At 33.3% G+C, this 70,941-nt stretch overlaps 7 protein-coding genes and 1 long non-coding RNA gene across 8 annotated transcripts in view; 6 read left to right on the top strand and 2 right to left on the bottom strand.

Annotated features, from left to right (window-relative positions):
* Nucleotides 1-14,641: 14,641 nt before the first annotated feature.
* Nucleotides 14,642-24,518, top strand: LOC132059210 (ACT domain-containing protein ACR12). Its single transcript, XM_059451760.1, has 10 exons — nt 14,642-14,856; nt 18,023-18,074; nt 19,525-19,647; nt 20,489-20,583; nt 21,483-21,567; nt 21,723-21,782; nt 23,258-23,313; nt 23,430-23,535; nt 23,673-23,741; nt 24,146-24,518. The coding sequence occupies exons 1-10, from the start codon at nt 14,708-14,710 to the stop codon at nt 24,206-24,208; spliced, it is 858 nt and encodes a 285-aa protein (XP_059307743.1). The 5' UTR covers nt 14,642-14,707; the 3' UTR covers nt 24,209-24,518.
* On the top strand, nt 21,789-23,124 carry LOC132059212 (uncharacterized). Its single transcript, XR_009415518.1, has 2 exons — nt 21,789-22,459; nt 22,491-23,124. It is a non-coding gene; the product is annotated as an uncharacterized LOC132059212 (long non-coding RNA).
* Nucleotides 24,519-25,610: 1,092 nt separating the features above from the next.
* Nucleotides 25,611-27,099, top strand: LOC132059211 (germin-like protein subfamily 3 member 2). Its single transcript, XM_059451761.1, has one exon. The coding sequence runs from the start codon at nt 25,924-25,926 to the stop codon at nt 26,557-26,559; it is 636 nt and encodes a 211-aa protein (XP_059307744.1). The 5' UTR covers nt 25,611-25,923; the 3' UTR covers nt 26,560-27,099.
* Nucleotides 27,100-27,920: 821 nt separating this feature from the next.
* Nucleotides 27,921-31,153, bottom strand: LOC132059208 (protein trichome birefringence-like 36). The gene is made up of 5 exons (XM_059451759.1): nt 30,682-31,153; nt 29,617-29,788; nt 29,292-29,473; nt 28,989-29,147; nt 27,921-28,425 (listed from the first exon to the last, which is right to left on the bottom strand). Exons 1-5 carry the CDS (start codon nt 31,005-31,007, stop codon nt 28,128-28,130), a joined length of 1,137 nt encoding a protein of 378 aa, XP_059307742.1. The 5' UTR covers nt 31,008-31,153; the 3' UTR covers nt 27,921-28,127.
* Nucleotides 31,154-37,544: 6,391 nt separating this feature from the next.
* On the top strand, nt 37,545-43,595 carry LOC132059207 (cytochrome c oxidase assembly protein COX15). Its single transcript, XM_059451758.1, has 7 exons — nt 37,545-37,958; nt 38,927-39,228; nt 39,860-40,085; nt 40,176-40,421; nt 41,136-41,246; nt 42,407-42,538; nt 43,124-43,595. The coding sequence occupies exons 1-7, from the start codon at nt 37,737-37,739 to the stop codon at nt 43,292-43,294; spliced, it is 1,410 nt and encodes a 469-aa protein (XP_059307741.1). The 5' UTR covers nt 37,545-37,736; the 3' UTR covers nt 43,295-43,595.
* Nucleotides 43,596-48,386: 4,791 nt separating this feature from the next.
* On the top strand, nt 48,387-57,255 carry LOC132059206 (uncharacterized). Its single transcript, XM_059451757.1, has 13 exons — nt 48,387-48,724; nt 49,625-49,741; nt 50,268-50,332; nt 51,276-51,381; nt 51,500-51,571; nt 52,044-52,103; nt 52,191-52,320; nt 52,405-52,595; nt 52,722-52,903; nt 54,076-54,203; nt 54,494-54,759; nt 55,182-55,392; nt 55,979-57,255. The coding sequence occupies exons 1-13, from the start codon at nt 48,452-48,454 to the stop codon at nt 56,743-56,745; spliced, it is 2,568 nt and encodes an 855-aa protein (XP_059307740.1). The 5' UTR covers nt 48,387-48,451; the 3' UTR covers nt 56,746-57,255.
* Nucleotides 57,256-61,505: 4,250 nt separating this feature from the next.
* LOC132059205 (diphosphomevalonate decarboxylase 1-like) lies at nt 61,506-69,568 on the top strand. The gene is made up of 10 exons (XM_059451756.1): nt 61,506-61,891; nt 64,169-64,367; nt 65,618-65,681; nt 65,872-65,935; nt 66,028-66,108; nt 67,411-67,497; nt 67,630-67,787; nt 67,916-67,964; nt 68,485-68,609; nt 69,100-69,568. Exons 1-10 carry the CDS (start codon nt 61,676-61,678, stop codon nt 69,320-69,322), a joined length of 1,266 nt encoding a protein of 421 aa, XP_059307739.1. The 5' UTR covers nt 61,506-61,675; the 3' UTR covers nt 69,323-69,568.
* A 783-nt stretch (nt 69,569-70,351) lies between these two features.
* Nucleotides 70,352-70,941, bottom strand: part of LOC132059204 (uncharacterized) — a 5,266-nt gene continuing 4,676 nt past the window's right edge. The window contains exon 5 of the mRNA XM_059451755.1: nt 70,352-70,936. Coding sequence (XP_059307738.1) covers nt 70,631-70,936 — 306 coding nt within the window. The 3' untranslated portion in view covers nt 70,352-70,630. The remainder of the gene's footprint in view (nt 70,937-70,941) is intronic.

Below are 70,941 nucleotides of genomic sequence, written 5' to 3'. Positions count from 1 at the left end.
GTCTTGTCATGAACTTTTTTGGGGGGAAGAATTTTGTAGCAAGTTTTTTTTGGAATTTTCATTTGCGTGAAAAGGATTGAGAAGCTAGGGAAGTTATGGGTGTGGATGTAGAAAAGTGTAGGGTTTGATTTTGACCTATGAGTTCTCGACGAGTGGTCGGGAAAAACGAGAAGGAGATTGGAGAATTGAAAAGATGAAATGTCGCTCAACGTGAGTAGGAATGAATGGAATTAGATGGCGAGAAAAGTTTAGGGTTTGATTTTGGCCTATGAAGCTCTTTGCTGAGTGGTTAGGAAAACGGGAAGAGGATTGGAGAATTGAAAAGATGAAACAAGGTTCAACGTGGATAGAAATGAATGGAATTAGATGGCGAGGAAAGTGTATGGTTTGATTTTGGCCTATGAAGTTCTTTGTTGAGTGGTTAGGGAAACGGGAAGGTGATTGGAGAATTTAAAAGATGAAACGTCGTTGAACGTGGATACAAATGAATGGAATGAGATGGCGAGAAAAGTTGTAGTCTTATATATAGGTTAAAGTGTGGCTTTGATTGGAAGAAAATTTAATTGACACGCGTTCTATTGATTGGAAGCAAATCCGTGAGGTTTTATGTTCTAACCTCTTTTATATAAAATCAAAGTATTAAAAATTTAACATTCTAGTTCCAATCAACTTGGAAGGATTTTGATTGGGAAGGGGAAAAAGAAAGACCGAGAAGTCATTGAAAATAATGATTACAGTCAAGTATTAAAAATTTAACATTCTAATCACGTCGTTGTTTGACTTATCTGACAACCCTGTCATGTGTTGATTTCTTTATAATTTCCTATTTAAAATTTACAAATTAGTTAAGTTAGGTGAAAAGTTATTAAATAACTCGAAATTTACTTATATATTTTATCATTTTAGTATAAAATAAATAGTGTATTTCTAAGTCAAGTGCAATTTTATCATGTTTCTCACTCAATGATAGAATCCTTATTATAGTTTTGACTTTTTCCTTCCGGAATTCTTTTTTCATATAAAAATTAATGCTAGATAATTTAAAGGCACTTATTAAGAATTTCCTAAACATTATGTGAATTGTACATTTCATGAACAATTTACTAAAAATGTTATACCCTACTAATTTTTCGATTACTCGACTATGTATAATGGATATTAGATTTTTGAATCTTTTCAATCATATTTTTTCTCTTCGATTTCTATAAAGCATCGTAGTTATCAAAAATTATTTCGAACTAATAACGTGATCTTGATGTGTGTGGAACTCATGTGAGAGTATTATACCTCTTGAAGTATGTTAGCGAGGTTAGGGTGTGCATCTGGGAAGATTTGGAGTTGTAGAAAATGGCAATGCAAACAAACACACAAGAATACACCCTATGTTGTACAAGGCTCAACTTTTAAGGAGTACTACACTCATTGTGCAACAAAATTGGCTATGGTTTATACATCAAAGTTGTAGCCCTTAAAGTCTAGTTTCTAATATAAATCGAGTTGTTCGTGATTTTGTGTTCTTTACGAATAGCTATGACCTTTTACTAAAGGACAAAGAAAGCAGTCACGGGAACCCCGAGGCGACTGTGGCAAACAGTTCAACTATGGCCACACGGATGGCCAACTATGGCAAACAATTGAAGCGCGGCCAATTTCAATTTTGGGCCGAAGGGAAAATCTCAACCATATTTCACAATTTCCTAACTGTTTCACACGGTTATCCCAGGTCCATTGCCTATATATACCCCGTAAAAGTGATATTTGTGTCACTTTCAATATTTGGCCAAGTTTTTAGAAATATATGGAGCGGAGAACGACCTAGAGCTTTACCAATCTACCCAAAGTAAAATTTTTGTTATTTTTTTGAGTTAAAAATATTGGATTGACACCATTAAATCCATCAATTTCACACTAGGTTATTCACGAAAGATTTCAGAAGTTCTTCAAGACCTAAACCTAGGGTTTTGTGGAGACGCTTTAAAAGGTGAGTTTGCTACTTTTTAGTACTAAATTTAGTGACTTTATAACATAACACTGTTTGAAGGGTAAAATGATGAAGTTTGGACAGAAGCAATGTGAAGCTATAAAGAACCAAAATGAGATTTCAATTGAAGGAGAAACTTTGTTGAGAAGGTAGTTAGCTTAACAACTTCAACCATTCATTGTAGATTTTCATGAGATTAAGCTAAAACATGGACTAGCAGTACAAATTTAACATAACCACGAGTAATTAATAGTTTGATGGGTAAAAATTTATTAAATTTTTTTCAAAGATTCACAAATGGAGAAATCAAAAGCATGTGGGAGTAGAAAAGTAACTAAGCTTATCAGATTAACTAAACATTTAGATTGTATTTACGATACATAGCTATAGTTTCAAAAGCTTACGAAACATAGCTACATTTTAGGTTTTGTAGCAAATAAACAATACACATGCGTAATTATATGCACTGATACAACTCTTTCACGCGATTTCAGCTGATACAAAGATGCGTTGATATACAACTGATACTCTCCTGATACAGCTAATACCCGCCGCCTGATACAGCTCTTTTGCTGATACAGTTGATACCCGTTGCATGATACAACTCTTTTGTTGATACAGTTAATACCACCTGATACAACTCTTCCATCTGATAAAGCAAATGTAGCTATGTTTCGCAAATACACAAACTATAGCTATGTTTCGTAATTATCCTCTAAACTATAGCTATCTATGAAATTCTATCCATGAATTCGTTTATAGAAAACCTTGACAATTGATTAAAGGTAAGTTGATGTTTCTTCCTTAAGTCAAGGGTTAGATTAGAGTGCACATATTATTATCTGTATTGCTTTTCAGAATAAACTACATATATTTATGAACCACTATAATAGAAAAGTACGAGGAGTTACAGTTACCTACTTTTATAAAATTGTATCCTTATGTGCATTTGTTTATATTACTCAGATCTTCAGCTTAAGTTCATATTAACGTGATTAGATTAAGAAAAGAAAAAATAGACAATCTTCCCAAGTATGAGTATCACGATAGCGAGAAGTAGCCAACCTTCTCAGTCTGGTTGAGCTTGATTGAGCTACCAGATGGCCTTATAAATGGGTTGAGCTTGAGTAAGCATAATCAAAAGCCCCACTAACGCATATTTAGATGTGTTGACCTTGATTGAGCTACACGATAACCCTACACATGGGTCGAGCTTAAGTAAGCATAATTCAAGGGCCCTTAACAGCTTTAGTTGTCCCGTGTATGCTCCCAGATGCTTACGTATGTAAGGACACTATATGTAAATCTATTCAAAAAGTTAATTCTTTTAAAAATAACTTGGTTTTCACTTCGCTTGAGCGGTTATCGGTTTTAGTTTAACAAACCAACCAAATTTAGAGGCCTTAGAAAGCCATATTTATAGTTATTTGTTATGTGGATTACTTGCTTTACTTTTTGCCTCTTATTGTAGTTATAAATGCGTCGCCCAATCTAGTCTTGTCCTCCGCTTATTAGTTTGTCAATGAGACTTGTTGGGTATTCTTCACAAATACTTAGCCTAATTGGACCTGCCACGTCATGTGCCAGGCATTAAATACTCATTTGACGTAGCACGTGGTTAGATGCAGGTATTTCTAGATTCAATGGCATGCTTCATTGATTCATTCCAACATTAGCAAGCTATTTTTTGACTTTCTTTATTTTAAATGTTATGTTATTCCCGAAAAATGCCAAGGTTTTTATATTTATACTTTATTCCTTTGAGGCTCTTGGCTTGTCCATGAGCCAGTTTTTAGGCTTTCTGCTTTTTTAGGCTTTCTGCATTATGTCCGTAATTTAGTTTTTAAGACTATATTAATTGCAGACTTGAAAAAGATTTATTATTGGACTAAGTTTATTAATAGCCATGGGACAATTAGAACATGGTTCACTCGACGAATAGTACAAGTTGAGTGTCAATCATGTCCGACCCAGTTTAGGAGCGTGGCAAGTTAGTAACAAACCAACCAAATTTAGAGGCCTTAGAAAGCCATGAGTGTGATAATCTCAATTTTAATGAGGGGTTATTTGGTAATTTAATTTTTTAAAAAAAGAGATAATGATTAAAAGAAAAATAAATAACCAGATCGTTGGTTTCATAACAAATGCATAAATGCAACAGAGAAGAAAAGAATTACACCGGGAGAAAAGAAAAGAAAGAGAAAAAAAAGATTATTAAAATAGAAACTTCAACCCAAAGCATCAAGGTAACAATCTTCAACCTTTATTTAACTTTATTACAGGATTATTTTTAGACATTTTTTATGGTAGAAACATGAGAAAATTTTGAGAAAGTCTAGCCCATGAGTTTTCAACCAAATCGTCAATTTGGAAGGGCAAACATTATCAAAATTAAATTTTGATCAGTGTTCTGGAACCATATTGCCGAGGAGAATGTTGGTGGTCATGGTGCGAGAATACTTACTTGTTGCCCAGATTTAACTTTTTTGGGTCAATCTTTAGCCGTAAATTTAGTCGGTGTTAAATATTAAGAAAACAAGCACATAATGATTTTTGACCATTCTAAACTTATTTTGTATAGTTTAAGGTGATCTGAAGACCCGAGAACGTAGTTCTGATTTATTGAAAAGGGTGCTTGAGTTGTGAATTCGAGATAAGTGAGACTTTAAGCTTTGATATTTACTTTGTTAAATCTATTTTAAAAATATGTTTTATCTTTCTGGTACATATGTTGGGATAAGCATGTGCTTGGCAGAATCGGTGGTCTTTGACCAGCCACAAATTGTATATTATTTTATGAAAACTACTAAAAAAATTAATAAGTGATTAATGGTGTGGCGTGACTTGGTGCCATGAAATTGGGGCATTGGATATCATTCCTTCGCGTATATATATATATATATATATATATATATATATATATATATATAGGCAAAAGACATAGATTGCACCCCGAACTATATCCGAAAAGTCGAGTTTACACTCCAACTAATCCAGCGATCTATTACCCCCTTATTTTTATTTTTTGTGGAACTAATACTTTGTTACTATTTTAAAAATATGTTTTATCAAATTGTTGGGATAAGTGGCAACAAAATAAATAAAAATGAAAAAAAGGGCGAGTGGGAGACAAAGTACAAGGCCAAAAAAAAAATATAGAAAGAAAGAAGAAAAAGAAATGACTTTCCCCACCCCCAAATTTATTTATTTTTTCCTTTTTTGGGGATATTTATTTATTTTTCCTTTTAATTTTTTGTATAATAGATTTTTGAGAGTTATTTCCTTCGCCATAGCCACCACCATAGCACCACCGTACCCTTCCATCTCTCCGCCTAAAACCCATTATTGAACTACCACTAAAAATCAACAGCAGACTCATTCAAAACACCACTGTTTCGAACTCTTTCCAGCGAGCTCCCATGTTTTCCGGTGAGCTTTCATTTTTTTCGATCAAGCTTGAATCAAATTCATATCTCTCGTCCTAACCTTATTTATATTGATATTGCTATGAAAATAACAAAATCAACCGATCAAAAGTTTCAAGTTTAAACCCACGTTCATAAATCTTTCATTTTTCTCTGAAATTATGGTATCATCAGCCACCCATAATGTCTAACGACCAACAATACCACCCTGCCCTTCTTCATCTTCCGATGGTGGATTTAGTTTTGGGTGGTCAAACATATGGTTATTTTTTAAATTTTTGTGATGAATTAAGCTTTTGAACCTTCTGGGATGCATTTATATATTTCTGTTGGCATTGATTTGCTAAGATTACTTCAAATTGAAAATCCCAAGCTTATTTTAGTTTTCTCCTTCTAGAGTATGGTTATGGGAGATGTGTATTTGGTGATAATGGCGGTAATGGTGGTGGTTTATTGGTGAGTTTGGTAGTGTATAGTGAGGAAGAAGTAATTAGGATGACATGACATTTTTTTTTTGAAATCTGATATAGTATCGATGTGGCAGTGACATGACGATGATATGGCGCGAGTGTAGAACGCCTCCCATCATGTTACTGGTTATATGTGCGTTAAGGTGGTATTAGTTTTACAAAAAATAAAGATAAGGGCGTAATAGGTCGCCCGATTAGTTGGAGTGTGAATTTGACTTTTCGGATATACATACATCCATCTGGTGTTGTAATATGTTAGGGACATACATATGTTGCCATAGTGTTAGGGACATACTTATGTTGCCATAGTGTAGCATACATATTCTGTTGTAATATATTAGGAGCCTATATTTTTTCCCCCTTTGTTAGATGCAACGTCATAAAAACTATCATGTACTTCACAATTAGTAACTATTTATCGCTTACAAATCTATGTTTACATATGTATCAACTTTAGATTTATAGCAGTAATATACTCATAAATCTAGCCATTTACTTTTCCACTTTTTCTCAAATTTCAATCATTTGACCAATTAAACCAAAACCTTGTACTCCATCCATAATATTCTTTAACCTCATTACAATTTCAGAATTTAATAGTTTTTAACAAAAAATTTCAACTCAAGATAACCTTGTCATATTATATTGGGAAAAAAACGTAAATGTACAATAATATAAAAATATTTACATACTCTCAGCAGTAAATACAATTAAACATTCAATGGCAGGTAAAGAGTTATAGCAGATTTGCTACATATAAGGATTCATTCCAATCACGTCAATAATAACCCATTACATTATCTTCCTACTTTTTTGCTCATTGTCTTCCTTTTTTTGCTCATAAGATATTTCTATAACTGCTTTTTTAATGTTTTCCCCCTTTCTACTTCCTCCCCAGTCTATTAGATATATTGGCAGCATTTTATTTTCCTTTTCTACTTTTTCCCTAGTCTAATTTCATTGTTCATTCATGGAGACTAAAATCATAGTTTTGATTCTACATTGTGGGGAATGAGTAGTATAATAATATCGTTATACATAGAATATCATTCGTATAATTTTGTTACACCTTATATAATATATTTTACATACCTCGTATAATTTTACTATATCTAGTATAATAAATTTATAGTCCTCATATTTTATTATATCTTTTGTAATAAATTTTATATATATGTATAATTTTTTGTGTGACCTAAGTAATATTTGTTATGCAGTTATACCTCATATAATAATTATCTTTCGGATGTATTGTTTTGAAATGTATTTGTTGGTTTTTTTAAAACAAATTTTGCATCGTTTAAATTTTTAATGAGTCTTTTTTTAACGTAAATCGCAAGTGCATATGCAAATGCTCGAAAACCCACAGCAACAAGGAAAAATGGAAATGAATGAGGAGATGAGTTAGTAGCAGATAGGGGGATGTATTGGTTGAAGAAGAGAGAGAAGTAAGAAAAATGTAGATGTTTGAAGAGAGATAATGATAATAAAGAGGGTTTATCCTTTAAGAAAGTGAGATAAATGATAATAATGAATAAACAATTGAATCCCTGATTTGGGGGAGTTTTGTTCCGTATACCATTTTCTAAAGGAAATAAAATTTGCTATTTTTGAAGAGGTTTAAAAGTAGTGCTAATTATGTGTCTAAATTTAAAAGCATGACCTATGATGTAATTAAGCCTATTGTATTAGTCATATCTATCATTTTCAGATTTATAGCAATAACATACTCATAAATGTAGCCATTTTCTTTTTCACTCTTTCTCAAATTTCAATCATTTGACCAATTAAATCAAAACCTTATACTCCATTCATAGTATTCTTTAACTTCATTACAATGTCAGAATTTAATAGTTTTTAACAGAAAATTTCAACTCAAGATAACCTTGTCATATCATATTAGTCATATCTATCATTTTCAGATTCATAGCAATAACATGCTCATAAATCTAGCCATTTACTTTTCCATTTTTTTCTCAAATTTCAATCATTTGATCGATTAAACCAAAACCTTATACTCCATCCATAATATTCTTTAACCTCATTACAATTTCAGAATTTAATAGTTTTTAACAGAAAATTTCAACTCAAGATAGCCTTGTCATATTATATTAGTCATACCTCCCAACTCAAGGATTATCCAAGTTAGCAAGTGGTTTCAAATTTCTTAATTAAAACTAGATGGTGTATGCTCGCGCTGCGCACGGGCTCAACATTTTAGATTATAGTGTATCTATGTGTATGTAGTTGTTTTTTTATATTGCTTGATTTTTTTAATATGGGGTCTACTTTTTTTTTATATTGCTTTTTTTTTAATATGGGGTCCACTTTTTTTTTTTTTTTTTTTTTTTTTTTAACATGAGTTGGAGGTGGACGACGATACCACCTCCAATGCCCGTGCTTCGCATTGGATTATAGTGTATCTATGTGTATGTAGCTTTGTTTGGGTAGTGATAAGATATATATTTTATATTGCTAATAAACACACACACACACATATATATACTATGTTCAAAACACGATTAATATAACATTGTAGTTTGTGCTCCGTATCCAAAACTTTATTATATTAGTGTTTGGTATGAATATAAAGTTTGCAAAAATTTATTAATACTTTTTAAAAGAGAAGATTTGTTTAAAACAAAACTATTTTCCTCTCTTTCAGACAAAATAATAGCAATATTTAAGCATTAGTTGATACTTTAAATTTTAATTCGATTAATTTAAAGGTGTAAAATATTCTATTGTTAATGTATATAGATTGGACCTAAACAATACTTATTATTTTTTATCAAATTTTGATTTGGATAATTCTAATTCAAATTATTAAATTAATTTTACATGTTTAAAATGAAACAAAGTAGAAATTTGATTTTCTATCTAAACGACGAACTACTGTTTTTTATTTTTTGGTGATATTCTTGGTTTAGCTCATTTTACTTGTCATGTTGTCTTTTGCACGTTTTTTTTAAGGAAACGTCAATTAAATTTATAATTTGATTAATTTATCTTATTTATTATTCGATCTCCATTTAATATTATTTTTTCTTTTACGACATTAATCTCTTTTCATATTTATTAGAGTAAGAATAAAAATTAAAATATAAATATTTTAAGTATATTTATTTTAGTAAACATAACAAATAAATGACATGGCGGAATAGAAAATACAATAGTTAAATATCTAGATTAGATCTTAAGCTAATATAAGAAAAGAAAGGAAATTATATGGTTTGACTACTTAACCTTTTGAAGAAAAGCAATAATATGGGGTCCACGGTTTTTGCTGTACAATAATATCATTTGTTCCCACTAATGGGTTGATACGCATGTGGCAATAAATCCACCATTATTGACTTAATGGGAATACTTTGAGAATTACATAAATATTGTTTGATTTTTTAATATGCGGTGCATTTTTTTTTATTGCTTGTTTTTTTAACTGTTATAGAAGAGTGGGTTTGGTCGTCAACCCACTCTTCTATAATAGTATAATAATAAAAAAAAAAAGGTGGGGTCCACGTATGGGGTTCACTCTTTTTTTTTTTTTTGATATTGCTTAATTTTTTTAATATGAGGTCCACTATTTTTTTTTTACATGAGTTTGGAGGATTTTTTTTATATTTTTAACATGGGGTCCACTTTTTTTTTTTTTTTTTTGGCACGGACGACGATCCATCCCCCAACCCATGCTTATATATAGTACTAGATACCAGAGCCCGTGCCAACATATATTTCTAATTTTATTCAACATATATTTATAATTTTAGTTTTATGCAATTATAAAAAGAATTGATATATTCTACAACATTTCTTGAAAGTCGCGTATGTAAAGATAGAATTTTTGGGAGCACGGGTTCAATAATTTGTGCCATGATGTTATTTTTTTGTTTCAGTTTATATGACTTTATTTAAGAAAAAGGCTAATAAACACTTTTTAAACTATGCGTTAATCAAATTTGAACCAGAATTCGAAAACTTATTGAATTTTTAACTACTTCTAAATACGGAAACGTCATTTGAACTACCATTCCCCTAGGCTAAAACGTGAAACTTTTTATACATATGGTGATTATGCATATTGTGTCATATAACATGGGCATAGATGCGGTATAAGATTTCTATCCTTTTTTTTTTACTTAACCTATCATAAGTATGTACTAATAAATTATTTTGATTATTATGGTGCTCCGTATATAATTAGAAACTTAAGACATTGGAAAATGCCTTTTGAGAATGTAATACCCATATTAGTTTCTTTTTTAGGATATTAAACAAGATCGCAATAAACATCCGAGTAATTTATTTTTATCGGTGTGTAACAATATTCAATTAATTTGATTATAGAATTACAGTTGGTGAGGTAAGATATCATCCATAGAACTACAAAATGTAATTAGTTGCAATAGTAACTTTTAAAAAATGAAGCTTGATAATAATATATTCAGAACTACTTTTGAAAAATTAATCACCATTATTGACTTAATGGGGATACTTTGAGTAATTATATGGATATTGCTTTCGATTTTTTAATATGGCCACATTTTTTTTATTGATATTTCTTATTTTTTAATATGCGTCCACGCTTTTTTTTTTTAAATTTGGTGAGGTAAGATATCACCCATTTAACTACAAAACGTAATCGGTTGTAATAGTAACTTTTTAAAAATGAAACTTGATAATAATATATTCGAACTACTTTTGAAAAATTAATTACCATTATTGACTTAATGGGGATACTTTGAGAATTACATGGATATTGCTTGATTTTTTAATATGGAGTCCACATTTTTTTTATATTGCTTATTTTTTAATATGGGGTGCACGTTTTTTTTTTTTTTTTTTTTTTTGATATTGCTTGATTTTTTAAAATATGGGGTCCACTTTTTTTTTAACATGAGTTGGAGGTGGACGACGAAACCACCTCCAAACTCATGCTTATATATAGTATACTAGATGATGAAAGCCCGTGCTAGCACGGGCCCAACACAAAAAATAGTATCACACTTTTCTTTTAGTCTGTCTAAAAAAGAATGATATATTTTTATGTTTAGAAATCATTTAACTTCAAACTTCTCCTTTTACCTTTAATGAAATAATTTAAATCCACACAAATATCTATGACTTGTTTTAGACCACAAGTTTCAAAGATCTTTCCTTTATTTTTTAAACTTCATGCCTAGTTAAACTATGTCACATAAATTAGGACAGAGAGAGTACCTTTTAGTAATATAATTATGGAATTTCTATTGTAAAAAGTATTATAATTCAATTAATTGGAAATATTAATAAATTATTTTACTTAATCCGCTTTTCCCATATATGGCTTTCCTGGTTTGATTCTCGAATTGAAAGATTTGAAATACACCTTCTCCTACCGAATTTCATGTCATCATCTATTTCTACTCAACAATACTGAAAAGCGCTTTCATGTGTTTGCATCTGTTGTACTCTTAAATTTTTAAGTATAGACCAACTTCATCATTTTAAGAAAATATGACCGTTTATATTTCGTCTTCTTGATGTTATTCTTCATTATTTGCGTGAGACGTATGTATCTAAAATTAATTCATTTTTATCCTTACCCAAAGGTATAAGTTTTAAATCTTTTAGTTTTATGACTTCTTTAGCGGTTTTTGTGTTCAATTTAAATCGTTATTTTTTTTTTCCTGAATTTTTCTTCTTTAAATTTTCTCTAAGCATACCTTTACCATTTTCTGAACTTATTATCATTATTTAAATGTCCTTTTTTTTTTTTGTGCAATTGTCTCCTACTTCTTCACGTGGACCCCACCTTATTTTTTTTCTTCAATTGTCTCATAATTCTTCACGTAAACCCACCTTATTTTTTTTTTATTATTATTACTATCATAGAAGAGTGGGTTGACGACCAAACCCACTCCCCTATAAATTCATCATTTTAAGAAAATATGACCATTTATATTTCGTCTTCTTGATGTTATTCCTCATTATTTGTGTGAGACGTATGTGTCTGAAATTAGTGCATTTTTATCCTTACCCAAAGGTATAAATTTTAAATCTTTTGATTTTATAACTTCGTTAGCGGTTTTTGTGTTCAATTTAAATTGTTATTTCTTTTTTCCTGAATTTCTCTAAGCGTACCTTTACCATTTAATTTTTTTCAATCAATTTTTTAATTCTTCACGTGGACTTCACCTTTTTTTTTTTTATTATTATACTATTATAGAATATGAGTGAAATGACCAAACCCACTCTTCTATAATAGTTAAAATAAAATAAATATAAATAAAACAAATAAATAAAAAACCACCCTCATTATTGGAGGAGAACAATTATAGTACAATGTACTTGCAATACTATTTGGTACAAGAACAATTCTAAAATATGATTGAGCAAGTTGAAAATTCAAGAGTTAAATTAAAAAAAAAAAAAAAAAACAGAAGAATAATAAAAAAGGAGCTGTAATGGGGCCCATATGACGCGGCGTCTATACCTCGGCAAGTGGGTCCACACGCTGATGCATACTTGCACCGAAGTTGCTATCCTCGTTTACAATACCTTGTTTGGATGGTTATCACCCATTGTACGGTATTACTAAAATTTTAATTTTTAAATAAAAAATATTTTGATTCTGCTTGAATCTTATTATATTCTATCTCTTAAATTCATGATTATATAACAAGGAAAAATCTTATTTTATGTGACAACAGACTTAATATGATTGCATTTACATCTTTTCTTATTATTATTTCATTTTGCCTTTGTTAATTATTTAATAATTTTATTTTATTCTTTATTCTATCTTTTTATAATAGCTATTCTATTTTTCTTTATTATATTGTAGGTTTATTTTTCAATTTTTTGGATTGTGCTATTATACAATGACAAAAATGATATAAGCTGTCCAAATATTATTCTATTTATTAAAATAATACACGTACAAAACCATAAAATTATGAAACATATCTAACAACCATGGAATGATCCAAACAAGCGAATTTCTTAAGAGAGTATTTGGATTAACTTTTTAAAATAACTTATAAGGCAAGAGTTTTTAACTTATGTTTGTACTTTTTTAACCTAAAAATATATGCTTAAAAGCACGTTCCATTTTTCCAAACATTACAAAAAGTAGAAAAAGAGTTTAAAAGCCAAAAAACACTTAGCTAGCTTTTGTCCATAGATTTTGGATCAAATTTTAAAAATTTATCTTCAAATATCTATTTGGCCATATATTTTGGATCAGATTTTGAAAATCTATTTTTAAAAAAACTTCAAGTTCCAATGGGTTTTTGAGACTTCCACTCACAAAATTTCAATCTTTTTTCAAGTAAAATGCATATCCAAACACAACTTTAAATTCCAAACCTCACAATTTCAAAAACTTAAATTTTCAATTTTTAAATTTCAACTTCAAAATCAAGATCCAAATCGGAGTTTAAAATAAGCCAAACCAAACAACCTCTAAATGAAAAAGAGCTGTAATGGGACCCATCTGATGTGGCATCTATACTGCATCAATCAAGTGGAGTCTACAACGCTGATGCAGACTTGCACCTAACGTTGCTATCTTAGTTCTTAAAGAGAAATATCTCTAACACATACTACTTAGGGATGGCAATAGGGCGGGTTAGGGCAGGTTAAGGCGGGGCAAGTCTTGACCTCCGATTTTGACCCGTCCCCGCCCCGCCCCCGCTTTTTTTTCGAGAAATCGCCCGCCCTGCTCGTCCCGCTGCCCCCGCCCTGCCCCGTTTATATTATCTTTCATTTTTCCTCTTTATTTTTTACTTCGACGCATGACATATTTTCTTAAAAACAATTAGATGAATGATTAGTTCCTAAAATTGAATTTTTTCTTTTGATCGTTCAAATTTCAAAATAGAACTAGAATTTACATATTTTACTATGTTTAGCATGAGAATACACAAAATCATCTTTAGTATAATTAAATAAGTTTGAAGAAATGTCTAAGTTAAAAAAAATGATTTGTCTTAATTACTAAAGACAAACTTGTGATGTAAGTATAACTGGCAAGTAGTAGTATTTTACCTTTTTGTAGATGTCTTTTTAGTGATTTCTTCTAAATGAATATTATTAATCGTAAGATCAGTTAATTAGGCGATCACTTTTGCGATAAATAGGAAAGGTTTTGTACAAGCTTAAACAAATATAATAGTTCTATTATTGGGTTTACTTCTTAAGTTTAGTTTTATAATAAAAAAATATTGATTTTAATTTATGCTAGAAGTCACATTTTAACAAATAAGAATTTAATAACAAAAATGAGAAATCTTACAAACTTTCAAGCAATCAAGCTTATACTTTTAGTAGTAAAGAACGACGGTTCAAAATGTGGATTCAAACTAAGGAACAAGAATAAAATAATTATTTTTTACCCAACCCACTTATAACCCATTTCTTGCCCTACCCTGCCCTATTAAAACTTTTCAAAAATTAAATTTTTCCCCCCCCTACCCCCGCCCGCCTCATTTATATGTTTCCCTGCCTTATTATGACTTTGCCCTGCCCTGCCCCGCCCTGCCCTACCTAATTGCCATCCCTAATACTATTGTTTCAATTTATTTGAACTTATTACTTTTTTAATTGGTGCTAAAATAAATAATTTTTTTCCTAATTTGAAAATAAATTCACTTTATAAATAATTTATAACCACACAAATTTTTAAGACTTATTTTAAATCATAAGTTTTAAATTTTTTTTCTCTTTCTTAAATGTTGCGCTACCAAATACATTCATATAAATTTAAACGGAGGGAGTATATATATTCACATTCATCTCTAGAACTCCAGTCACTTCACCGTTGATCTGAAAATCTCTCTCTTTGATTCATGGCTATCGCTAACGCTTTCTTCACTTCACTTCGATCATCGGCGATCTCCGACGCCGATCCCGGCATCTTCTCTCCGACGCCGGTGAACTCCTCTCCCGTCTTTCACGCATTTTCCAGTTCAAACATCAACACTTCTCGCCTGAAAATGTAAGCTACTAACTTAATATTTCTCCTTATTTACTTGTTTACTGATATATGATTCAGTTTAAATTTTAAAGTGTATCTGTCTGTGTAAATGTATGAGTGTAAGGTAAATTATAAACAGGTTTTGGTGAATTAAACCTATTTATAGACTCTCTTCACGTTTCTCCTTATTTCCTGATAACGTGACTCTGTGTGTTTATATGAGTATAAGTTTATTAGTTGACGTCTAAGGAAACAGGTTTTGGTTAATTAAACCTACTTATAGACTCTCTTCGCTTATTTAATTTAACATTTCGCCTTATTTCCTTGTTTCCTGATATACATGCAGTTTAAACTTTAGAGTGTTTCTGTGTGTTTATATGAGTATACGTTTGTTAGTTGAAGATCTCGTGTAAAGGTTTGAGCTACATCTTCAAATCTTATTTAGCTGAGAAACGAATTTGGTGAATTAAACCTATTTATAGATTCTCTTCGCTATTTAATTGAGTGAAGTACTGAAATTGCCACTTTTTCGCCTTATTTCCTGATATACGATTCAGTTCAAACTTGAACGTGTCTCTGTGTGTTTATATTGAGTGTAAGATAAATCAAGTTGAAGATCTTGTGTAAAGTTTAGAGTTACATCTTCATATCTTATTTAGCTGAGAAACGAATTTGGTGAATTAAACCTATTTATAGATTCTCTTCGCTATTTAATTGAGCAAAGTACTGAAATTGCCACTTCTCGTTGGAGAATGTAAGCTGCAGAATTAACATTTCGCCTTATTTCCCTGTGTTTCTCGATATATGATTCAGTTTAAACTCCGCTTGCATTGATGTGGGTAGTTTGGAATGAGAGAAACAAGAGAGCTTTTAAAGGAATAGAGTCAAGTTTTCTCAATTGAGGAGCAGTCTTCGCTCCCTTATTTTCTTTTGGTGTAATTAGAAAGTTCCTAGTTGTATAGAGGATTGGGTGGAGTTTGTAGAGAATCATATTTTATAGATTCTTTATCTTTTGGTATATCCCTTGTATACGGCCGTTCTTTGCCCATGTTTATGAATGAAAATAATTTTACTTGATCAAAAAATAAAATAAAAAATGATTCAGTTTAAACTGTAAAGTGTTTATGTATGTTTATATGAGTATAATTAGGTAAACTAAGTTGAAGATCTCGTGTAAAGGTTTGAGCTACATCTTCATATCTTATTTAGCAGACGAAATAAATTTTGGTGAATTAAACCTAACTTAACATTTCTCCTTATTTCCTTGTGTTTCCTGATATACGATTCAGTTTAAATTTTAAAGTGTCTCTGTGTGTTTATATGAGTATAAGGAAAAATAAGTTGAAGATCTTCAAATCGTATTTAGCTCAGAAACAAGTTTAAGTGAATTAAACCTATTTATATACTCGATTCGATATTTAATTGAGTGAAGTACTAAAATTGCCACTTTTCGTTGGAGAATGTTTAACATTCGCCTTATTTCCTTTGTTTCCTGATTTACGATTCAGTTTAAATTTTAAAGTGTCTCTGTGTGTTTATATGAGTATAAGGTAAAATAAGTTGAAGATCTTCAAATCGTATTTAGCTGAGAAACACGTTTAAGTGAATTAAAACCTATTTATACACTCGATTCGCTATTTCACTGTGACAGTACTGAAATTGCCACTTCTCGTTGGAGAATGTAAGCTACAGACTTAACATATCTCCTTATTTCCTTGTCTCACTATATATGATTCAGTTTAAATTTTGAAGTGTATCTGTGTGTTTATATGAGTATAATTAGGTAATCTAAGGTTTGAGCTACATCTTCAAATCTTGTTTAGCTGAGAAACACGTTTAAGTGAATTAAACCTATTTATATAGTACTATTCTCTAGTTAATTGAGTGAAGTACTGAAATTGCCACTTCTCGTTGGAGAATGTAAGCTATAAGCTTGACATTTCGCTTATTTCCTTTGTTTCCTGATATATGATTCAGTTTAAACTTTAAAGTGTCTGTGTGTGTTTATATAAGGTAAAACTAAGAGTTGAAGATCTCGTGTAAAGGTTTGTGTTTACCCTTAAAAGGGACAGTTGAATTTGTACAGTGATTTAAAGGACACGTGGATTGATTTGTCTACTTAGCAAGAATAATTAACTAAATAGAATGACAATAACGATTGAAATCAAGTAAAGTGAAATTAATAATTATATTGAAATATCCTGGGCATCCTGAGCTCGGAAGGATCTCTCGGTGAAGATGCCTCCGGAACGACTTCGGTCCTTGAAGAACAATATGAATCGTAATGCTTAAAACGAGGAAGAATGCTGGTATTTTGCTAAGTGTGTTAAGCGTAAAATGTTAAGCAGGAAATTGGATGCCCTTCCAGCATGAGGGTTGGGCTCCTTTTATAGGGGTGAATTCAAGGATTCATGGCTGTGAATCACTTTTTCATAATTTACACTGAATGAGCAATAAATGACATTTAATTACAAAGGAGTAACGTCTGGCACCGTATCCGGAATGGATAAGTAATGGTTGACGGTACTAATTGCTCTTCCCTCTATGTTATTCTTTGTCCGGTCTTGTGTCTCCGGGGTGACTCGAGTCGATATTCTCCGGATCTTATTCTAGTCGAATCCGCAATTGTTCTGACTTGCCACGTGTCACCATCTACCGACCACGTGTCATGTCGGTTTTCACCCTATACAGTTTGAGCTACATCTTCGCATCTGATTTAGCTGAGAAACAAGTTTTGGTGAAGTAAACCTACTTATAGACTCTCTTCGCTATTTAGATTTACATTTCTCCTTATTTCCTTGTTTCCTGATATACGATTCGGTTTATACTTTAAAGTTTAAAGTGTTTCTGTGTGTTTATATTAGTATAAGTTTATTAGTTGAAGATCTCGTATAAAGGTTTGAGCTACACCTTCAAATCTTATTTAGCTGAGAAAAGAATTTGAAGAATTTGGTGAATTAAACGTATTTATAGATTCTCTTTGCTTTAATTGAGGAAGTACTGAAATTACTACTTGATTTGGTTTCTAAGGAATCATTCGACTGTTTAATTTTTGGTATCTAGAGTAGGCGTGAATGGTCCTTTTTTATTTTGATTAGTGGAACCATGGAAGCGAATGATTTTCAGTTATTTAAGTAATTAAATATATTTCTGATTGGTGATCTGACAAATTTTAGCTGCTTTGCAGGTATACTGTTTCTTGCACTCTTGACAGTGTTAATAGTTGGTCACCAGCATTAGTGAGTTTTGATTATATCGCTTTTGTAGTTAGTTTATGTTAGATATTCATACTGTGATGTGTTAAACTGATTGCTTGAACGGCTCAATCTTTCCTATAAATAAGTATGTGAATCCTGTTTTGTGCATCTTTTCTCATTTGGATAAATTATGTGCATGTTTTTTCTCATGTAGATTAATTTAATTAATTATTTCTTCGAATTTGACATCTCTGTTTACTGGTTTTCATAGACTGTTATTGAAATAGTTGAAGTACGTTCTGTCTCAGGCTCTCAGCCTCTCAGGGATTGTGTTGGGAAGCTCTTAAAGCAGTCAGGAATTTATCCTAGTCCTCAAGGACCTAGCGAATTTTAGGAATTTTTGTACTTTACCTAACTGCACGTTGTTGAGGCTTTTAAGTAATAAATCAAATGAAACATGTCCAAATCTTCTATATCTCATAAATCACATTTTGAGTTTTTAGATACTTGTGAAAATCAAAACAAAAACATAGTTGATGCATTTCCAGAGGGATGACACTTATTCAGAGAAAAAGGGGAAGCGTGTTGTTAGGTGGTAGTTATTTGACATTCCCTTGCATTTGTTAAAATGCATGGCCTTCCGAAGTTGCAACTTGGCGGCTGAAGATAAGTAACAGCCATTTAGCAAGGAAACTGCTGCTTTTTATCATGGTGTTACCTTTGACTCAAAAAAAAAAATAAAAAAAAATTGAATGTTCAATCAAATTATAATGGCTGATGGAGGATAGTTTAAATGTAGAAACAATAGCAAGCCATTCATCTATATAAAATTAAAAAAGAAACTAAACTACTCCCTCCGTCCCAATTTGTTTGACACTTTTCGCTTTTCGAGTCAAACTTCTTAATTTTGACTGTGTGTTTGAACGTAGAATCTTTAAATTTTTCGAAAAAAAATTTACATATTTAGAAACTACGTAAAAAGTACTATAAGTCATCATAATTAATATTTTAAAATATTTAAAAGACATTAAAAAATTAGAGTCAAAGAACAACTCGGTTGATTCTCGATAAGCGAAAAGTGTCAAATAGTTTGGGATGGGGGGAGTACAAGTTTTAACCTGACAATGGCTTCGAGTTTTTCATTTGTATACCAGCACCATAATTTAGTGATTTCCTGTAAACTTGCAGCAAATGTTAGTAACATCACCATTTGTTGGAAATCTAATCATATTGTGGGGTGTGAAATCATTTAGAAATGGTAACACTAATTTTCTTATTTGATAAATTCCTTAAAAAGAAGAGGCAAAGTTATATGCTATTATAGTTTTACTGAATGTGCATAATCATTAATGGGGAAAAAAAAGAAATGCAGAGATTTGAAAATCTCTTTTTTCTCCAATCACGAACATCTCTTTTTATTTTTTTTTATTTTTTTTTATACTTTTGCGACATTTTGCCAGATCATGATAGTGACTAAATATTTTCCTTTCAGAAAGATAAGGAGGAGTCTGTTTCTGTTCCTTTGCCAGTTGTTCAGATAATTCAAGATCCTGAATGCGATGCAACCACTGTGGAAATTAGCTTTGGTGATCGGCTAGGTCTTCTCATTGACACGGTGAATTCTTTGAACCACCATTCCTAGGCCTGTGCATGCCAACGTGCACATGCATGTTTTTGTTTGCTTCCATATAAATGGGATTTTGTGAAGGTTATACAGAATTTTGAGGGTTGGGGGGGGGGGGGGGGGGGGAATACAATTCAACCACGGGAATCTGTTCTTCCTTGTCTTAACCATTTCCACTTGTACAAACGTTACATACAAGTACGACAATGAGAATCTGGTCTTCCTTATTGTCATAACCATTTCAGCTTGTAACATTCGTTGTATGTTGGATCCCATATCCGTTCTGTTAAGAATGCTCCGCGAGATATCATTTTCTGTTGAGATACTTTCTCCACTGACAAGCACTTGAATGGACCTCCGTCACTATATATATATATATATATATTTTTTTTTTTTTTTAAAACAATTGTTTTACTCCTTTTGGTTTCTGGTTTGTGTATTTGTTTATTGGCTACTATCGGTTTTTAACTTTTTATCATGACGGTCGTGCTCGTATTGGACCTGGCCGTGCCCTTTTGGGCTAGTCAGGCTCATGCGATGCCGACGTCAATGAGGAATGCCCTTACCAAAAAAAAAAGTTTTGAACTTTTTATCAGATAGAGGTTTATCATGATTGGTAATACTTGCCTTATGCATTTTATACACGAGGGGAGAAGAGATTTGGTGGTTAGCTATTTAGATTAGACTTATCTGCTTGCCTCTCACTATTGATAAATCCATACATATTTTCATGGACTATCTCCTTTTCCTGGGTCTAGCGCTTTTTGTATTTGCTGTCTTGACTTCTCCTCAAGTATACATAGCCAACTAGTTGATCTTGTATGTTGTGCAGATGAAGGCACTCAAAGACTTGGGCTTGGATGTTGTGAAAGGAATTGTTACGACCCAGGATTCAGTGAAAAAGACAAAGTTTCTCATTACGCGACTGTAAGTGTGTAGATTAACTTTTACTCCATTGAATATTTGCATTGGCATGCTACTACATGGAACCAGATTTTCTGAATTTTTTAGTAGTTATGATTTATATCCTTTCGTCAATTGTTTATAAGAAAAGATGATTGCTAATCATTTTGGCTATTTGTTCTTTTCTTCGCAAGTCCGCAAATTTTGAGCATTAATTAGTATGGTCTGCATGAAAGTTACGTGACGAAAGCCATTTTGCAAATTGTTCCTTTTTATCGATTTATTGCTTGATTTTGATACTCATTGATGCTGAATCTTCTCTATAGTACTCCTATGTTGAGAAATATATGGATAATGCAAGTCAAATTAGCCGAATTAGAGCAATGATGTTGAATTACATGTTGCATATTTTCAAGGTTGCATAGCCGAAACCCTAATGGTAGTGGAGCACAGTGGCGGAGCCAGGAGTTGCGATAAGGGGGTTCAAAATATGAAGAAGTAAACACACGAAGAAGCCAAGGGGGTTCAACATCTACTATATATACATAAAAAATAATTTTAATCATGTATAAACAGTGTAATTTTCCGCCGAAAGGGGTTCGGATGAACCCCCTTAGCCATATGTGGCTCCGCCCCTGGTGGTGCAGGGGTTGGTACGCCTGTAAAATGATTTACCTGTAGCATGTATGTCTTGTTATGAAATGATACAGAAATGGAGGATCTCCAATAGCATGCTGTGATGACTACTTGTAATTTTACTCCAAATGTGTTCATCTTCATATCTATTTTCTATGAGAAAGACCTCAGGCGTTACTCCATAAATTCTCTCTATGTCCAGTTAATGATATCCCTCCATGTCTGTCTTTTGGCATATGATATGCCGTCATATTTTTTACTTAAATGCCATTGATTTTGCTCTCCAGGGATACTGGGCGCAAAGTTGAGGATCCTGATTTATTGGAGAACATCCGTTTGACCATAATCAGCAACCTTATCAAGTATCACCCAGTATGTAAACTTCCCATATATAGTCCCTAGAAACATCTAGAACCTATACATGCCATACTGATTGATCTATCCTGTGATAGAATAAAATGTTCATGTTTTTGTATTCCTTAGTGTTCTACTGCAACCCTTAAAGTAGAATCTTTTATGTTTATCAGGAGTCCAGCGAGCGGCTTGCTATGGGTGAGGCTTTTGGAATTAAAGCACCAGAAAAGAAGGTGAAACATTCAGATAATTTAGTTGTTTCCTCTCTTCATCCCAGTGCCTCCACGTCGATACAAAAATTATGCGTCAATCCTAAGCTAGTTAGGGTCGGATATATGAAACTTGTTTGGACCTATTCCGACATCAACATGCTCAAAAATTTCAAGTATTTTACAGCTATTCTTGATATAGATGTTTTTGATATTTGTAAATAGTTTGTTAATGAACTGCTATTTTTACTACTAATACTACTACTCCTATTACTACTAATACTACTACTACTACTACTACTATAACTATAATTATCAATATTATTATTATTAGTATTATTATTTATTTGTTTATTATTATTATTATTATTTCTTATATGGTGGTGGCGGTAGCAATCTAAATAAACAATTTTGCCACTTCCCTATGCCCCTTCAAACGCATGTGTTCTGCTTTTGGTTCTATGGTTTGAATGAATGAAGGAGATGGCACTTCATCATTTTCACTATCTTCTAGAGTTCATGATAACTGTTGTTTCCCTTTTGAAGTCAAATAGAAATAAACAATTTTTTCACTTCCCTATACCCCTTCAAATGCACGTGTTCTGCTTTTGGTTCTATGGTTTGGATGAATGAAGGAGATGGCACTTCATCATTCTCACTATCTTCTAGAGTTCATGGTAACTGTTGTTTCCCTTTTGAAGGTTCATGGTAACTGTTGTTTCCCTTTTGAAGTCAAATGTTGCACTTGAAAAGGGGTGTGCATATCGAGAAGCTTTGGTTTGTTGATAAACTTTTAAATGTGTGTCATCAATGGAAGTACATATATTATTTGGGAGAAATGGATGGAAAAGCAACGGGCAATGTGAAGGTTGTGAAAATATTTTGTGGTGTCTTGGTAAGACTGTAGTTTTTTCTTATCCATCTGTGGGTTTCAGTTCCTGGTGCTATTAGGTGGCTTCCCATGGAATCTGGTACATCTTTTTTCAGAATGGGAAGAGTCCCATAGAAATCTCAACATTTTATTTGTCATGCATCCTACTTATAAATCATAGTAAGTGGATTCTGATGGAAAATCAAGGAGCAGCCTGAACTTGAAGTAAAGCTCCGGTGTCGTGGGTTGAACTTCAAACATTTTCTCTTATTGTTCTTTCTTGGGGTGGCACACTGTATCAGTAGTTGTCATTTCACTGAGAGTTTTTAAAATCTGCTTGCATGTTCTTTGACAGAAAGCTATGACTAAATAGGGCACTCTACCCTCTATACAATTTGTTTGTTGTCCTTATGATGTTTTTGTCATTGTCAATACTTAAATAGAGAGGGCATATGTTATAATTGTAACTTCATTGGGGGAATGCTTGCTTTTATTGTGCTCTAGGTGGAAATTAACGACTTTGAACGCTTGAAAGATTTTTTTCAATACCAATGCATTTTGTTGCCCTTGGTAATTTCTCTTCAACCTTTTCGAGTGTTCCTAATAAACTTGTATTGCTCCATGGCAGCCTGATGTTGATATTGCGACTCATATCCATGTCAAAGATGATGGACCCAAGAGGAGGTAGCATCTTATGGCAGCTGTTTTCATTACCTCTTCTCAATTAGTTTAATGTTGATGAGCATTTGAAACTGGTGATGCAACACATGCTGACTTGCCTGTTCTTGTGGTTATTTCAGTATGCTGTATCTTGAAACAGCTGATCGATCTGGTTTGCTGATTCAAGTCGTCAAAATAATGGCTGATATTAACATTGATGTTGAATCAGCAGAGATTGATACAGAAGTAAGCTTCTTCCGTTCCCCATATCGTGCAGAAGTGTATCTTACATTCGCTATCCAAAAAAGAAGTGTACCTTACATTCTTCCATGTTATTTTCCTTATCTTTAATTTTCCCTCACTTCACTTTTGAAAATGTATAGGGTCTAATTGCGAAGGACAAGTTCTATGTCAGTTACGGAGGGGCAGCATTAAATAGTTCTTTGTCTCAGGTAACATACAGTTATGAAGTGTTTCCTACAATCATAGCAGTGTTTCTTTATTGGGGTATCTTTCCATGGTTTATAACTAAGACCTTTCATAAAGCAGTGTAACTTAAAACTAAATATCGTCCATTTCCCTTCATTTTTTTTTAATGTTGCTAATGTCTTTCTTATATGTCAAGTGGTCAGTGGTCAACAATGTAAACATGGGGAAAGCTATGGTTAATTGATGTAGCTAAACAAAAATGCTAATACGGTTTGCCTAGGATATAGTAGTAAGTAAAACCTGGAGATTATACCGAGCAGTTAAAGGATTTAACCTTTTCATTGGTTGTGCTAACAATTTCTGAGTCTCATTCTTATCATAGTGCTGTCCTCTTTCGCTATCTCTAAGTCCATCTTTGAACCTGCAGGTGCTTGTAAACTGCCTGCGCTACTTCCTTAGGAGGCCTGAAACAGATGAAGATAGTTACTAACTAGCGAGCATCCTCGTATGTACGCTTATATGTATAACCTTGTCTGCTAATCAATGCAAGGGATTGAGTCATTTTCATTGTCATGTAACATATTATGTCCGTTTTCTAATTGAGTCGTAATATAGATGCAAGATCTGTCTCTTCCTTTACGTCATGAATAATCGGAACAAACTGACAGGACTACTAATGTCATGTAGAATGTGCACAATTTCTTACGATTGTCTGTCTATTGAATGTAAAAACCATTGTAGCGGAATCAGAACACGCAGTAGTATTTTGTTGCTTAATAGTTCATAAACTCAATTAGAGTGAGCAGTTTGTTGCTTAATAGTTCAGAATCTCGATAAGAGTGAGTAGTGGAAACACTGTGATTCCTTCACATGAATTACTGGGACGACCGGTTGTTGTCAAGTTACTTGTTTAAGGCGCAGAGTCAATCTGGGTACAATCGAATTATCGAAACTTCATAGTGACGTCTGGTCTCACCAGCCTCGTGCAGGAGTGGTTGTTGTCATTATTGGCCTGAAAAGTAAAAAGCCACTTTATGTGGCATTGTTTACAAGGATATTGCTTCCTTTTTTCATTTTTAGGGTAAGACTAATTACTAAAGAAAATGAGAATAAGTAAGAAATATTTTGGAACATGGGAGGAGCTGTGGGAATTGAACACATCACATGTCTTGTATGATAAACTCAATCGATGTGGTAGAGTTAAGCTAGTACGGATCAAACTTACTCACTTCGACTCGAATTATATCAAGTTGAAATTTTTCTGAAACACATTGTGAACTGACCTTAAAATTCTAATCCGCTGTTAACTCTAATGCTGCAAGATCAACGAAACAACAATCTAAATCCATACTACAGTAAATCACTCACTTGTAATGAAATCACAATTTTTGCTAGGAGCACTACCATGCGCTAAACATGATAGAGGAAAGCAAAAAGTCAAAAGTGACCAGCTAGATGGAAGGATTTTTAGAGAGGGAGGGGTGGAATGTTTCCACCTGAACCATGATACAGTTGTTAGTACTGATGGTCATCCAGTCCACTAACAGAAATTTCTGAACAATGACTTTGGTCCCCCCTTAGATAGTTGTTAAACCATCACGCCCAAAGTCTTTGGCGTATCTCTGATGATGCAAAACAACTGATACCCGATGAAATAATCGAGATATGTACAAGTTGGCTAACATCATCGTTATAGAAAAAAGAAACAAAAATAATGTCCATCATGTAGCATTATCATTTGTTATCAGTTTCTTTTGCCTTTTGAGGTTGGTGAGTTGTGACAATATGGCTGCATTATTTTCACTTATCTTATAATATAAGAATAAAATACTAGTTCTTTATTCTGGGGACCTTATTTTAAAATCATCACCTTTTGCCATTATCTTGCAAGAAGACAACAGCAGAAGCATGGCAAAGCACTAATCCTCCATAGCTTAATTCTCAAGCAAAAGCCTTGCTTGTGAAGCACATCATTATCCTCAATAATTACTCCTTTACTATAAAAAGAAAACTTTTCTCAGTTTAAATTCCATATATATATATTTCTCAACAGTAGACCAATTGTTGAATAGAATCATTCACTAGGTTTCATTTTTCTTTGCTATTATATATTTTTGTTTGTCTAGATTAACCAGGGTTGAAAGTTGAAATCATAGTCTCTTTAAAATTTCCAGCTTTTTTATTCTTGAATATTGATCCTAGACAATGATTCCTTCTCAAATGATAGTTTTTCTATTTATTTTTCTTCAAAACTATATAGGCCTAGCATATGATTCTGATCCGGTTAATGACTATTGTATACCAAGGGAAGAATTTTCTTCAATCTTCCTTTCTTGCAAGAATTCATCGTTGGTCAAAGTCGAAGATTTTATCTATTCGGGTATTAAAGATCCCGGGAACTTTAAACACACTGGATTTTCATCCATTCCAGTGAGCTCCACTGTCTTTCCTGGACTGAATACATTAGGCATGTCGTTTGTGCGTGCTGATTTTGATGTTGGTGGTGTGAACGTGCCACATTTTCATCCAAGAGCAACAGAGACTGCATTCGTGCTTGAGGGGAAAATTTATTCGGGGTTTGTTGATTCAGGAAACAGAGTTTTTGCTAAAGTTCTTGAGAAAGGAGAAGTTATGGTGTTTCCAAAAGGTTTAGTTCACTTCCAGATGAATGTTGGCGACTTGCCAGCAACTATTTTGGGAAGTTTTAACAGCCAAAATCCCGGATTAGTGAAAATCCCATCTGCTCTTTTTGGAACAGGAATCAAAGAGGAGTTGTTGATGAAGGCTTTTGGATTGAGTGACAAGGAAATTGCTAAATTGAGGAAGTTTGTTCCTCAATAGCTGGGGGATAGGCGGATTCAGGATTTAAAGTCTATGGGTTCCTACAGGCTACAGCAATCTCAAATTAATTTACAGTGATAATTGGTGTTCACAATCAAATATTTATAAAATTTTAATGAAATTTTAATACATACACAGGCTATGAGCAAAAGCTACTGGATTCCTAGAAACCCGTACCTAAAGCTTTGGATCCGCCTGGATAATTATAGGAATATTTGTAGTTTCTGTGTTTCATCTTTTTTCTTTGTGTATTCAGTAATGCAACTAAATTGCGTTAGTTCCAAAAAGATGCAGCACAGTTCTAAAGGTTGCAAATTGCAACATAAGCATACTGAGAATTGGTTAAAAGATGGAAATTTCTCAAGTTCTGATGACGAAGAAGCTAAAAATTCACGATTCGTACGTAGGTGAAAAATGATTCTTCACATTGATTAGTTTAGGCCGAAACTGTTCTACAAGATCCCAGAAAAGAGTAAGAAATGCAGGCATTTTAGTCTTTTATAACAGAATTTATGAAGTATTTTTTGTTGTATTCCGGTATTTTGGTCATAAACTTGTCTACATCAGAATGTGAAAAAAGAAAGGGAAGGACCATTTTTTCAAAGGAAAAAGCTAAAAGGGTAAAAGCAAGCATGTTGCTGTCATATTGATAGACCCCATCATTTGACCAATGTTCAAGCTGTTAAAGTATAAAGTTTCTTCCCCACAAGTGGAGATGATGAAATATTTATGGTCTGGATAAAATTGGAAAATCAGCCCATCAGTTTGTATCTACAAAACAACTTAGACTTCATGAACTAGTTTTCTTAAAAGCTCATCTTAGGCACGCTTAAGCCTTGAAGTTAGGTACAAAACAAGGTGTGTGCTTCATCTCGCTTAAGCAGCTTTAGTGGCACCAATGCTTATAGCTGTTCGGCCAAACTTTTGGGAAGCCAAGAGTGCTTATTTTCTTCAAAAAGTGCTTATTTTAGAAAGTTAAGGTGTTTGGCCAAGCTTTTACAGAAAAATAAGTGTTTTTGAGCAGTAGCAGAAGTTGTTTTTCAAAAGCTAGAAATAGTAGCTTTTTTCCCAAAACCACTTTTGGAACATTGGCCAAACACAAATTACTGCTCTAACATTGGTAAAAGTGTTTTTCAAATTAATTTTTCAAACACAAACGGCCACTCCCCAAAAGTAATTTTTCGAAAAGAACTTCTGATAAAAAACACTTTCCAAAATAAGCAGATCTTGGAAGCTTGGCCAAACATTTTATAAGGTGTGTGATTCCTCGCTGCTGGCTTTGTTTTGAAGACAGCGCCAGAACAATAAATGTTTCACCTAATACACTTTGGAGCTTTTCTTCACTTTTCACCTTAGATAAATTTGGACTAACACAGTATCTCACATTCAAAATCAGAAGCATCAGTTGTTTACATAGGATCCTTGTGATACAACATTAAACAGTCAGCCCTAAAGTACAGTGCTGGAATATTAAGCAAGAATAAAAAGGAACAACAACTCAAGATTGAAAATAAGCCATCTTGACGATGACCTCCTAAGCTATACGTACCAATACCATATCTTATTAGCTAGAGCATGACATTCAGCATTTCGTTCCAAGTATCGGGTACTCCAGGAAGGCACCAATGGCTACAATCAGATTTATAGTCTCCTAAGTGCTGCTTACCTGTTTGGCTAACAAACTTATTATAGACAGAAGGATGTCCGTCTCTTCGAAGAGCTGTCATTGTTGTTATATCCTGGAATGATACAGGAAAACTCATTCTTCTTAAAATCTCTTTTAGCACTAGCAGTGGTTCTGGTACATGCGGATGGCTAAAGGACTCCAGAGGCTCCCTCTGGTTGAAGCATTTCCATCCATTTTCCCTAACGAATCATAGTAAAAGAGATGAAATCAAAAACTTCATAATTGAAATTAAACACACATTCTATTATGAAGTAATGTGGTGCTCCGTCCATTCAGACGCGGATCCAGAATTTGAATTATATGGTTTCAATCTTTAAGGTTCTTAGTAATGAACCAATTGTATTTTTTATATTATGGGTTCAGACCTACTATTTATTGCAATTTAAATGAATTCTTATATACAAATTTATGCTCCGCGACAAAAGTACTGGATTCAGATGAAATGAATGTTGCTCCACCACTGTGTCTATTCCATTTATATGACATTCTTTCCTTTTTAGTCTGTTCCAAAAAGGATGACACCTTTCTAAATTAGGAAACTTTTTCAACTTTAATCTTCTCATTTTACCCTTAGTGACATGCTCTTATAGTCATAGAAATGTCATAACATGTTTAAGACCACATGTTCTAAGGGTACTTTTAGTATGAGCCAGAAGTTTTTTTTTTTTTTTTTCCGTTCTTATAGTTCATGCTCAGTCAAATACCGTCATATGAAAATAGAGGGAGGAATTAAGATGAGTACCTGTTATGTCGAGGTGACATGCTTCTGAACAAAACTCGAGTTTTTCGGGGATCAAGATTCAAGTCTACCCATTTAGCCCATGTCATAAGTCCTTTCTCATAGGCAACCATCGGGTTCATGTTTCTATAGAAATTGTTTCCTTCCATGATCAAATCCCACCTGAGGTTCAGTTAAATGGTTCAATAAGACTCTATATGTCATGACCTCATAAAGAAATTCGCTTCATATTTATACTAATTTTTCTAGTATATTCAAAAATCATATGAGAGAAGAAAGGGTAAAAGAAAACGAAATTTATCTTACGAACTATATTTATCAGAGTGAGTCCACCAATGAGCTGAATCAAAAACAAGAACATCAGCTCCTCTCCAATACTTTGCATTCTCTTCAATCATGTCCAGATGCAATATTCTCTTGTTTTCTGGTCCTTTCTTCAGTTCCACCAAGAAAGGAGCCCAGCAGAACTCTATTGTTGTCTCAAAATCCTTCAAAACACCATTCAACCATATCAGTTAGCTAAGTTTAAATTTTTGGTACGTTTATCAGTTACGAAAGAGTTTAACTTCTATACACTGCCAATGTAAAAGAATTTTAATATTATCGGAGAGCTAGAAGTAAACACTCTCACCATAGCATGGAAGGCCATAGTAGGGCCAACATAGGTTACTGTTTTTCTAGCCATAGGGATAACAGATTGAACTAGACAAACAAGAGATTCCCATTGATTCCTCATTATAGAATCACCCACAAGCATTATTCTCTTCTTCCTCATCCTTCCAAGAAATTCCAATGCATTAAACCTACATTCATCCAAGAAAGTTAGACCATCATATGGATATTTTCCGAAAATTCAAAGAACAGCCCGGTGCACTAAGCTCCCGAAATTCTTAATTTTATCCTCCTTCATACTTCAGGTCATTCATACCCTCACGATTCGCAAATTGTCTCGTATACGGACTTGATTTTAACAAAGCTCCAACTTAAACTGGGTGAATTTACGTGACAGAATACTTTGAGTAAAATGTTCAAATTTGGTCCTCTACTTTTGAGTAATGGTTTTATACTACCTGTTGTTATACTTCAGGTTGGAGCTCGGTTAGTGCCAAGGGCAAATACGAGACAATTTGACAACAACAAAGGTATTTTAAAAGGCATCCCGGTGAATAAAACATCCCGCATTCATGCAGAACACCCCATGTGGGTTTAATGAAGACAGTCTACCGTGAAGCAAGCTCAGTAGCCAATTTCACAGCTCTCACCTGTGACCCATAGGTCACACGGAGACAACTTTAATGTTGCTCCGAAGCTCCTTTTAAGATCCCAAAGTTTAAAGAAGATTAGAATTAAGATACCCCTTCGTCTCAAAATATTTGTCAGTGATTTTTAAAAATAGTTGTCTCAAATTATTTGTCTTCTCAGAAGTTCAAAACGAAATTAATTTTTTTCCCATTTTACCCTTAGTACTAATTAATTTTCAAAGACTACAAACACCTCAATTATGAAAAGAGAACGCATAAACAGAGTAAATATTCAATTAAGAGAGATTATTATATCTTAAGACATAAATAAGGTGAAAACAGTAAAAAAAAAATCTAATTAATATTTTTTTAAGGAGCATGTAAAAGAGAAACACGACAAATAATCTGAGACTGAGGGAGTATTTCTTAAATGGGTAACTAAAACATTAAAATACCTGGGAATGTCACAACCATGGGGTTTCCACCTCCACTTTTCATAGTCAGAATCAGGACGGCCATTCTTGGTACAAGTTACAGCAGTACTAAGATAAGGACAGCTCGAATCATAAAGAGGATAAGATTGGTCAAAAACCCATTTTCCAGAAGTTAAATCACATTTCCTCATAGCAGAATGCCGGTTATGAAACATAGAAATTTCATCATCATTGTCATCTAACCATGTAAGTTCCTCCAACGCATACTGAGATGAAATCCCAGAAAATAAGCTCAAAACAAGAACAAGAAACAACAAAAAGTGTAGTAACAATGGATTCTTTGCCATTACTTTGCATGCAAAGTGTGGGTTTTTGGAGTGATGGTTAGAGTAAATTAAAGAGAGGGTACTCTTATCTATGGAGTTTTATTAGCTTTCTTGAAAAAGTTGACAAAATGAGTTCTATTTTCGCCATGACTGGCGGGGTGAATGGGCCATATGGCCATGTGGTAACCAACTTTTTTTACTCCCTATAGTCATAAATGATTACCATTGTTTCTAGAGTAAGCAGGAGTAGTTAAGATGTCAAAATTCAAATGATCGATGTTTATGTGCTATGTCCATAATGGGTTCTGTCTTTTTCTTTCTTTTTGTCTAACTTTTATATCTCGAAATCCGAATAGATTCCTCATTTTTGTGCATTTATGAAGGTCTTAATCTTTCTTATTTAAATTTTAATCGTTAAATTGGTTTGATTTTAGTTATAAATCTTAATTATTCAACTCTAAATCATTAAGCATTTTTTTTTTTTTTTTTTTTTTTTTTACATATTATATAACCACATAATGAATAGTATGATTTATTAAGACCTACGACATAATCTTAATGTCATTAAGATGTCTATTCATTGAAATTTTTATAGGGATGACAGTTCAACACTAGTCGATTAACTTTCACCGCTAACCGTTAGTGTCCACCATTATCAGCCATATCGGCCATCGCTTGTCAACTACCACCATCCATCAACCACAATTGTCATCACTATCATCAATTATCATAGTCAACTGTCACCATCACAAGACGTCATTTATCATCATCATCACCAACCACAATTACCACGACAACCATCACCATCAACCACCATTATATATCGCCAAACCAACACCATCATTCACCACTACTACTAGTAGGAGTAATTAAGATGTCAAAATTCAAATGATCAATGTTTTTGTCTAAGGTGTATATATATATATATATATATATATATATATATATATATATATATATATATATATATATATATATACCGGGATGGGTGTTTGCATCAAATCAATTAAAACTTATTATGGTTAAATAATTTAATAAAGTAAGGATAAGTGAGGATATAATAACCAAGATTAAATGTTAAAAGTTTATATGCAAACACATAGCATACATTTATTATTGATTTGGTGTAAACAGTCGATGCGGAGAAATTTTTGCCTTCTATCCAATGTCCATAACGTCTTCTGATTTTTTTTTTTTTTGTTCACAATCTAAAATTTATATCTTGGAATTGATGCAAATTTAGCAAAGTGATAGAAAATACTTCCTTCATTGCAAGTTATGTGATATTATTTGATACGTTATGGTATCTAAATTATAAGTATTGCACAATTTTTTATGAACGGAAGCTCTTGTTTTCATATTTCTTATTCGTTACGTTAATTTTGAATCTATTTTTCAAAAGAAAATAAGTTTCTTAAAATTTTTGTCGACAAAACAAAAACTGCAAAGAAAAAAGAATCGAATCTCACCAATATTTAAGCATCTCTGTCCATGTAAGGCCGGCAATATATACCCCTTCATGGTAGGAATCAACGAGATGCTACTGTCAAGCTCTACGACATTTGTAATTTTGTATTGCTATAAATATCTCATTAAGGGTAAACTAGAAATTTAAATAAAATTATTATTTCTAAATATAAAAATGTGACATCTTCTGGGACAAACAAAAAAAAGAAAGTATTATGATATTAATAATTTATACAATCGACCCAAATAATTTAGGATTCTGACATATTTATTATTTGTGAGTCTAATTTTTATACATTGATAGTTGCAAAAAGATTTACACTATCTGATTAATTAAAATATAGTTACAAGTAATCTTCTGTTGTAAGTGACATCAATAACCTAAAATATAGAGCCAAGTAACCTAATACAACGGGATTAAAGTACATTCATAATCATAGCGTAGAAATTCTTTAAAGCGTAAGTAATAAGTAATATAGATATTAGGAACCCAACCTTTTTTGTAGGGGTTGTTGGCCACTGTGAAAGGTCAAAGTGAAAAAGAAAAAGGAGGATTATTAGCTTGATTACACCGTAATTTAGGGGTTGTTGACCAATTATTATTATTGATTGTTTTTTTTTCTTTTTCTTTTCTTTATCATTTGTTGACTCTCCTTGTCCTTTTTTTTCCATTTGGTCAAAACCAAGAACTAATATCAGTTAAAAATATTCAAAATTTTATAGCTCAACAAGCAGTATATGTATGAACCAAAGTGTTATTTATTCTGTAGGTCAATTTCTTAAAAATTAACTAGAATTAGTGACGTTTTAACATGTAAATTAACATATTACTACATTTTTTGCCGTCTCGAATGCACCTTAGTAGTATCCAATGAGAATGTCCATTCACTATTGACTGGTATGTTTTCATCCATTGAGATAGCAAACAAAGATACTTATAATAGTGAAGGCAATTTTTATTGAGCGAATGTGAGATCAGTAATTTTATAAAGTAAAGTCGAGTCTAACGTCCAATAAAATCACAATATGAGTGTCATAAAAACTATCAATGCTAAAATCGATATTGGGTAAGATTAAAAAGTACTGCATTTGACACAGGATGCAAGCTATAAGTCCAAAACGAAATATAAATGATATAAGGTCGCTTGAGATGACTCACTTGTGTCCTAACTCCTAACTAAACATTAAGAGGGTTAAGTGGCATTTCACACAAATAGTTTCCTCTCCACCTCATCCCCTGCCCAAGCCACACACCCCTTCACCTTCCACCCCCACCTCGCAAAGATGTTTAACTGAAAATCCGACTCAAGTATGGGGGCTGCTTATGCCTTCCTCGTACAAAATAAGTAGTGAAAGTGGCCGCGCTTCGCGCGGTGATAAAAGTATCATCAAACTTGTATCTTTATAAATTACATGTTTTCTATAGTAAAAAGTAAAAATATACAAAAGTTTGTATTGTCACTTATCTTAGAGACCTTTTATGATGCCGGATAAACTATATTGAGTATATTTAAATATGTTTTAAAATAAATGTTTTCTCAAGGTTTACTATTCTTTTTCAGACATTTAGTCACTCATTTTTCGAATTACAATGTGTAATATCAAGCAAAAAACTTTCCTAATCATATGACACACCTAAAAAAAAAAAAAAGTATTTAAAATGATATTAATAATTTAGCAAAATATCATGGCAATCGACCCAAATCAAACATTTAAGGATTCATACAACAATATTTAACTTGTATAGATATAATAGTTGGAACTATAATCTAATTTTTTCTTCGCGATAAAAAATTGATAGTTGAAAAAAGATTTGCAAATCATCTGATTAATTAAAATATTGTTACAAGTAATCTTCTGTTATTAGTAGGATTTTCGTGGATGCAAGTGACATCAAATTCAACCTAAAATATAGAGCCAAGTAACCATGCCGGAATGATGCTCTAAATAAATCTAATTAATGGGATAATAAAACAATGGATAAAATATTAAATAGGAATACATTCATAATCATTTAATGAATAAGAATGAATAGAAATCCTTTAAAGCGTAAGTAATAAAAATGTCAAAAAAAAAGAGAAAAAATATATGATATTGGGAGCCCAACCTAATTCCTTTTATATTATATATAGATATAAAATTGGGGATTAATTATTGGCCATACTAAAGCAAGAAAAAGATTAAAACCCAAAGGAGGATTATTAGCTTGATTACACCGTAATTTTTTTGTTGAATATGTATTTATTGACCAATTATTATTATTGATTGTTTTTTTTTCTTTTTCTTTTCTTTATCATTTGTTGACTCTCCTTGTCCTTTTTTTTCCATTTGGTCAAAACCAAGAACTAATATCAGTTAAAAATATTCAAAATTTTATAGCTCAACAAGAAGTATATCTATGAACCAAAGTGTTATTTATTCTGTAGGTCAATTTCGAAATGAATAAGTTTATGGAAAATTAAGTCTGCTAGATCTGAAGGCCGATGTGACGATTTCCAAATTCAAGATTGAACCTCTCCATAGATCACGTACCAACGACTTCTTTCAAGGAGAGAGGAAATCGTCACTGCGTTCAGAAGAGAAAATAGAAAAACAATGACTGCTATGGTGGCTAGGATTCCTCCTTACAAATAGCCGAGACCTAAAAATGCAAGGGACATCTGTTCATGGAACGAGAGAGACGTGTTAGCAAATTAGTTGATTCAATAAATATTTTTTCAAGATATTTTTTCATGCTTTACAGCTAAATTCAAACCCTTGACACACCTTCCTCTCCACAATAAAGTCAAGACGTATGTAATTTACGTGCAATGTAAATCAAAACAATACAGAAGATAACTGTAAATTTTTTATTCGTATGTAATTTAACTCAACTCGTAAAAAAAGTGATTGTGCTTTAACATGATGCATAGAAAGAAAATAAGTGGACTCGGATATAAGTTTATGGAAAAGGGGAGAGGAGATGACTGCGTGAAGAGAAAATAGAGAAGCTATGACCTATTGATGCGGAGGGTGGTCAGTTGGAACGAGAGAGACGAGCAGAAGTGACACTATTGACCAACTGATATACTCGTTACATGAATGACGTGTCACCTAATTAGTAGAAAGAGCTATTTAAGAGCCAGATAAGCCGAGTTGCAATTTAAAAATCAAAATCAAGCAACATGGTAAAAGGACCTGAATGAAAAAAAGAAAATTAGCAAATTTAGAACGAAAAGTGAAAAGTTAGTAACGACATGGTAGGAGTAAAAGAATGGGAGTTCCCCTCACTTTTATTTGTCATATCCGTTTTGTTTAAGAAAAGGAGAAGAAAGAGGAATTTGGAGTACGAGGATTGAAACAATTAGTTGTTTGAGTAAAATGAGAGTTATTCTTTGATACATTTAAACTAAATTTATAGTTAAAATCAACACCAAAATCCCATAAGTAAAAAATTTTATTATAATTACTGAAGTAATTTAGACCGCAATAATCAATAATTTGAAGTAGCGGTGTAAAAAAAATATGAAAAACCGACTGAACCGACAGAACCTAGCCATACCGAACCGATTTATAGTGTTTTTTCAATAAAACCGTGGATTTTTATTTAAGCTTATAACTGTCCCGAACGATTAGGGTGGTCTTTTAAATTTATACAAAAAATTCCCGAACCGAACCGAATAGCCTTACATGTATGAAATATATTTTATATTACAAATATGTTAAATTGAATAAATAAAATATATTTTATAAGTTCTGTTTCAAATATAAAAAAGAATTTTGGCCACTAAATTTTGGGCCTTTAGTTGATTGGATTTAGTTTCAAAAGGATACCTCATATACATAGTCATACGGTCATAGATTTAGATGATTTAAGTAGGCATTTTTGGTTATAGTTAGCACTAACAGAAGTTTACCTCCATCTTGGTCTCCTCTACTATGTTGCTTGATGTATATGTATCAAATTCAAGCTTTGGTTTCTGTGGCCTATAAGCTAATGTTTGTTTTGGCTCAATTCAATATTGTTGTGTTTGGCAAGTTATTCTTCTCCCTGGTCAATCTGTGAGGATTCACGTCGCGATGATGTCATCGTTGTTGTCTTGCTACTTGATATAACACATTTCAGTTTAATTACTTTGTGTAGTTTCTTTAATAGCTCTTACATTAAATATTTCATAAGAAACAAATATAAGCTTTATTTGATGGTGTACTACAAATAGATTTGTGGAGGTCTATGTCGTTACATTTTAATGGTGGTGTATTCTTACGTGACACTTTAAAACTAAAATAACTAAAAATTAATCGAACCGAACCGATTCCGAAGAAAAACCGAGATGATGGGACGGTCTCGAAAAATCTAATTTTGGTTATACAAAGTAAAATAACCGAAAAATTGGGATGGTATAATTTTTTTAAAATAACCGACCGAACCGTCCCATTGACACCCCTAATTTTAAGTGTGTCACTTGCCGTTGGAATTTCACTTTCATCGCGGGCTAGATTTTTTAATTTTCTAATATTAAAATCGAAAATAAAAAAGAACGACCATAACATTCGGAAGAAAAAGCAGCCAAAGTTACACTTTTGGAACTAATCTCTCAATTTAGTGTATGTTTTCATTTTCATAACTCGTATTCCAACTTTTTCTCTAAGGAAAATAATTGAAGATTGTAAATAGTTGCAGATAAGATCATCATCATCAAACACATTTGTAGGGAGGCCAACCAAATGTGCAAACTTTTTGACATGTGAAGATCACAAACACTATAAATACTTGCTACTATGAAAGAATCTACTAAGAGATATGGAGTTTCTTCTCACAACTGACTTGTGTCACGTGGCTTATAAAAGAACTCACGATTTTTATTTAGTTATTTCAATCTACCAAAAATAATTCCAACAACAAAAAGGGTTGCTCAGAAAGTAAGCAAGCACCCTTCATCTCCAAACCGAAAGTTGTGGGTTCGAGTTATTAATGGAGCAAAAAGAGGAGCTACCGAGGGAGGGGTTAAAAAAAAAAAAAAAAAACCTATATAAAAAAATTAAACCCTTTTTCTTTTTCTTTTTTCGAATAAAACATATTCCACAGAGAATTAAAACACCTCCTAAAAACCCCAAAAGTACCTAAATCTTATGGCTATACAAATATCCACGCTTTGTTTTGCCCATGGTTTTGCGTGAACCGGCCGGTTCATCCTTAAACCCTGTCCAAGATTTAACGTGGGCAAGCCAAAACCCAAGAACGCAGCAACACAAAATTTGTAGCAATTTTGATAGAGAAAATTGAAACCCCAAAAAAGGACAATGTTAGAAAGCAGATTGATTACATTTCTAAGGCGAAATAAAGATTTGGGTCATAAAATTTCATCAAATCTTGGAAAATGGGGTTTTACAGAAACCAAGATTTCAAATGAAGCTTCATTTTCGATATTGAACCAGAAAAGGTGTTTATATTCTAGCAGAAATATAATTAGAAGAACATTTGTTAACTATGGTTTAAGATCCTTTCATCAACTTAATCACAAGGTTGGTTTTTTTGAGCTTTCATTTGTTAGAAAGTTGTCCCTTTTTTACTAAATTTGTGTTAAGCATTCTTGGATTATGTCCTTTTTTGTTAATTGAACATGATTTGTTCAATGGGTTCTATGATAATTTTTATTCATCTTTTTTTGATGAAGTAAATATATATTACTATTAAAGAGCATCTGGTTAATTTGTGTGATGGATTCTGTGGACTAGTGAATTGTTGTTGGGGTTTTCTGTTTTGGATTGACCAATTTGTATTGAACTGTGCTTCTTATTAAGTAGTTGGTCTTTTATATTCTTAGATTAGCTATTGTTGTGATCTTTTATCTGGTTTGATTTTCTACATATGTTGCTGCTTTTAAACAACAATTAACAGCTAGTGCATGACGACTTATTCTTCTCCCTAAATGCTCCGATTTAGAATTAGAATTTTGATATGGTAAGTTAAAGGCAGGCCTTTATGTGTTGAATAGGTGTGAATATGCTAGTAAGAAATTTAGAACTGTGGTGGTTTGTTTGGTATGAAGGAAAATGTTTTCCACGGTTTCTTACTTATCTTTTGGTGTTTGGTAAATAACAAGAAAATATTATGCCAAAAGAATTTGCGTGTAATCTAGGCAAACACAATTGGAGTAAGCATGGGGGCCTAGGGGTGTGGGGGTGGTGGGGATTGGAGGTATGGTGTTGGGGTTGGGGTGGGGTGTGGTGGGCTGGAGGGCGGGTATTAGACAATTAGTGTGGAATATCGCTTATGGAACTTGGTTTCCTTACTTTTACTAGGGAAGTCATTTTTCTCATTTTTTAAGGAACATGTTTTCCGAAAATTTTGACCAACCAAACGTGAGGAAATTGGAAAACTTCATCCATACCAAACACACCTTAAGTCAGATTTCTTCCCTTTGTGTCTGTTTTTTTGTCCATATATTTACATTGTGGTGGTCAACAAGGGTACATGTATTGATTTCCAGGGTGTGCATAGAACATCTTTCAGAAAAATTTCCACGGTGGCAGCAGCTTCTGTAGCTGAAAACAAGGAGGGATTGAAGTTCCTTGTAACTGCTGGACCCCATGCCCGGAAAGCGGTTGGCATATGGCTCTTTGCCTCTGCTGCTTGGGTCTTCAGTATGGTTGTGCTTGGTGGTGTAACACGGTTGACACGTTCCGGTCTTTCAATGACAGACTGGAAATTCACCGGGAGCCTTCCTCCTCTAACAGATGAAGATTGGTTGGTTGAATTTGAGAAGTACAAGCAATCCCCAGAATACAAACGGTCAGTCCAAACAGCAGTATGAGCTCAGTGCACTTCACTTACTCTAATCTTAACGCACATACGCTAAAACACTAAGAAGTAATTTTGGCTTCATGAAATTGCTTCTATTGTTACCCGTGGAAAGCAAATATGCACCAGAGGATCATACGGTAGTCCATATTGATACTTTTTATTAGTATGATTTATTAAGATTATTATTGAGTCTTATCGTCTGTTTGACCAAGCTTCTAAAATAAGCTTATTTTCACAAGTGCTTTTTTTTTTTTTTTTTCAAAAAAATTACTTTGGTGAGAAGCAGTTTGTGTTTGGCTAATCAATTTGAAAAAACACTTATGAGCAGCAATTAGTGTTTGGCCAAGCTTTTTTAAATGTGCTTCTAAGTGTATTTTCTCAAAAGTGTTTTTCACGAAAGTACTTTTGGGAGAAGCTACATTTTTCAGCTTCTCAAAAACGGCTTCTGCCTCTACTCAAAAACACTTTCTTGTTCTCCTAGAAGCTCGGCCAAACATCTCAACTTTGGGGGAAAAAAGCACTTTTGGCCTTGGAAAAGCTTGGCCAAACAGGCTATTATTTCTGGATTATTTTCTGTGCTGGGTTGACTAGTGAGTTGACTTAAATTTAATCCTTACAGTGTGAACAAGGGGATGAACATTGAGGATTTCAAGTTTATATATTGGATGGAATATGCACACAGAATGTGGGGAAGGGGTCTTGGTATAATGTTTGCACTTCCATTCTCATATTTTCTCCGTAAAGGATATATAACAGTAAGACTTGGACTTAGACTCTCTGGACTCTTTGCTCTTGGTGCTGGACAGGGGCTCATAGGTTGGTGGATGGTGAAAAGTGGTTTAGAGGTACCAACCAATTAATTTGATTTATGCTGCTATTAAACTCATATAAGACACAATATTATTTAAGTTGGATTAAATGTTTTTTTTCTGCAGGAGCCAGCATCAGAGTATGTTGAACCAAGAGTAAGCCCTTACCGCCTTTCAGCTCATCTTACCTCCGCGTTTGCTATTTATTGTGGACTTTTCTGGACGGCTCTTTCTGTTGTTATGCCTGAACCTCCAGCTGAATCACTTGCCTGTGTTCGTGGGGCCGCAAAAGTTAAGCGGCTTGCAATTCCCGTGGGCATCCTTGTTGGAATTACTGCTATCTCTGGAGCTTTTGTTGCTGGAAATGACGCTGTATGTAACTAAATATTCTCCATATCGTAGTTTTATGCTTGTACAGGTTAATAGCCTGTTTGGCCAAGCTTCCCTAAGGCCAAAAGTGCTTTTTTTTCTCCCCAATAGAAGTTCCCTTTTTTCAAAGTTGAGGTATTTGGCCAAGCTTTTTGGAGAAGAAAAAGTGTTTTCAGGCAGAACTGTAGAAGCAAAAGCTGTTTTAGAGAAGCTCAAAAAAGTAGTTTCTCCGCAAAAGTACTTTCCTGATAAGCACTTTCGAGAAAATACACTTAGAAACACTTTTTAAAAGCTTGATCAATCACTAATTGGTGCTCAAAGTGCTTTCAAATTGATTAGCCAAAAAGAAACTGCTTCTCACTAAAAGTACTATTATGAATAGAGCTTTTTCTTTTCAAAATAAGCTAATTTTAGAAGCTTGGCCAAACAGGCTATAAGTTTTTAATGGTTTGTTATGGGATTGAAGAGACAACAAAAAAAAGCAACATTTCTTGTTCTTTCATGTATGTAGTGTTTATATAATTCCCTTATAAGCTAAGTTGCGCGGATTCTTCACTTTCGATGCCGCACCCGTGTCGGATTCTCCAAAAATACACTACTTTTGGAGAATCCGACACGCACCCGCTGAAATTTTTGAAGAGTCCTAGCAACATAGCTTATAAGTTTGGATAAAGGAAAGTAATTTTCTAAATATTGGCTGAATGAATTTTCCTCTAGGGACGGGCATTTAATACTTTTCCAAAGATGGGAGATAAATGGATTCCAGATGATATCTTTAGTATGAAACCTCTTATCCGCAACTTTTTTGAGAATACATCAACAGTTCAGGTAAACTTAAGTTTCTGGACTTTCTGCTTTGTCTACTCTTGAAAGATCAGATATTTTTGCATGAAATTTTACTCCATATTTAGAACCATGAAAAATAATTAGTAGAAGAGAGTGTAGTTATGGAGTATGTTGCTGTTGATAGTGTTTTTTTTTTTTTTTAAAAGAATGTTGCTGTTGGCTAAGTGAATTGCTGAGATCCTTTAATTCAAGCTTGACTTCTTTTATTGTTCTTGCTAGTCATGAAATAGAAGATACTGAAGCTCAGAAATTTGACACAATTTATTCCTTCACTAACTGAAAGAGATAAAGTTTATTCTCATCAGAAGTGTGGCTAGGCGCATGTAAATTTCTTTAAATGTAATTAATCTGGTGAATTCAGTTTCTTTTGTGAAAGGGCAGCACTCAAGGTGCTTTAAATTTTCATTGTTATGTTTTTGCTTGTGATTAAATCTCTATTATGAACAGTGCCTGTATGAAAACTCTTATCCAACTTCTTTGAGAAATGAGAATACATCAGCAGTTCAGGTTAACTTTTGTTTTTGAACTTTCTGGTTTGTCAAATCTTGAGAGATAAGATATTTTTGTCCAATAAATGATATCTAACTCCATATTTAGCGCCTCGAAGAAATGGTTTTCCCTAAAAAATTTGTGCATGTTGCTGTTGATAGAGAAATTGTGATATCCTTTATACAAGCTTAACCTCTTCTATTCCTCTTCCTAATCATGATTCATTAAGATGCTAAAGCTCAGTAACAGAAGTTTAAGTGTTTAACGAAGTATATTCCTTCCATAATTAAAGAGATAAAGTTCACTTTTATTTGAACAAACAATTTCGAGGTGACTGTATTTTTCTTTTAATGGAATTACTTTGGTGGTGTTTAGATTTTACTAGTAAAACTTTGCATGTGAAGTAGATTATTGTGAACTTTGATTTACTTTAATAGCCATTGATTTTCATCTCTTCGATAAAGCTGCTGTGAGAAAGTTAAGTTGTTGGACACTAGAAGAGCTAGACTTGTTATGTGTTGTTGGCAGAACTGCAGATCCTGAGAGAGGGCAATATAACAACCGGCAGAAAACTATGATTATTAGAATGCCAGTTTAAGCATTTATTCTAGACACATGTTCTTAATGATGAATTTTGTTCTTGTCTTTTGCAGCTTGATCATCGTATACTCGCCACTGCTACTTTAGCTGCAATAGGCGGATTATGGTTGTCAACCAGAAAGGTGGATATGCATCCTGCAGTACGACATTTAATTGGAAGCACCATGGGCATGGCTGCTCTGCAGGTACTCTCCATGCATCATCAAGCGTCCTCTGTGAACGGCTCTTTTTTTTTTTTTTAGGCTTAATACATCGGCAGTACCTTAAACTTGCCAGTAAATTTCATTTAGACACTTGAACTACGACTTATTCCTATTGAGCACCTGAACACATGATGAAATGTTCCTATTAGACACTCGGTTTAAATTTTTGAAAAACTTTTGCACGTGTTTTCAAACGTGTATTAGGTAGTTGAGTTAACCACATAAAATATGTCATCCCCTTTAATTATACACATCAACCTCAATTGGGACATTGCCTGAGGTTTTTACGGCTTATTCAGGCTAATGCGTATACATAAAGGAGGTGACATGTTTTAAGTGGTTGACTTATCTATTTAATAGCACTTGAGAAGAACGAGCAAAAGTTTTTTTCAAAATTTGAACCGAAAGTGTCTAATAGGAACACTTTATGTTCAGGTGCTCAATTGGAACAAGTCATAGTTCGAGTTTCTAAATGAAATTTACTGCCAAGTTTAAATGGGTTGTCGATGTATTAAGTCTTCTTCTCAATTTACTTGGATGATTGAATCATTTTGATTTCAAATGCAGGTTACATTGGGCATATCTACTCTTCTTTCCTACGTCCCAGTTTCTCTAGGAACTGCTCATCAGGCAGGAGCATTGACTCTTTTAACATTCATGATCCTGCTCAATCACACTGTCCGGCGACCTTCCCCATCACTTCTGAAGGCATTACCTACAGTCGCGAAAATGGTCTGACATTATTGATACCGTAACTTCTTATAGAACATTGACATTGTTAGGCATTTTAAGTTATACCGTTTGCGACCCTTGCAGAATCAGAAAAATGCATCTTTTTCTTCCCCTTTTGTTTTCATATGTTCTTGGAAATTTAGAATGATTAATCTTGCAAAGAATCTGCAATCTTGTACTTTTGTCTCTGCTCATTCAATGACTCTTTAGAAAATCAACAGCGATCAACTTTAAGTGGGGAAAGAAAAATTCTTCTTGTTGAATAAGTACTACTCCAGTTGTATACAAAGATAAAAGTTCATTGAAATTCACCATTACTGATTTTTTATTTTTTATTTTTATGTTGCTAAGGCTCTGTTTGGACATGGTTTGAAACCATGTTTGGACATACAATTTGAATATTTTAAGTTGTATTTTCTCTTATAGACATAAAACCCCCACAAATTGTGAAAACTATCAAAACATTCTCAATTCTTATACAATCTTACCAAATCATAGTTTATAACAAAATTAGTACATTATTAGAAGGCTTTTTAAAAAAATGCAACATCAATTAATCAAATTTTACTTCAATAAAATCGAAAATTTAATATGAGTAGTAATGTAACTACTATTTAATATAATCTTCTCACATAAATTAAAGATTGGTAAACATAAATAAAGGTTGGTGGAAGTTAATGAGATTGATAAATGATTGATGGGGGTAATTGTTAAAAATATTTATCAACTTATGGTTTTTTTTTTACAAAATATTAACTTATGGATTAAATTTTGTATTTAAAAAAGTTGAAACCATAGTTTCAAACCCAAACCATGCTTTTTTGGATGATTTGGGTTCAAACCATGGTTTCAAATCCGTTGATGAAAAAATTGATGGGCAACGGTTTGAAATCATGGTTTCAAAATTGATGGCCAAACGCCTACTAAGTTTGATATTAATATTCTTGACTACTTGTTGAAAGAAAGATACATAATTTTGCAATTGCTTTCATGATAGAAGAGGTGACTGTTTTCATGAAAGGAGAAGATTTGCCAGAAAGAATTCAGTTCTGGTTTTATTTTTGTAAAATTACAATTTTTAAATAAGTTTTTATTTGGTAATTTTACTGATTGGTCAAAAAAAAATCGGTTTATCAACAAAAAAAAAAAAAATTTGAAATTTAGAAATGTTTAAGAGGCGCAAGCCAAAAAAGATTTGGAAAAAATAGGTCACCACTTAAAAGTCTGATGGTCTAATACAACTAGTTCAAAGAAACAAAGAAAAAGGTAACCAAAAAAAAAGTAAAAAAAAGAAAAGAAATTTAAAAAGAAAAGACGGTATAAAAATCTTTTCACATCATAAATTTTTATATTAAGATTGGGTAAATTTTTACATAAATAAAGGAATTGGAAATAGAATGATTAATGAGTTGAACAAAAATCATTGATTTGAAAATAAATGATTTTATATCACTACATATATGTAATAAATCTAGACTTGAAGGTTTCCCAAACATATGTTTGTTGTCGGGATTTTATCATTTACTATAGCGATTTCGTTTTTTTTTTTGATAATTATTCAATTTAGTTATATATATATTACCTAGGATTTTTGATCATTTAAATCCATTTTGTGTATTTGAAAATACGGTAAATTTACCGTCCCAAAATAAGTTTTTTTTATTGAAAAGTATTTGTCCAAAATTGTCAAAGTGAATTCAATACAAAGATTGACAAATGCTTTCAATTATGCTTTTAAAAATATGTTTTTTTTTCTGCGATGATTTGGGATTAATGACGGTTTCATGCATTATTATACTTTATTTTATACAAAATTGATACTTTATAAATTATTTTGTTTGATATGTGTATAAACACCGTGATATAGAAAAAAAGTTGTGTATGCTTCCCTTAAAAATATGACTACGTGGATTATATTATATGTTGTGTTATATATTATTAAAATTATCCCAAAACAATTAACCGGGCATTGTGTATGCTTCCATGATTATGTTTCATAGATGCCACCAACTTAGTTTGTAAATGGAGCATTTTTTTTTCTCTTTTTTTTAATTTTTTTTTTGACTAATTAATTAACTTCTTTCAAACTGTAAAAAAGTGTTGAAATATAACATATTTGATAAAACAATGGTTTGGACCTTTTTGCTATTATATAATGATATATTCATGAAATATTTTTTGTGTTGTGTGTTTATATTTTTTAACATTATTTGAATTTAATTGAGAAGGGGTTATATTTATGTATAACTCACTCAGAATGAAATTCAGTTCTGAAGACTTCATATATATAAGGGATAATAAAAGCAGGCTTTTTATCTAATCCTCATTTCTAGTTATTTCTTTTTTTGGGTTTATTTTAGGTTTACATGCCCGACACTCCAAAAAATGTAAAAATTAATTACACTTTTTTTATCTTATTGTTAAGTTGTTTATTTTGGTTCTTATATTTCGCATTTTTATTTAATAACGTTGTTGGAAATATATATGGATTCGTCGCAGCGGCCCAATTTTACATTTTCTTCTAAAATTACACTTTGTTAATTGTTTTCTTTTGAAATACACATGTTATTTACTGATTGGTTCATTTGAGATGATGATTGGTTCATCTGACATGACAATGACCTTTGTAATTTTGCACGTTGAATTTAGAACTCGTATGCTTAAGAGGCGCACTTCAGCCAAATTGATTTGTTTAATTTGGTCACCACCTAAGGCGAAGTGTCTTAACAAAAAGTACAAAGTTTAAGAAGCTATCTAGGTACTTAGCCAAAAATAAATTAAAACTTGTAATGAAATTGCCACTATCACGAAGATTACTCTCCATATATTCCATGAGGATACATTTTTCTACGAGAGGTTGTATACATTTAATATTCAGGTAAAACTTTAATTTACAAGGCCAATATTGTAGTACTACAGGTGCGACTCCCAACAAACACCTGAATTAAAAGAAATACCGTTCTATCTTAGAATGATTAATGAGTTGTTAACAAGAAATTTATTATTCAAAATACTTAAAATCTGAAAGAATAACGTATAGCAATATATCACTACAATTTTGAAAAAAATAAATTAGACTTGACGTTTGACTCAAACATAAAAAATAAAAAAATAAAAAAATGGTGTTGTACCTTGGATTTTATCATTTATATCGATATCTAGGATTTTTATGTAAACAGTCTATGATAATTATTCAATTTAGTTATATATTTATATCGATACCTAGGATTTTATTTTTTTTAAAAAAACAATCGATTCGAAAAGGTAAATTTACCGTCCCAAAATAAGTGTTATTTTAATAAAAAAGTATTTGTCCAAAATAAATGTCACCTAAGGAATTCAATACAAAGATTGACAAATGCTTTCAATTATGCTTTCAAAAATATTTACCCGATACTCATATTTCTAATATTACCCGAAATGACCCTTTTATGCATTATTATACACTTTTATACAAAATTGATACATTGTCTACAGTAAGTCTATAATGTTGTTTATCGTGTGTATAAACACTGTTGTAAGAAAAAAAGTTGGTTATGCGGATGTAAATTAAAAATATGACTACGTGGATGTAATATTATATGTTGGGTTATATATTATTAAAATTATCCCAAAACAATTAACAGGGTAGGTAAATTTCTGAATTTTTCAGATTTCATGATTATGTTTCATAGATGCCACCAACTTGGAGTTTGTAAATGGACCTTTTTTTTTCTCTTTTTTTTATTTTTTTATTTTTACTGTTAATTAACTTCAGTCTTCAAATTTCACAAAAAGAAGAAGAAGAAGAAAAACAACGACTTTTAAATTGTACCCAAAACAATGGTTTGTTTTCATTTTTAGTCTATCTCTATATCAATCCAAACAAAGATGGTAAATGTCTTTTACATGACTTTTATCATTTAATTATAATTAAATAATATATATATTTACTTTAAAATATAATTTGATTATAATTAATTTGATGCGAACATCTAGGTGGGGTAAGTTTAGTTTCCATACAACACTGTTTTTTCATGAAATGCGTAAAATTGCTGGAGTACTATATATAAGGGATAATAAAAGGGCTTTTATAATTCTCACACAACTTTCCCAAAAAATGTAAATTTTTTAATTAATTACTTTTAGGTCTTGATCTTATTTTTTAAAGTCAAGTTTATTTTTTGTTCTTATGGTTTACTTTTTAAAAGTTGTCGAACATTCCCATTTACAACTTCTATCCCGTATAACACACAAAAAATATTTGATTTTCGTGATTAAACGCATAGGGCCCATCGGAGAAGCAAATCCTCAAAGGATTTTTTTAAATCCGATTATTTCGGTTAGAGTCGAACCTTCGTAGTATTTCTCTAGTTAAGGGAGGAAAATTTAAAATTCCATGGTTTATTTTTCCTATTGCTTTCTTTCTATTGATCTTATCTATTAACCTAAAAAATAGTCATTTCTTTAGTAATATATTTTTGCTTCTTGTTCCTCTATTTATTTGTTTTCTTCTTTTTCATTTGTTCCTTATTATAGATTTTTGCATGTAAGCATTTCTTTTTTACTTTGTATTTGTATTATGAAATTTGAGAATTATATTCAAAACTTTTTTACTCATATATAGGCATTTCTTTTACTTTATATTTATATTTTAATGAGCTCATATGTGTTTACCAAATGATTTTCAGATAGTTTTAAAAATTATTAAATGATGCCATATAATATTGAAGATGAAGACAATATTATCTGTCAAGATCGGGTTATCTTTAAAATCTCTTATTTGGTTAACTAAAATTAATCTTTTAAACACAAAATGAGTTTAGCGTGGGTTCGGAATTATTAGAGTTTAGCGATCGATTTGATGGGATTAACCGAATCAAACTTTTTCGGTTCTTGTCAAATTTGTATTTCTACTTTCAAGTTTTCTCTCTAAAATTCGAATGTATAAATTATTAATTTAGAAATTTCACAAATTAAAAAAATTAGTAAATGATAATATCTTATTATTAATATTTGCTTTCTTGATTGAACCTATATAAATTAATCTCACCAATCATTTAATTTGAAATAAATAATTTCATTAAAAAACGAAAACCTAACTTCTACCCTGTTAGGGTTTATCCCTTAAACCCTAAAACAAGTCACAACACCCCCAATTTCACTACTTCCTCTTTCTCTTCAATGGCAGCTTCTAATAATAATACAATTGACAACATGTACGACGTCGCTTTAAAGCCTCGTCTACTTCGCTCTTTGCTCAAAGAGTATGTTCCTGATTTGAAACATCAGTTTCGAAACCCTTCAGTTCTTTCATATGTTGTTTCCGCCATTAAAACTCATCAGTTATTGTCCGAATCGGGTCAACCCGAATCTGATGAAAAGTTGATTGAAAATTGGACGGCTGCTGTTGATTCATGGATTAATCGAGTTGTCGGTCTTGCCTCTAGCGACACGGTGAATAATCTTGAAAAAAACTGCTCTTTTTTTGTTAGAATACATCTTAACTTGGCCTCAACTAACACTAAACAACCCAACATCGAAAATACGCATCTAGACACCTTAACTTGGTTTAAGTTGCCCCGTAAACACCCCAACTTTGAGAATGCACAATTTGAGAATGCACATCCGGAAAAGTGTGTTTACGGGGCCAAATTAAGGTGCATTTTCAAAGTTAGGGAGTTTAGTTGCCAGTTGTATTATGCCTCTTTTTTTATGTATAGGATTTGTGACTAACTATATACATTTTGTGCTTCTGCTTCTGTATGCTCGCGACGAAGCTATAGAACATACATACATTTCCACGCTATTGAAATATTTGCATCCAAGCTTGTACTTAGTAGGTGTTTGACCATAGAAAAAAAAAATCACTTTATTGGGAATTTTTGAAGTTGTAGTTAGAAGATGGAGTTGTGTTTGGTCATACTTTTTGCAATGGAGAGAAGAGAGCGTTTTATTTGAAATTAGGAAGATGGAGTTGGCAAACAGGTTATAAGTTGTTTTTCAAATTTGGAATTTAACTTCAAGTTGAATTTGGAACTTTCATGGCCAAACACTGATTTTTAAATAAAGTGAAAAATTATTTTGGTAAAAAAGTGAATAATCTTTATGGCTAAACGGGTCCTTAAAATTTGCAAATTGAAATAATGATGATATGTAATTATCTCACCTTTAGCAAATGGGTGTCTGGGTCTGTTCCTTTTGTCAGCCGATTTGTTGACTGGGAAATGAAACCTTATTCTGGTTTTGGTATGCTTTCTTGGAAAGCAAATTGCTGACTTGGTATTTATGAACTTCCTTACCACGTATTATGATTTGGGACTAAGGAGTTGGCTTTTTGTGATGTTTGTGTTGCAGCCAGATAAATGCTGGGCTGGTATATGTTTGCTTGGGGTGACATGTCAAGAATGCAGTACGGAACGTTTCTTAGCTTCTTATGCTGGCTGGTTTAACAAACTCTTACTCCACCTACAGGTAATCAAGCTGATCCCTTATTGAGAAGAATTCTTTGCGTAATCTTCTTTTCTTTGATAACATATAGTATAAAATGTTTTCACATTCCTGTTTCAGTAAAAGTGCGAACACTTGCCTCTGTGGTTACAAAATATGTTATATTCTGTTTTTCATTTTGGTCATGGAAAGAGTACATTTGGATGTTATTATATCTGCAAGAAGTAGAACTATGATCTGGAAAGCAGGAAAGTTTTATGAGTTGTGTTGTTGTGATGTTGTCATTATCAACTATACCTCAAGATGACTGATCATGTAGATATATTAATATCATCGGACTAAACATTAGACTAACTGGGACTTCAAACCATTAGAAGTGCTAATCATTTGTTTTACTCAGCCTGATAATTGTGGTATTAATTGGTGCCTAATCCTATATGTTCTCTTAATTAATCAGTGAAGAGTAACAAACATCATATTTGCTTTATATCAATGTGGAAAATTAATGAACATCCCTTTCTTTTTTGTTTTATGTGGGTACTTGGACTAGTCCCCTGCAGATTCTCAGTTTGTGAAGGTAGCTGCTTGTGCCTCCCTGTCAGATTTGTTCACAAGGTTCGTTTGGCAACTTTTGATGTCCGATTGTTGTTATTAGGACTCCATGAGTCTATGGTTGATGTAGAGGGCTATTGCTTGCTTATATCTTTGGAAAAACCGTTTTGATCTTATATTAATGGGAAACTCTTACTGATAGAAAAAAAATGTTATGTTAATGGAAACCTCTTGCTAAGCTTACACTATTGATGCTTTATGAAATCATTATTTTCTTTAGGTTTTGTTTAATTTAGATTTGCAGATTAAATTTCCTTTCTGATCCTAATGGTGTCCAGAAATAAAATACTCATCATATGGACTTTCTCGTGCATGATATGGCATTTATTTGGAGTTAGTAGCTTATACACCTTCTCATTGATATTGATAAAAAAAAAACACCTTCTCACTGATATGGCTACGGGGTTTAAACCCTGAAAGTAGCTGCTGCAGCGAGTGAAATATTAAGATTTGGTGCATAGCATATATTGAAGGAGCTCCAGTTAATTGGCCCCTTTTAGAAAGGAAAAAGACTACTGCGGGGTAATTCTGAACTAATAAAGTAAAAGTTAGCGTAACTAGGTAAAGATTGCTGCAAGACTGAGCAGATTTGGATATTTCCGGTCTTTTAGATGTTCCTACCTCAGGATTAGCTTATTTTGTAAATGTTCAGGCTGGGTAAAGTGCAGAGTGTTTACTTCCATTTGTGCACACTAAGGAACCGAACTAATAAAGACTGGTCAATGCTTTTGCATCTTACTTTGATAAGATTTTTAATAATTTTAAATTTGTAGTAAGTTCAGGGTTTCCCCCTTGGGGCATTTTGCCCTTTAATGTAAATTCTGCGGATCGTATTACTCTGGCAACATTTATACAGAGCCCTGTAAGAAGGCATCAGGCCGGCGTTTTCTCTTTTGAAGTTTTGTCTGATCAAAAGGATATGTGCCTTTCCCTTCCTTAATACCAGGTTGAGTGGATTGCCCAATGCAAAGAAAGATGGTATATCACTCAGTGCAAAACTAATTCAACCATTATTGAAGCAGCTAAACGAGGATAACTTTGATGCTGTATGGGTTAGTAAAACTAGCTGAACTGTTCGTTCTTGGAAGTAGTTAGTTAATTTCGTTTACTGCATATGAAGTTGTTGCTTGTCTTTGTTTTAGGTTTTGACATCTCTTGCAACCTGTGCAGGAAGAAGCTATCTTTCTGTTGTGCACCATTTTAGATATCTTTCCATCTTCCATTCAACGGCATTATGATGGTGTAAGTTCTTTGTTGGTATCTTGATTTTCTTTTATTACTTTGCTTAACATTCAAACTACTCTAAGGAGGCTCATTAGGATCCAAGTTCATAATTCATCATTGTCTAGTTTGTTCATCGAGAAACAAGATAGAAATGGAAGCATGAGATACACAGAGTAGGATTAGCTTCTTCTTCATCAAAAAAGAGTAGGATTAGCTTCTTAAGCACTCTGCTTAGGAAATAATTTGTTCGATGAACCTGAGAAATCGGATTTATGCTAGATGGAAGTATGTTGATTGATTTAAGTATGTCTATAACGAAACCGTTTCCTGCGACATTGGTTCTTGTCTCACACTCATTTGTCATTATTCTAAGGTTTTGATTGTTGTTTCTATTTCTTGCTTGTCTTTTTTTTTTTTTTTGGAGAGTCCTAATCATGATATCATGTGTATGTCAGTATAGATGCATTAGTTGAAATGGTAATTTTGGCAGGTTGAGGATGCTATTGTTTTGAGGCTCATGTCAGGCAAGTGCGGTCCTAGTATGTTGAAGGTGAGACAAAAACCAGAAGGTTTATTTGAATTCTAGCTAGAATGTGATAGCAAAAAGTAGAGGGACTCATCTGGTTTTAGTTTTCAGAAGCTTGGTTATTGCTTGGCTTTGCTACCAAAATCAAGAGGGGACGAGGATAGCTGGTTATTGATGATGCAGAAAATCATGGTGTCAATCAACATTCAGCTGAATGATGCCTTCCAGGGTCTAGAGAAAGGTGACTATCAGATATTGATTGACTATCTTTACTAATCATGGCAAGAGCTCTAACTGAGAGTCATCTTTATAAATATATTTGTAGAATCTATAAGAACTGAGGCCATGAGATTGCTGCTTCCCCCTGGGAAAGACCCACCACCTCCATTAGGGGGCCAATCTTTGTCTAGAGGAACTGCAGACAACACAATGAGGCCTGAGCACTTGCAGATCTCCAGAATCTCTACCCTGATATCTTGTTGTTGTAAATTGCTTACTAGTTCTTACCCATTTCAGGTCAGAATCTGTGGTCACATACAACTTTTAATTTAATGGGAGTTCATGATTAAATTATTTCCGTGTGTGGTGCGAGTTATAGAAGTATTTGAGGCATTATCTTAATTTTTTTCTCTTGTTTACTAGGTTGCTATACATGTCATTCCATTAATAGCTCTTGCTCAAAGAGTGCTGATGGTTGATGGTTCCTCATCACCAGGCATCTCCTACATGACTACAATGAAACAAGAATTTTTTTGTTCAGAACTCCCAGTCTTGCATTCACACATATTGGATCTTCTTACATCACTTGTTAAGGGACTGGGCAGGTGAGCTTTTCAATATTTGTTTTCCTATGTCTTGTTTCATTTGATAACATTTATTCATTTCATTATTCTTGTCCCAAAGACTGACGATTCTCCTGCTTAGGATAAAATACCATTTCGGACATGCACAATCTAACTGGATCATTCTTGACGTGTCTGTTCATGTTTTAGTTTTAGTTCCATTTCTTCAAATAAATTGGCAAATCTGACTTGTAGAAAGATCAATATTCCCTATTATGGGGAAATCTTGGTAGTCCAGTTGGTTGTACCCTGACTCTCACCTTGTTGGTGGGGGTTCGACTCCCCACCTTGTAATCCTGCTTCCCATTTCCCCTTTTCCCCTCACCCTATTGTGTAATAATTTTTTTTCCATGAAAATATTCCTTTGGTCATCCCTAAGTAGAAGGGAGTTAATACCAAGCCTTATCACCAGGGATCAGTTACAATCACCCTTTGACCATCTTGGGAAAGGAGAGTAGAGAAAGTCTTCGTAAGTCATTCTCCTCGTTTTTCTTTAATATAACCTTCTCTCTTTTGGGGAAATTTAAGAAAAAGTCCAACCTGCCATACTCTGGTTGTTGGCTAAGTACAAGGAGGAGCAAATTTTTGTCTTCTTTAGGTTTATGAAGTAGAATGTTGGTACATTGCGATATTAGAGTTCACCTAATTATGAATATACCTTTGATTTTTAACGGCAACCTACTCTATCACTATTTCTTATTGTTTTGATAAGTTCAGCCTGTTCTATCACTACTGAGGTATTTAAAATTGTCTATGTTTTCCCATCTGTTTTTCCCTTAATTTTACTCAGTAAATGGATTGTCCTATTAGAATTCCAGAGTATCTTTGCTATTTTAGCAAGATAATGAACTAAAGCTGCAAGAAGAAACTTAGAGGCAGAGAATGAGGATATCACTTCGTAGAATGATTAAGGTGATGGTTAAAAATTATGGTAGAGAACTAGTACATACTTGGATAAAGTGCTCACAAACTTTATAACACGTGTTGGGCATTTACCCCATGCATGATGCATAACATCAGTTCAAAAGCAAAGTCTATTACATGTGTTTTCAATATTTAGTTGATTATTTTGTTATAGTTCCCCTTTCCATATTGGGTAATCTATTAGAGTATACTAATGCTAAGATTGGGCTGCTCCATTCTTTCTTTTGCAGCCAGTTGCTCCCTCATATTGGCTCTATAATACGACTCCTAACCAACTACTTTGAGACTTCTGCTTTGCCAGAGCTAAGGATAAAGATGTACGCAATTATGAAAGTTCTGCTGATGTCACTGGGGGTTGGTAGGCATTTTAAATTTTCTACACGTTTGTACTTCTTTTGTCCTTTGTTTATGCTGATAACCAGCTGCCTAACTTAGAGGCTGGGTTGTCTGTTGGCACTTGGACTCCTTATATGGTCTTGAGCTATCCTCACCTCTTGAGCTTGAGTTAGCCCAATGTCCATTTCTTTATCATATGTCAAATAAATCTAGTGCTCCTCGTTGGCTGTGCATTTAGCGGAGTGACGATTCTGATAGTGGCTGTGATTGATTATAAGTCTGTAACTGACTGCAGCAATTTTGATTTGGCAGGGTTATCCAGACACCTTACTGATGTGATTGTTCACAATTCATTGATGGATTTGGATGAGGGAGGCACATCTTTTGTTGCAAAACAGAAGATATATCCAGAGACTACAACAAAGACTTCCCGCAAGAAGAGGAAGCATGCAAGTACAAGTAGTTCTCTTGAGGAGCAGCCTGATAGAGATGTTTTTGAAGTGGAAATATTCCCAAATATGGCTTCGTTATCTGTTAAGATAGCTGCACTAGAGGCATTGGAAACCCTTCTTGCTGTGGTATGCTTGGTGTTACTCTCACTGTGGACTACTTTTGACAACATGTGGTTTTTAAGAGAAGAGTTACACTTCTATTTTTAAGTTTTTTTTCAAAGAGTTGCAAGTAATTTTGTAATAGCATGACGGCCAAAAGTTAGAAGATGAGGTTGACTTTTTGATGAATTTGTAGTTTTATTCTTATAAAAGCAGGGCCTCAATTTGGTAATATAATATCATATAAGAAAAAGTATTGAAAAGTGTAAGAAAGAAGTTCATGTTAGAGAAAGCTGACACCATTGTAGAAATTTTGCAATATTTGTGACCATGTAATAATTCCTACTTCTCTCTCCCTAACTATTCTATATTATCCAACTTTTCTCCTTTGTACCTATTATCTCAAGAAGTTGTTTTGATGGCAAGTATCTTATCTTTGTCATTTTAAGGGTGGTTCTTGGAGATCCGAGAGTTGGCGAGTAAAAGTTGATCACCTTCTTTTGGATGTTACCAGAAATGCTTGGAAAGGAGGGTGGGCCAAGGATGACAGAGGCGAAGACTATCAAATTGCAGCTTTACGGGCACTTCTGGCTTCTCTGCTCTCTCCTGGACGCACTCGCCCGCCACACCTATCTCAGGGGCTTGAACTTTTCCGCAGAGGTAAAAATGCAATTTTGTTGAGGTGATTGTACAGATTTTTCTTAGAAACGGCTAGAAATCTTCTATGCCATTTCATGAATAGCTAAAACAAGTCCCTTAGACAATAGCAAGTAAGAACCGTGCGCATCAAATTATTCTATTAATCAACCTGCTGTGTGCCCAACCCATTCCTTGTCAGTCTTCTTCTGTGCCATATGCTAAAGGTACTAAAAACATACACTGATAAAGTAGAAGTGAATATTCTAGAGATTGAAAGTTAAACTAGTAGATATATAGACATGGCAAGAGTGGAAGATCTGTTGAAATTTAGATCTCATAACGATTCGTCAGTTGCATGCTGTGGGAACTGCAATTAACAAATGTTTGGCCTAGCAGTTGCTGTCAAAATGATTGAGGTATTGGCTAGAGAGTGGGTGATGCTTTTTAGTTAAATGCCATTATGCTACCAACGCATTGGGAGAACATTTACATCTAAGGATGATGTTGCTGTTCTCACCTTGTAGTTCCTTGCCCCTAGTTTAGCCTCCTTCCAATTTTTTGTAATCTGCTTCAATGAAATAACCTGTCGCTAATTTGTTGTTGGCAGGGACACGAGAAATAGGAACTAAAGTTGCTGAATGTTGTGCACACGCTCTTTTGGCATTGGAAGTGCTTATACATCCCAGGGCCCTTCCATTGTTAGATCTCCAGTCCAGTGAAAACAATTACGAAGTAGGAAATAAGTGGTTTTCGGGGAATGCACACATCAGTGACCGTGCAGCAAATAACACATTCCACATTGGCACGTCCAGAAAGGCCCCTGACGAGCCAGACTCTTATAATGATGACCTCTACGCAGATTGGATGCGAAATGGTGAAGATTCGGATACCGTGGCAGCTGATCTTGGAAAAGATACGGATAGAAGTATTCAACCCCCAGAAACATTGAGAGATCCTTCATCAGAAAAGCTTCCATCTCTTGATACCACGGCAGTAAAAGTTTCTGAAAGCAGTAAATTGGAGGAAGTAGCGCCTATTACTGTTGCTAAGAAAAGTCCCATGGAGAAGGATGAGGTCATGGTTGAATCACAACTCTCTGAAAAAACAAGTAAGCATTCTGAAGAGATCCCGCCGTCCAAGTCTGAAACTCTTGCTTCGATTAGTGGTGGGAAAAGCAGCTTTCAATCCAGTTCCCTTGTTTCTGGCGGCAATGCTTTAAATACAATGGGTAGTGAAGTTCAAGCTAGCGATGCTGGATTTGCTTCGCCACTGATGATGAGCTTAGACAGAGGTAAAGAGTTGATGCATGAATCAGATAATGAGTCCATGGAGTCAATTCCTGATATTGTTGATGTTGAGCCCGATTCTGATTAAATAGAGAACGACCTATATAGCGGTGCATATTAAATTTATTATGTCTCATATTGGGCGGAAAGTTGTATTTGCCTAAGAAAATCATCAGTCCCCTGGCTTTTTCTCTAAGAAGGGAGATTAGGGAGGCGTTGATGCATCTATCAGGTTACCACCCTCTCATGGTCGCGGTTGGGAGTTCAGTTGTGGTTGGGATCGGTTATTTTCTTGATCGTGCATGTTATCCTTGCACACTGGGGTCATGCGAATTTCCTCCGTATCATTCCAATTTTATCTGGAGTGGCTTAACTTGCTAGTGGTCGAATGTTAAACTTGTGAGTTGTGACTAAGCCACTAGGTTATAGAGTTCGAATTCGTTAGGTAGATTGGATACGAGTTTTACATTTAACCTGTGTTTAAAAGGTCTTGTGAGTCTGTAAGTTGTACTATCCTACTATTGAGGATCCAGATGAATTCCAATACATTCCTTGAAAAGGATATGCCAATTTTGAAAAGAGTGGATAGTGTTTCTTATGGGTTTTCTTCAATGTGCAGTCTAGCTTTGTTGCCTTTGTCCAGGTTTTGTTCGTTTTAAGCTACCAAGAATGTGTGGTAACCAAATGATCGCAACAAGAATCACTCTACAACATATTCTTTCCTCAAATATTCCAATTCTGAAGATATACTTCAGTGAAATTTATGGCAAATATAATGAAGAAAAAGATAGATCCAAGTTCTATCATGATAAGGTATTCTAACGTTAGGTTAAGTTGGTTTTACTAATTGCAGTTGTATCAAGGAAAGGATTTTGTGAAGCACTAATAAAGTTGTGATGGAGTAGTAAGTATTCTTCCATCGTTAACCAAGAGTCTCAGGTTTGAATCCTGGATATTTTGTTTTTGGTAGGGCGCGTTTATAGTAGGACTTTTTGGTGTGACGCTGAATTAGTTGGATCTCAAAGCATGTACTTGTTCTTAGCTAAAGGTCTCGAGTTCGAACCTTATGTATGAGTTGCCTTCGAGGGATCATGACCCCAAAATGGGACTTTTCGATGCATATTCGAATTACCCGAGTCTCAAAGCGGGTAGCGATCACCGGATAAGGAAAAAAAAAAGGAATTTGTAAAGGAGTCAGCTCTGGCCTGCTAATAAATCGGACTCTTAATAGATTCATAGGCCAATAAAGTCGGTTAAGAAGTGATCATTTCAAGAAAGTACTGAACTGCCTTCGACGGCTCAATTAGTTTTGAATTAATGGATTAATCTGGTAGAGCCCCCATTCAATTGAAAAAACAAAAGAAAAAAAAAGTTTAATAATCCAGATATCATTTTAATTTTTGACAGAGAATTCTAACTAGATCAATAATTGCATGTTTAGCTTTACTTAAGAGGAGTTGAAATTTTTATGTAAAGTTGAACATCATTTTTCTTCATTCTTTTGAAATATATACGTTTTTAGAAATTAAAGAAGCTACAACATGTTATTTTTTTAAAATAACTACTCCATTCCCCTAACAATAATAATATCGCATAAAATAAGAAAAGATACACCAAGTTTGATAAAATCATCACTTATGGGGTCAAAGAAGAGACAAGTGTATGTCTCTTCACTACACGAGGTTCATTGGTAAATTAAGCCAACCAATAAATATTGCGACTTCAAAAGCACTACTCAAGTTCCTAAGTTATAGACTAGTGGTACTAGTGATAATATTCCATATAATAAGTGTGGATTGCAATTTTTACTATCCCATTCCCCTTGTAATATTTTTTTTTTTGGAAAACAGAAATCCTAAGTTAGTTTCTAACTACTGTCAAAATTCAACAAAATTGAAGGGTCAAAACGAGAATTGGAAGTAGTATAATTAGTATTTTGAGACCATTCAAGATTGTAGTCGGATTTATACGATTCCTTTACCCTTAGCCAAAGGTTTTGAGTGTGAGTCATGAGAATAGAGAAAATAATTGTATAGAATGCTTCTATCTTTCATAAGCCTTTTACAATTTAAACTTAAATTAGTCGGGATCTCAAAACAGATATTAGACATTTAATGATTTTTTTTTTTTTAAAAAAACATAGTAATTTGAAGGGAGTTAGCTGTCAGAATTTGACCTCACAAGTGTGACTTTGACGAATATTGTGACATGTGAGAGTGACAAAGTTGGTGAAGAATGGCTGTACGAGGCATTCGGCCATCCAACTTCAGTCCAAGAAAGTGCACTTCGATCTTCAAGATTTTTTTTAGTATTTAATTCTTATGAAAATTACAGATGTTTTTGACATCTAGACTATATTTTATTCTTTATTTTGTTTTTGTTCTGCCGGGGCCAAACCTCTATCTTGGCTCATGCTCATTTTAATAATAAATAAAATAATACATTTTTAATAAGTAGATCAATGCATGTGTAGCAACAAAACTTGGAATAAATTTTAGATTCCCTCATTTTCTAATTTTCCGGTCCAAATTCTCTTACTTTATCTCACTTATATCCGGTACCTGTTTTAAGATCTATTAATTCGAATTCGTGTCGAAAAATTTCATTTTAAATATAAAACACTTCCAACTAAATGCGATTTTCTTTCCCAGGTGCAAATTCAATATTCATAAATTCGTTGTGCATAAGTTATAGTGTACTTTAGTATGAGTGTCATTCGCCACTACTTCATAAAAAAATCCTAGCATGTAATTCTAACTAAATAATTTTTGTTTAATAGAAAATACATGCATAATAGACCGTATGTCAATATCATTTAAGAATTTTACAATGTAAATATCATTTTGTTCGAAATGAAACTTTAAGGCCTTATTTATTTATGAGTTAGTGGTGAAAAACACACATGAACTATCGCTTTTCGTGAGTTTTCTACTTGAAATATTAGGCGTGCGGGTTTCCTATCTAAACTATCAATAACTATTTATCAAAACATACCTCAACTATCAGTTGTTCTGTTTTCCTTCCTGAATGATGGTGATAGTTCATGTAGGAAAAGGGAACAACTAATAGTTGAGGTGTGTTTTGATAAAAAAGTTAGTGATAGTTCAGGTAGGAAACTCGCACTTGATAGTTCAAGTTGGAAATTCAGGAAAAAGTGATAGTTCAAGTGTCATTTTGATCATTATCTCTTTATTTTTATTAAGATTAAAACGTTTGAATTTGAATGAACATCTGAATATTAAGATGCGGATTAAAGTTTAATGTCTAAATGACTAAAGCTACTACAAGCTCATATTCAAGTAATTCACTTACAAGTTGAATTACAACAATAAAAACAAATGCCACTTGGATAAATTTCTCGTACGCCAGTATTGTGCATGCAATATGGTTTATAAATATGACTAATCAAAGACAACACCATTAAAACGTTGTCTGCGGAGCCCAGGTTCTTTTCTATGACTGGAAATATAAACTTAAAAAAGGAAAAGACAAACACTAAAACAAGGTTTCAAAATCCACCATTGGTCCTTATCTCTTACTATATTTTTTCTATTTTTTACTGCTACTATTAATTGATCTACTCTAACCCTACAAATTAATTAAGAAAAAAAAAAGTGCCAAGTTTTGTTCTCGTGACTTGAGCGTAGCATAATAGAAGTATTAATTTGGTTTGGTAGTATTTGGTAATTGAATTTGGAGGCTTTCTTCCATTGAGAAGTTAGGAGGAAGGTAATATTCCATGATTCTCACCCTTGTGAATTGCAAAGTTGAATTTTCTCCCTCAATAATTGTGTTGAAACTTTTAGGATTAAACGATGGATATATACCTAATCTTTCATCTTTGAATTTTGAATACTTAAATATAAAGAATGCAAAGTCATAGTCTAACGATCCAAATCATGTTGAGATCAAACCTGAAACTTATTCATCTGAAGCACTCATTTCAATTCTCGTCATGTTGTGAAAGTTGTAATTGAGAGCTTCACCATGGAAAGGGGGAATAACAATTAGGGAGAAGGGTCAAAAATACCCCTCTACTTTGGAAAAAGTGTACAAAATATCATTGTTATTTTTGGGTCAAAATACCTTTCCAAATCCTGAACCTTTCAAATATACAAATTATCCGCCAAAATAACCCTAAATTATTTTTTAAACCCTGCTGATCGGATTTAAATGATGGAGCAGGGTTTAAAAAATGATTTCGGGTTATTTTGGCGGATAATTTCAGTCAAGGCGGGGGTATATTTGAAAACTTTAAGGATGGAAAGGGTATTTTTTTTGGCCTGAAAATATATAGATATTTTTACTTTTTTCCAAAGTAGAATTATTTTTGACCCTTTTCCCTAACAATTATGCCTTATAGTGGTAAAAGTGCACAACATTGTTTATGGCACACAGCCAAATTTACTATCTTAATGTTGTGGTATTTTTCTAAAGAAATATCGCACTGACCATTTTCGATTTTACCTTTAAAAAATAATCATTATCCTAGAGTTTTAAATTTCTTAATATTCATGATATTATTATAAAGTTTTACCTGTCAATTTTGAAACCTCATGATGTAACTATTTTTTCAATTATGGAGTCTGAAAAGTAGTTATTTATAAACTTTTCCCACTCTTTTTAGATTTATTAGTGATCTATTTTCCAATTGCACCAATTAAACATTCCTTAATCCAAAACAAAAAAGAGAATACACACATCTCAATTTTGCTGTTGCATTAATTTTGATTATTTTTCTTAATAAACCTTGATCAACAATTTAATACAGTATATCCTTTTATTTGGTCCCACAACACTTTTATTCAAAATTGATTTGCCAAACGAGAAATAAACTACTCCACTTCATTCTTATTCAACAATGGAGGTTATTCCTCACTCCTATAATTAGCAGCCATACTCCTTCACATATACTATAAATACATAATCCAAAAATTTAACACCAACCCACATTCCCATTTTTGTAGATCTAAATCCCCAGATTCCCTTATTTGGAATTAACGCCTTCAAATTTTGCAATGGCAGAACAATCAGAAAAATGGGTTCTTATGGAAACTGCTCAAACACCAACAAATATAGCAGTGATTAAGTATTGGGGAAAAAGAGATGAGAATTTAATACTTGCTATTAATGATAGTATTAGTGTTACTCTTGATCCTGCTCATCTTTGTACTACTACTACTGTTGCTGTTAGCCCTTCTTTTAATCAAGATCGCATGTGGCTTAATGGAAAGGTAATTTTTTTTTATTTTTTTTAGTGTAATTTAAAAAAATAAATGATGGGTATTTGTTATTATGTTGTTTGGTTGATTTATGTGATTTAAAACTGGTTTGGTAGCTCAGATGTTGAGAAAGTTCAGTTCTTGATTTGTGGGAAAATGGAAAGGTAAAAAAAATTTCACTTTTTCAGTGTAAAAAAATTAAATTTTTGATGGGTATTTGTTTTTTGTGATTTTGGCAGCTGAGATGTTGAGAAAGTTCAGTTCTTGATGAGTGAAAACTTAATAATTTTCTCAGTGTTTTTGATAATAGAATGATTATTATATGTTTTTTTGTAATTTTATGTGGGTCAATTATGGAAAGGTAATTTTTTTTTTTCACTTTTCAGTGTAAAATTTAAATTTTTGATGGGTATTTTTTGTGATTTTGGGAGCTGAGATGTTGAGAAAGTTCAGTTCTTGATGAGTGAAAACTTAATAATTTTCTCAGTGTTTTTGATAATAGAATGATTATTATATGTTTTTTTGTAATTTTATGTGGGTCAATTATGGAAAGGTAATTTTTTTTTTTTCACTTTTCAGTGTAAAAAATTTAAATTTTTGATGGGTATTTTTTGTGATTTTGGGAGCTGAGATGTTGAGAAAGTTCAGTTCTTGATGAGTGAAAACTTAAAAAAAAATTTCAGTGTATTTGATAATAGAATGATTATTATATGTTTTTTTTTGTAATTTTATGTGGGTCGATTATGGAAAGGTAATTTTTTATTTTTTTCACTTTTCAGTTTAAATATTTTAAATTTTTGATGGGTATTTGTTTTTTTTGTAATTTTGTTTGGGTTGGATAATTGGATTATTGTGATAGAAAACTTGTTTGGTAGCTCAGTTATTGATGAGTAAAAACTTCTAATTTCATCAGTGTATCTAATCTTGATGTAATTTCTTTAGAAATTTGATGGGTATTTATTTTTTCACTTTTTTAGTTTAAATATTTTAAATATTTGATGGGTGTTTGTTTTTGTAATTTTGTTTGGGTTGATTTGTGTGATAGAAAACTGGTTTGGTGGCTCAGATGTTGGGAAAGTTCAGTTCTTGATGAGTAAAAACTTCTAAGATTCTCAGTATATCTAATCTTAGTGTAATTGCTTTAGAATTTTGATAAGTATTTGTTTTTGTAATTTTGTTTGGGTTGGATTAATGTGATAGAAAACTGGTTTGGCAGCTCAGATGTTAAGAAAGTTCAGTTCTTGATGACTGAAAACTTACTAATTTTCTCTGTGTATTTGGTAATAAAATGATGGGTATTACATATTTGTTTTTGTAATTTTGTTTGGGTTGGATTAATGTGATAGAAGATTGTTTTGGCAGCTCAGATGTTTGAGAAAGTTCAGTTCTTGATGAGTGAAAACTTCTAATTTTCTCAGTGTGTTTAATAAAAGATGATGAATATATGTTTTTGTAATTTTATCTCTGTGGGGACTATGTGAAAGGAGGGTGTGCTTAAAAAGTTCAGTTCTTGAATATCTCATTTTTTTTCTTGAATATCTCATTTTATCAATGTGATTTTATTGAAATTGTTGATCAGCCTTTGTCCTTGTAATTTTATGTGGGTTGATTTATGCGAAAGAAGGCTGTATTGGCAGCTCTGATGTTGGGAAAGTTCAGTTCTTGAAGAGTAAAAATTTCTCATTTTTCCGTTGTAATTTTTCTTTAAGAAATTGATGACTATTTGTTCTTGTAATTTTATGTGGGTCTATTTATTTTACAAGATGTTTTGACAGCTCATATGTTTGAGAAAGTTCCATCCATTAAGAGAGTTCTCTTTTTTCTGAGTTTAATCCCTTTTTCTGAGTTTATTTGATGACTATTTGTTATTGTAATTTTATGTTAAACAAGGCTTTTGGCATCTCAGATGTTGGGGAAATTCAGTGCTTGAAGAGGAAAAATTTCTCATTTTTTGAGTTTAAATTTATAGAAGTTTATGTGGATTGATCAGTGTGAAAGAAGAGTATCCTGCATTTTTAGTTTACTAGTTCTTCTTTAGGATGCATGTCTAGTTTAATGATGGATCATATCTTTGATCATCTTCTCTGTTTTTGCTACAGAAATTGGTTAAAATAGTCATGCAGGAAATCAATCTAAACCAATATATTTCATATTTGCGCAGTCCTAGAAAGATTAGCTCATTATATTTCCCCCTTTCCCTCCACTTTCGAGCAATGAGAAAGATTTGTATGCTGCAGATTTTTGTTTCTGTATTTTGACATTTTTATATTGCTTTTGCTTGTTGTGTAGGAAATATCTCTCGCTGGAGGCAGATACCAAAATTGTCTAAGAGAAATTCGAGCTCGTGCTAGTGATGTTGAGGATGAGAAGAAGGGTATCAAGATCAAAAAAAATGATTGGCAGAACTTGCATGTGCATGTTGCTTCTTACAATAATTTTCCTACTGCTGCTGGTCTGGCTTCCTCGGCTGCTGGTTTTGCCTGCCTTGGTATGATTATCCATTTTTCTTTATTGTATTCTGAAATCATTTACACTCCTCTTTTTTATTTCATTAATTTCTAATTTTCAAGACCTAAGTGAATCCTGAAAAGTAATTGGAGTACTCTTTTACAGGAGTTTTAGAAGTTAGTTCTTTTCTGCATCAATTTGGATATAGTATAAGGCATTTGCATATTGCACCGCACGTACTCGGAACAGATCCAACTGTAATTAACCTTATTTGTCGGTAGTGCTTCTTTTGTGGTCTATAAAATTCAGAGTAACTTTGTTTCTTATTGAGTATATGACACTAGAAATTAATTTTGTTGAGGCTTTGCTGTGCTCAATCTGTGATTTGACCTCAACTAGCATAGATCAAAGTGATACCTTTGTATTTTTCCAGAGCGTTCCCAAACTTTGGGTTCTTTTTCCAGCTTAACAGAATGCATTTTAGGATATAAGATCTATTATCTTTTCTGAAGTGTTGCATGTGTCTTTTCTGGGTACCTTTCCATTGGGAATGACCTTTGGTTCTGTGATCAATAATTTATTTATTGTTTGGCGAGTGAAATAGTTCAAAAAAGGCTCTTGACAAAATAGTTTCGTTCCGTACTCTGTCCATTATGGGTGATCTATGTGACCATTTTCTACTCATGTATATGGTGCAGTTTAACCAAGTACCTTAAAGCTTCACTTGATGTAAATCACAATAAAATCAGAGCTTCTTAATGACATTTCCTTTTCCTGCAACTTATTTTTCAGGAAATTATGCTCTATAACTTTCATATAGTTGGTCATTTAAAGAATGAACTTGCTGATAAAGTAGTGCATTTATCTTTGCATTTGAGTTCTCTGGATTTTTATGGATGTTGCCTTATTTTACGTTCATGTTTTATCTTTGCATTTGAGCTTCTCTGGATTGGCTTATTTTAAATTCATGTTGGTGGATGAGTTAGTGGTAAGAGTTACCCATGGTATCCAGTTTATGCTGCGTATGCATGTGCATGACTGCCTCAAGATGGAGCTTCTGTTTATATGTTATCTTCTTCAACCTAATCTATAAAGTTATAACAAATTTTCATTATTAAGTTTATGAACTGTGGATTATATCAGCCCTTCTTAAGAATTCATCTTCAGAGTAATTTTGAAAATACTTTTCTCCAAGTGAATGTTTCTTCTTGCAGGAATCTCTAGTTTATCTATTATTTAATTTCATCTGAAAGTTTTGAGATGAGTACAACTTATGTCTCTTATATGCAGTTTTTTCCCTTGCGAAGTTAATGAATGTGCAAGAGGACAATGGGAGCCTTTCTGCCATTGCAAGGTAAATTCATATCAGTCGTGAATATTTCACTAGCTGGTTTTGTTTACCTATATTGTTTGTCTAGAAGACTAAAACTTAGATTGAGGTAGTAGCATGTCTAACTGATCCTTCTTGATCCTTCTTTCTCTGTTCCACTGCCGATTCAATAGCTATAAAAAAAAAATGACATACTTCATTTATTTGCACACAGGCAAGGTTCAGGAAGTGCTTGCCGAAGCTTGTACGGAGGATTTGTCAAGTGGGTCATGGGAAAGGTATGTTGAGTCCTATGTTCTTGTGTTGTAGCTTCTCTCAACGTATTCTATATCTTTTCAGACTGTTCTAATTCCCTTTGTGATGTGTGAAGGAGGAAAATGGTAGCGATAGCATTGCTGTTCCGCTCGTAGACGAGAAGCACTGGGATGAGCTTGTTATTATCATTTGCGTGGTATGTACCTTCCATCCAGAATGTGATTGTTGTTCACTTTTTTCAGGAAAACTTGGCTATTTATATCTCATTGTTAGATACTGAGAAGGAAGAAAGAGCTGTCTCTCTATGTCTCTTTCTCCCGTTCAGATTCGAGGCGGTCTTTGTGTTATTTGTTCTTTTCTCCGGAAATGATACTTGCCTTCATTATTTACGTGCATCTGTGTTTTTCAGAAATAATAATACGTGGAACAGAAACCGAATCTATCCCATTGGATCTGTGGACGTTGAGTATCAGGGTAGAGGGCTAGTGGGGGGCCGCGGGGATTTCTTTCCCGTATTAGGAAGTATTAATATACTGCTTTTATGTGTTGGGTCTTGTCTATCCATGTTGTTTTATCATGACTTCTTTGCTCTTGTTATTTCTCATTTTCGCATTGCTTTGATTTGCTTGTCCGTATTTTTCCCTTGTTTTCCCTTGTTTCTTTTGAGCCGAGGGTCTTTCGGAAACAGCCTCCCTACCTTGCAAGGTGGGAGTAAGGTTTGCATACACTTTACCCTCCCCAGACCCCACATTGTGGGATTCAACTGGGTATGTTGTTGTTATTGTTGTTGTTAAGGTTGTAGCGAAGAACTTGGTTTCTGTTTTATCCTGTAATGAGCTCCCGGTTCAAGTTTTAGATCTTGGGAAACCCCGTCTTCTAGAAATCCGAACTTCCTTGAGTCATATTGCTATGCGGAAGTTGGAAGGAAAAAGAGAGTATTCTGCTTTTATTTCCTGCTAACTAATTCTTGGACTTTAAGGGCCAACTAATTTAAGCTACTTTCAGTAACTCGTAATTCTTGCCTATGAATTAATGAAGTTTAATCAAGTGAATTACGCAAGTGTTATTCATTGGAACAGCTTTTGGATGCATTTTTTGTTTTCAGCTTCACAAAATAAACAGGATTCTGAATTTCCATCATCTTCTAAACTAAGATGTATACATAAATGATGATGCCATCAGTTTGATTTTTTTTTTTAATAACCGTGGTGCCCGGGCTAGCTTGTGCACACCTCGACTAATTCCGCGGGATACCTGCTACCTTCCACCAACATAGGTACCGGCTAACTCTGTCCAGCAAGGGTTGGACAAATAGGACACCTAGTTTTTTTTTTTTTGCCAACATTAAGATTTGAACCTGAGACCTCTTGGTTCTCAATCCACCCACTAGGCCAAACCCTTTGGTGCAATACCATCAGTTTGATCGCGACACTAACTCATCAACTTGCGCCTTCTGATATATTTCTCTTTAATATTTTTATTATGTGCTGTACTTCAGGTAAGCTCACGGCAGAAGGAAACAAGTAGCACCTCAGGAATGCGTGAGACTGTTGAAACCAGTGCACTTATAGAACACAGAGCAAAGGTATTTCTTTTGTACCATCTACATTTGGATTTTGTAGTTCTGACACATCTTCAATCAATATTCTCAACCTCTTTTCAATTGGTAAACATTGTATCAGAAGTTTGACTTCTCATTTTGCATTGTATATTGCAGGAAGTAGTACCAAAACGCATTGTTCAGATGGAAGAAGCTATACGAAATCGCGATTTTCCAACTTTTGCTCAACTGACTTGTTCTGACAGCAATCAATTCCATGCAGTCTGCATGGACACTAGCCCTCCTATTTTCTACATGAACGACACATCTCATAGGCAAGTTGTCTTAACTTCAGGCTGTAGCTTGAATTAATTTTATAACATAGAGAAGTTCTGAATTTGATGATGTCTTATACTGAAAGTGGGAGAAAGAAGAAAGTCTTGATGGTGTGTAAACTTTTCAGGGTAATTGGCTGTGTCGAGAAATGGAACCGTTCAGAAGGAACTCCACAGGTTTAAAACGTTATATGCTCTTGTCCAAATATATAATTGCATGAATTGGTCCTTCTTCTCTTTTACTGAAGTAATAAAACAGGTCACCAAGATTTTCAACCTTCTGAAATATCAAAGTTACTGCAGGTTAAGTTGGTCACACAAATTTGTACTTGACCCAGAACAGTGGACAGGAGTTATTTTAAACAGAATAATAATTATCCCTTCTGGGGAAATTTGTCTATATATATTCGGGACTCACGCACCTTTCTGTGTTGAAGATTCTGCAAACTTTCGCGATGTACCCAAACATTGAAATTTTTCCTTCTTAAGCTGGTTTTGACACTATAACAAGCAACTCCCGGACTTATCTCAAACCTTTTCGAACTTTGATTGACAATTCAGTGTCAAGCCTGGTTGCTGAAATATTTAGTAATATTTCAGTACAGATGTTACTTTCTTCTGCAAGTTTGACGTTGTAGGTGCAATGTAGCATGAATAAAGCATCTTTCATTTTTAATAAACATAAGAATGTTTCCAGGTTGCATACACCTTTGATGCTGGGCCAAATGCTGTTCTGATTGCACGGAACAGAAAGGCTGCCACACTTATGCTTCAGAGGCTGCTCTTCCACTTCCCTCCAAATTCAGATACCGATCTAAACAGGTATGTCTGTCATCTACAAGATTTGAAGTTCTAATATAACTACAAAGGAATTCATTTTGAGAAAATGTATTTCGAAAAGTGACTTATTTTTTAGAAAATATTTTCCAGGGAAATGTTTTCCGCTTTTTGGTTTGAGGGTGGTACTAAAGATGGACAATATTATTAACAAACCAACAATGTTTTGACAAAATATTTAGTATTAAAGATTGATTATAATGTTAAAGTGCTGTGGTATAAAGTTAAGAGTTTGATGTAATTGTGAAGGGAAATGATTTCTGCCCAAAAATGATGGAAGTCATTTTTCCTCTTTTGGTGGAAATATTTTCCCTAGATAGCATTTTCTCAACCAAACACCAGAAAATGACTTGTTTTATGGAAAATATTTTCCTCCGTACCAACACACCCCGCCATGATATGTATTATGAACCTTGTGCCGTCAACATGCAACCATCTTCACTAATCCTCCCCATTCTTTATTCCTTCTCTCCAGCTACGTCATAGGCGATAAGTCAATTCTGAAGGATGCTGGGATTCAGGATATAAAGGATGTGGAAGCATTACCTCCTCCACCTGAAATTAAGGACAAGGTTCCGGCTCAGAAATACAAGGGCGAAATAAGCTACTTCATCTGCACAAGACCCGGTAGAGGTCCAGTTTTGTTGACTGATGAAAGCCAGGCTCTCCTCAACCCTGAAACTGGATTGCCCAAGTGAGATAGCAAACAGTTATTGTGCTAATGTTTAAGAAATCGGCGCAACTCCATGAGATCCAAGTATTGCAGCCTCTTTGCCTTAAGAAGATGGGGCTGCCATTTTAAACTGTTTTCTTTTAGTTTGGATGAAATTTGAATTCAGAGCTTTTGTTTGTACTTATTAGGTTCCAGTTATTCTTCAATGGAAATAGTTGTGTACTCTTTATCTCTGAGCAATGCAATAAAAGTCTTGAACTTGCTTCTTTTAGATCTCAAAAGATCTTTTAAATTCAACAAGTGTGGAGAATTCAAATGATTTGTTGCTGGCTGTTTGTGTAGTAGCGTTCCTTACTGGATGTTGTCTGCTTTCCTTTTTGAGTTGTGTCAATATTTTATCTACTTTCTTGAAAGTGTATTACTATTACTCACTACTCCTTCCTTCCGATTTATGCAACATTTTTTGAATTTCGAGAGTCAAACGAGTGTCTCTTTGACCGTAATTTTTTTAATATGCATTTTATAGATTTTGAGTTGTTAATTATTGTGATTTAAGTACTTCTTATGTGGTTTCCGAATGTATAAATTTTATTTAAGAACTTAAAGATTTTATGTCCCGAATTCACAGTCAAAATTAAAATTTTTGAATCTAAATCTGAACTGTGCAACATAAATTGATACAAAAAAAGTAGTAGTATTATTTATTGAGTTACATAACTTGCAACATTTTTAACCTAACGGAAAAACAAGGCAACATAGGTTGCGATGTGTGGGTTAGTTGTGCGCGTAATGTGTTTGAACTCTGCTGGAAAAAAAAAAGTTTGATACTTAAGTGAAGAAGAGTAAAGGGGCGGACGCATTATCTATCAAGTTTCGAACCGTGCACTAGTGACCTTCGGAGATTTCAAGTAAAAGGCACTTGTCTTGTGGGAGCCATAGCTACTACTCCCTTCAAGGGGAAAATTTTGTATCCTGATGTTTTTCCAATAAATCTTTTAATATGTAATTACCACTTGCATTCCAAGTTGCCAACAAATATATAAACAATCTGACAAGTGCAGAACAGGACATCAAATTCTGGAACAAAGAAATAGAGCTTTGTTCATAGATAAGCAGAAAAGAGAGTTTATGCTCATAGTCCTAATGTAGCACACTTCAAATTCCAGTCCTTCTTCAATTTAAACATCGAAGTTGGAAATGAAACACCTTAAAAAGAATCACATTCTCATACTAAGTCCAAGCAACTTTATACTATTTGATTAATATTTGTGCGTTAGAATTATGCCAATATCAAAAGGAACCTCTGATCTCTTTGTTCCCCTTTAAGAATGCACTATATCTGTTCTATCTCTCCTGTCAAAAATGTCTTCCAGATAACCTCGTTCATGGCTGGATCATGCATAAGAAGATGTCCCACATTGGGTATTTCATGGTAGCGTATCCATGGAAGTCTTTCTGCAACATACCGCTGTAATATAACAGGCACAACCCAGTCTTCGTCACCATGCCATAAGTGGACGGAGCCTTCACCATTTGGGAAAAGGTTTTTAAGATCCAACGGATCAAAATCCCATTTCCCGAACCCCACCATCATGTCACGGTGGAGGGACTCGAATACTCCTTGTTTTACCGCATATTCCTACA

This window comes from Lycium ferocissimum, chromosome 6 (genome assembly GCF_029784015.1).
Source record: "Lycium ferocissimum isolate CSIRO_LF1 chromosome 6, AGI_CSIRO_Lferr_CH_V1, whole genome shotgun sequence".
Classification (NCBI taxonomy): domain Eukaryota; kingdom Viridiplantae; phylum Streptophyta; class Magnoliopsida; order Solanales; family Solanaceae; genus Lycium; species Lycium ferocissimum.
Note: the sequence above shows the minus strand (reverse complement) of the source record. Positions and strands in the feature narration are given on the sequence as shown.

Bases quoted from the DNA above. Each gene is read 5' to 3' on its own strand.
- LOC132059205 (XM_059451756.1), top strand. From the start codon at position 61,676: ATGGCAGAACAATCAGAAAAATGGGTTCTTATGGAAACTGCTCAAACA. The intron at 65,936-66,027 runs GTATGTTGAGTC...TGATGTGTGAAG, and splicing joins TCAAGTGGGTCATGGGAAAG to GAGGAAAATGGTAGCGATAG. The intron at 67,498-67,629 runs GTATTTCTTTTG...TGTATATTGCAG, and splicing joins TTATAGAACACAGAGCAAAG to GAAGTAGTACCAAAACGCAT.
- LOC132059207 (XM_059451758.1), top strand. From the start codon at position 37,737: ATGTTAGAAAGCAGATTGATTACATTTCTAAGGCGAAATAAAGATTTG. The intron at 37,959-38,926 runs GTTGGTTTTTTT...ATTGATTTCCAG, and splicing joins TTCATCAACTTAATCACAAG to GGTGTGCATAGAACATCTTT. The intron at 40,086-40,175 runs GTACCAACCAAT...TTTTTTCTGCAG, and splicing joins TGGTGAAAAGTGGTTTAGAG to GAGCCAGCATCAGAGTATGT.
- LOC132059211 (XM_059451761.1), top strand. From the start codon at position 25,924: ATGATTCCTTCTCAAATGATAGTTTTTCTATTTATTTTTCTTCAAAAC.
- LOC132059210 (XM_059451760.1), top strand. From the start codon at position 14,708: ATGGCTATCGCTAACGCTTTCTTCACTTCACTTCGATCATCGGCGATC. The intron at 14,857-18,022 runs GTAAGCTACTAA...GCTGCTTTGCAG, and splicing joins AACACTTCTCGCCTGAAAAT to GTATACTGTTTCTTGCACTC. The intron at 19,648-20,488 runs GTGAATTCTTTG...TATGTTGTGCAG, and splicing joins TAGGTCTTCTCATTGACACG to ATGAAGGCACTCAAAGACTT.
- LOC132059206 (XM_059451757.1), top strand. From the start codon at position 48,452: ATGGCAGCTTCTAATAATAATACAATTGACAACATGTACGACGTCGCT. The intron at 52,596-52,721 runs GTCAGAATCTGT...CTTGTTTACTAG, and splicing joins CTAGTTCTTACCCATTTCAG to GTTGCTATACATGTCATTCC. The intron at 54,760-55,181 runs GTATGCTTGGTG...TGTCATTTTAAG, and splicing joins TGGAAACCCTTCTTGCTGTG to GGTGGTTCTTGGAGATCCGA.
- LOC132059208 (XM_059451759.1), bottom strand. From the start codon at position 31,007: ATGGCAAAGAATCCATTGTTACTACACTTTTTGTTGTTTCTTGTTCTT. The intron at 29,474-29,616 runs GTGAGAGTGTTT...GGTGTTTTGAAG, and splicing joins CTATGGCCTTCCATGCTATG to GATTTTGAGACAACAATAGA. The intron at 28,426-28,988 runs GTACTCATCTTA...ATGATTCGTTAG, and splicing joins ATGTCACCTCGACATAACAG to GGAAAATGGATGGAAATGCT.